A 72,089-nucleotide genomic window follows, 5' to 3' on the forward strand; every position below is an offset into this window, starting at 1 on the left:
CTTTGCGCGTGAAGATTGAGGCCGTCTGCCAGTAGCGGTTAGGTCATACAGTGGAACCCCTCTCTAGCGACCTTTAAAATGTTGACAAAAATCGGTCCTTATGGAGGGGGGTCCTTACAGAGGGAGGGGGCGGAGTCAGGGGGCCACAAAGAAAGTCAGATTTTCTTAAAAAAAGAAAACAGAGAAGTTTGAGTTGCTGACGACCGTTCCCTCTGAAAGCAAACTGCTTCGATTTCATGTTTGTCCTTGGTGTCCACCAGTTCTGGTGCATGTACTACCCTGGCCAAGTTTCCTCTCAAGACATCAAACAGACCGCCTCTGGGCGAACCACCTCTCATAGCTAAAACTGGGTCAATGACCCCTGGGAAGAAGGTCAGTGTCTATAAAATTTTACTCCTAGGCCTGCGGCCAGGGCGGGGGGAGTATACCGGTACCATTTGAGAATCAGACCAAATGAGAATTGAACCATTTGAGAACATCCTTTTTTTTCAATCACTACATCGAAGGCCTGCGGCCCGGGGTTCACATGGGTTGGTTTGTTTGTTTGTTTGTTTGTTTCAAACCCACACCCATATACACACATTTCCCATTTAAACCATTTGTCGGCCCCCTGTCGATTTTATCGACTAAGTTCCTTGTAGTATTGAATACGTGTTAGTAGCAGTCGTTCCATGACACAATTATTGCAAGGTAAAGTTGACTTTTTACAGGTCTTTTTTTTTTGACAGGTCTTATTTTCCTCAACGACGGTGAAATTGTTGTTATGGTCCTGATTAAAAACAGATATTTGTTAAGTTTAAATGTCTCATTTAAGCTTTTAGTTTTGCTATTTTAGTATACCTATGCATGTGAGACATTGGGCGGGGATATATACTGTTCAAAAAAAGAAACGCATAGTTGCTACTTGCCAAATTTGTTTTATTTTTCGAAAAAATTAACAGAAAATCCAATATTTAGATTATTTGTTTGAAATTTGGTATGGACACAGTTGAATGCACACACAGTTCATTTGCATCTTCAAATCAATCAGTCAATCAATACGATTGGGTGCCGAGGCTGTCAAGTCAGTAGGGGGTGTGACTGCCTTGAGCAGCAACAACTGCCCGGCACCTTCTGGGCATGGACTGGATCAGATGCCGGATATCTTGCTGTGGGATGGTGTCCCACTCCTCCTGAAGTGCCTGCAATAGATCGCGGTGATTTGCCGGCGCTTCTTCTCGCCTGCGCACACGTCTGTCCAATTCATCCCAGAGGTGTTCTATCGGGTTCATGTCTGGCGACATGGATGGCCAGGGAAGCGGTGAGGAACTGGGTGGTGAGTCGTGCTGTGTGCGGGCGAGCGTTGTCCTGCTGGAATATGGCATCCTGGTCAGCCAGAAGAGGAAGGGCGTGTGGGCGCAGAATTTCCTCCACGTATCGCTGGGCAGTTATGCGCCCTTGGACGTGCACCAGGGTGCTCCTTCCAGCGGTATTGATCGCCCCCCACACCATGACGCCTCCACCACCATGAACGGGTGCCTCATCCACACAGTTGGGCGCGTAACGTTCGTTTACTCTCCGGTAGACCCTCCTCCGACCATCATGTCGCTGGAGCAGGAAGTAGGACTCGTCGCTGAACCACACGTGTCTCCAGTGATTCCGGACGGTCCAGCGAAGGTGCTGGTTGCCCCACTGCACTCGGTTCTGGCGATGGCGGCGGGTGAGGACAGCTCCTCTGTGAGGTCTGCGAGCTCTCAAACCAGCTTCATGCAGGCGGTTCCGCACGGTCTGGTCCGATAATCGGTGTGGCCCGGGGAGAGCCTGGACAGAAGATGAGGCCGACAGGAAACGATTCCGGAGGTGGCGGAGCCGTATGAAGCGGTCGTGAGCAGCAGTTGTCGCCCTTGGTCTTCCCGCTCGTGGCAAGTCAGCAACGGAGCCAGTGGCTTGAAACCTGACCCACAGTCTACTGATGGTGCTCTGGGACACGTGGAAGTGCCTGGCGATTGCACTTTGACTTTGGCCTGCTTGTAAACGACCCAATGCAATTTGGCGGTCTTCTCTGCTCAATCGGGCCATCTTTCGTCGCTGAATTGTCGTCTGATTTCTTTGTGGCGAACAATCCGCTTTTATGGGTTTTGGAAGACATGGTGAGAGCTCAATATTCCCCGAGTTTCACGAGATTACACTGAAGCATGACGAGTGGTCTTGCCAAATGAGCAATTTTGACATTGTAGCCACTGATAACGCATGCGTCACGTGCAGAGCTCACTTGTGGCAATGGACGAAAGGTCGACGACCAGATAAACATTTTCTGCAGTTTGGTGGCTATCCTTGTAGCCATATAACTAAATTAACCAAATATTACAAGCTATGCGTTTCTTTTTTTGAACAGTATATATAGCTCAGTTGGTAGCGCGCTGGATTTGTATTCAGTTGGCCGCTGTCAGCGCGAGTTCGATCCCAGGTTCGGCGGAAATTTATTTCACAGAGTCAACTTTGTGTGCAGACTCTCTTCGGTGTCCGAACCTCCCCCCGTGTATACTACATTGGGTGTGCACGTTAAAGATCCCACGATTGACAAAAGGGTCTTTCCTGGCAAAATTGCTTAGGCACAGTTAATAATTGTCTACCATACCCGTGTGACTTGGAATAAGGCCGTGAAAGGTAAATATGCGCCGACATGGCTGCAATCTACTGGCCGTATAAAATTTCATCTCACACGGCATCACTGCAGAGCGCCTAGAACTGTACCCACGGAATATGCGCGATATAAGACTCATTGATTGATTGATTGATTGCCGAAGGTGACGTTTTCAAATGAAGTGGCACCCCCCGCGGGTTAGGGAGAGTCCCATGTTGGTTGGGACGATAAAGAATTTACCCGATGCTCCCCAGCATGTCGTAAGAGGCGACTAACGGATTTTGTTTCTCCTTTTACCCTTGTTAGGTGTTTCTTGTATAGAATATAGTCAATTTTTGTAAAGATTTTAGTTAAGCAGTATGTAAGAAATATTAAGTCCTTTGTACTGGAAATTTGCATTCTCCCAGAAAGGTAATATATTGTACTACGTTGCAAGCCCCTGGAGCAAATTTTTGATTAGTGCTTTTGTGAACAAGAAACAATTGACAAGTGGCTCTATCCCATCTCCCCCCTTCCCCCGTCGCGATATAACCTTCGTGGTTGAAAACGACGTTAAACACCAAATAAAGAAAGAAAGAAATGACGTGGCCTTCATATTTTTGTCATTCTCGTGACTTGGTTTCTTTACTGATATTTTCAACACTGTTTGTCAATAAGCGATGTCCGTCGCGATATAACCTTGAATGGTTGAAAACGACGTTAAACACCAAATAAAGAAAGAAAGAAATGACGTGGCCTTCATATTTTTGTCATTCTCGTGACTTGGTTTCTTTACTGATATTTTCAACACTGTTTGTCAATAAGCGATGTTCAAAACTAACTCTTAATGGAAGGGCGCTGGTTCTGTGCGACGCTTAGTTTTCGAGATAGGTGTGACTGACGAAGAACAGGACGTCACATTCCAAATTAATAAGCACGACTATGTTGCAGGTGGAAGCCGCTGAGATTGCATTTCTTCGGGAGGTTTCCGCAAAAATAGATATTACACGATTTGCGCGAAACAGTTGAGAAACAGACGATCTCTGAGATCTCTGTTCGTCTCGTGATAACGTTATTTTGTATAATAACGATTCACTTGCAAACTAAAGTATACAATTTGGTGTGTCAGTGGTAAATGTAAATAGAAATGTGTAATACAGACAAAGCAAACAAATAAACGTGTTTTTCTCGTGAAAAATGTTGCGTTGTGCGGGTGTTTGGGTGGCCACGTGATGTACACAAAGCAAAGTGCGGGACGGACTCTGCTCTGTGCTGTAACACTGGCAAGTTCAAAACACGAGAAAAACGATTTCGTTATGCGGGCAGCCACGGGGGATGTATGTATTTTTCAAATGGTTGTAAAATAAGTCTTGTATTTATCACCGTACTCAGGCCCTGTTCGTTTTTTCGTCACACCTGAACCCGTTATTTCTTGTGAGCGACGCAGCATTGTCTGTCAGTATGTCCAAGCATTGCGCCTCACTTTAGTCGATCAGTTAAAACGAGCAATCGGCAGCGAAAAACTGACTCCCATGTGTATGTTACTCAGTGCCTGCACGATATGATGCCTTTTTCTTTCCAAAATCTGCACATCGGAGCCACGATTTACTGGCGATGGCCTGCAGTTATCGCTGAGCACGCGTGTTTCCGAAACTCCCCTTGCAAAACTCATGTGACCTCAGGCAAAACACCTTGTCGGCGATCACTGCGGGCAAGCGATCATAACGGCAACAATTCGTAAACTCCGATGTGTTTATTTTCAAGCAAATTGGAGTCACAAAGATTGGGCACTTCATAACATACACATCGAAGTCAGTTATTTGCTGCGATTGCTGGTATCAACTGGTCGACTACGTGTTATTGTTTGACTCACAAAAGCAGGGCGAAATATGACTGTCCCACAACGACTGACAATCCTGACAGAGTTATTTCCGGTAGACGTCTATTTGGAATAGAGGAGCACAGGAAGTGTACCGTGATGTGTTGAGTTGCAGTAAATACAAGCTGTTTTTTACCTTTTATTCTGGGCTTGTATTTGATATGGATATAATTTGAAGAGTGTGCATTTATAAGTGTGTGTGTGTGTGTGTGTGTGTGTGTGTGTGTGTGTGTGTGTGTGTGTGTGTGTGTGAGAGTGTGTGAGGGCATGTTACGGTGTGTATGTGGGCGAGTGCACACGATCGAACACAAGCACACACACTCACACACGTACATAGAACCGCACGCACACACACCAACACAGGAACAAACACTGAACGCACACGCACGCGTGGACGCAGATATACTCACGCACACGGGGATAAACACATATTTTGCAATCACAACAGATAAGAGGGAGAGAGAGAAAAAGAGAGAGGACGAAAACAACTCCAATATCAGAATCAAAAACAAAAGCAACAGCACTGTGCGTCACCTTTACTTTGGTAGTCAATGGTACAATAACACAGCCGGACAACTTTTTTCGAATAAAATCTCAAATTAAGGTTACAGTTCAGCGCATGTCAGCTTACGTCATCAATATCGTATGACGTCATCGGTACATGCGTAGTACGTCATTGATGTATGATTACCACGTCAGTCAAAGACGGGTACCTGACACTTCCTTCCACACGAAGTACGACAGCATGACTGACCCTGTGGGCACACTGGCAGGTTTTTGCCCGCACGTTTCGAACACTCGTTCTTCTTCGCGCAAGTCACGTCTTTAGCTTGCGCGGGGCATTTCGCTTTACGACATGCCTGAAACCAGAGAGAAAAACTATTAAAAATGGCGTCGGGGGACGGGGGTGGGGGAGGGGGGGATAACTTAGCATGGTCTGATGTGACCGATGCAATTCAGAAATGAGATCTTCCATTCAGTGCACGCCTTTTAGTAGTGATGAAATTTTCTTTTCTTCATCTCTTATTTACAAGAATCCTTCGTTGCTGCCCTAGATGACAACGGACAGTAAGTAAAGTACGTATATACGAGAACTATAGGCCTTTTTGTGGTGACACTCGTAGTACATTAAATTTTGTCTACATCGTTTCTTCACTATAAACACACGCATTATAGCAGTGATAGTAACTTCGTCTACATTTCTTCTTGGCCATAAGCTCAAGCCTTTCAAACAGTGATAGTAAATTTGTGTTTATCTGTTCTATATTATAACTACAGGCCTGTTTGCAGTAAAAAGTAATTTTGTATTAATATTGTCTTTACTATAAGCACATAACTTTTTACAACGATAGTAATTAAAGTTGTATTTATCCTTAAATTTCATCACTATAAAAACAGAACTATTTACAACGATAGCAACTAAAGTTGTATTTATCTTTAAAATTTCATCACTATAAAAACAGAACCATTTACAACGATAGTAACTAAAGTTGTATTGATCTTTTCATCACTATAAGAACCCAACTATTTACAAACATAGTAACTAAAGTTGTATTCTTTTTTCATCACTAAAGAACATGCCTTCTTGCAGAGTTTCTTGGTGGTGAAGCGGTTGTCGTTGCCCCCACATCCGCCATATACAAACTCCTTGCACGTCCTGCTGTTTGTATCGTAGTACCAACTGGGGAAGTACGCCTTACACAGGCCCGGCTGCTTCGCCTGATAGCACTTGTCTGAATATTTTGAAAAATCACAAAAATCACCCAAAAAAGAACGCACGCACACACACACACACGCACACGCACGCACGCACGCACGCACACACACACACACACACACACACACACACACACACACACACACACACACACACACACACACACACACACACACACACCAGCACAGATACACAAACACATGGTATTTCTTTTACCAGTCCGACTGAGATGTGAACCGATTGATGTTGGTTGAGACACCTTTATTCTTTTTTACATTTCGTCAAGTTTTGACCAATTGATTTAACATAGACGGGGAATCGAGACGAGGGTGGCGGTGTGTATGTGTAGAGAGATTCAGAGAAAACTACTGGAACGATCTTTATGAAACTTAACATTAGAGTTCCTGCAAAAAATATCCCCAGACGATTATTGTTAAAAAAATAAACTTTGATGACGTCATATCCGGCTGATTTTGTGGAAGTGGAGGCGGCACTGTGACACCCTAATTTTTGTAATCAAATTGTCACACAGATACACACACTTACGGACAACACAGGTGGGTATTGCAGGACAGGGCGCTCTGACACAGAGCACTTGATTCATCACGCACTCATAGCCAGGTTTGCAGTCCTGGAAAAAAAACCCAGTTATTTTACTTCTCAGAGCATACACAATGAAAAGAAAAAAATAACAACATCATTTTCAATCATCTAGAATACTTATACCCCCCTTTTAAGACCTCCACAGATCTGAGAAAATCAGGTCTTAAAAAGGAGGGAGTCTTAAAATGGGGGTACTGTTACAGAGGTTATGAACAGAAAGTCTGAGAAAACAAGGTCTTAAAAAGGAGGGGGGGAATCTTAAAATGGGGGTACTGTTACAGAGGTTATGAACAGAAAGTCTGAGAAAACAAGGTCTTAAAAAAGGAGGGAGTCTTAAAATGGGGGTAATTTTACAGAGGTTATGAACAGAAAGTCTGAGAAAACAAGGTCTTAAAAAAGGAGGGAATCTGAAAATGGGGGTACTGTTACAGAGGTTATGAACAGAAAGTCTGAGAAAACAAGGTCTTAAAAAAGGAGGGAGTCTTAAAATGGGGGTAATTTTACAGAGGTTATGAACAGAAAGTCTGAGAAAACAGGGTCTTAAAAAATGAGGGAGTCTTAAAAGGGGGTTCCACTGTAGATCGCTAATTCAAGGCGACACCCGACGTTTCTTTTTTGTCTGTGGTCGTGAAAATCTTTGAGATCGAGCCGATAGAGGCGCATCCAGCAGTGCGGACGTCATGGGAAACTCCCGGTGAAGACTTCGTGCAGCATCAACAGCAAGTACTGGATCCACACTGACTCACTGGATAGACATTTTGATCCTCGATGCATTTTCCAAGTTTCTAGTGGACATTAGTTTGACTGTGTCTTGTGCGTCTCCGTAAGTCGTCGCTTATCATTCTCTTGATACAAAATAAGATCTAAAAGAAAGTAAAAGTTATCTCCCCTATTGCATTGCAATTTATTTAGATGAGGATATGAGTTTTAACAGAACATATAACAAAACTGGCATTAATGAACGGATCATAACTAAATGTAAAAAGCAGTAATGAACAAAATTAAATAGATTTTTTTAATATCTTGATTTAGGAACGTTAGCCGTTCTGGTGTCTACACATAGTAGTCAAAGCAATTCGTCGCTCACCTACACTTTGGCCACACGGTCCGTATGTTAAGTGAGGGCCCCAAAGGGTTTAAAATCGTGATCGTGATTGGCGTTTTTTGACCTTTCTGTGACCGTGATTGCCAAAATTTCCATTTCTGTGATCGTGATGGGACTTTGCCCGTGATCCGTGATGACAAAAAAATCAAGTCTCGTGATCGTGATCGTCATTTGTTTTCGTGATCGTGATGGGCATTATTGCAAAGCATTTTATTTTCAACGTACATTTTTCACATCTGTATCACTCTATGATCCTCTATTCGTCAAGGTGTTTTCGATCGTGACAGCAGTTTAGGTGCTGGTCCGTTACTGTTTAACAACGACAGCAGTTTAGGTGCTGGTCCGTTACTGTTTAACAACGACAGCAGTTTAGGTGCTGGTCCATCACTGTTTAACAACGACAGCAGTTTAGGTGCTGGTCCATCACTGTTTAACAACGACAGCAGTTTAGGTGCTGGTCCATCACTGTTTAACAACGACAGCAGTTTAGGTGCTGGTCCGTCACTGTTTAACAACGACAGCAGTTTAGGTGCTGGTCCGTTACTGTTTAACAACGACAGCAGTTTAGGTGCTGGTCCATCACTGTTTAACAACGACAGCAGTTTAGGTGCTGGTCCGTTACTGTTTAACAACGACAGCAGTTTAGGTGCTGATCCGTTACTGTTTAACAACGACAGCAGTTTAGGTGCTGGTCCATCACTGTTTAACAACGACAGCAGTTTAGGTGCTGGTCCGTCACTGTTTAACAACGACAGCAGTTTAGGTGCTGGTCCATCACTGTTTAACAACGACAGCAGTTTAGGTGCTGGTCCGTCACTGTTTAACAACGACAGCAGTTTAGGTGTTGGTCCGTTACTGTTTAACAACGACAGCAGTTTAGGTGCTGGTCCATCACTGTTTAACAACGACAGCAGTTTAGGTGCTGGTCCGTTACTGTTTAACAACGACAGCAGTTTAGGTGCTGGTCCGTTACTGTTTAACAACGACAGCAGTTTAGGTGCTGGTCCATCACTGTTTAACAACGACAGCAGTTTAGGTGCTGGTCCATCACTGTTTAACAACGACAGCAGTTTAGGTGCTGGTCCGTTACTGTTTAACAACGACAGCAGTTTAGGTGCTGGTCCATCACTGTTTAACAACGACAGCAGTTTAGGTGCTGGTCCATCACTGTTTAACAACGACAGCAGTTTAGGTGCTGGTCCATCACTGTTTAACAACGACAGCAGTTTAGGTGCTGGTCCGTCACTGTTTAACAACGACAGCAGTTTAGGTGCTGGTCCGTTACTGTTTAAGAGCGACAGCAGTTTAGGTGCTGGTCCATCACTGTTTAACAACGACAGCAGTTTAGGTGCTGGTCCGTTACTGTTTAACAACGACAGCAGTTTAGGTGCTGGTCCATCACTGTTTAACAACGACAGCAGTTTAGGTGCTGGTCCGTTACTGTTTAACAACGACAGCAGTTTAGGTGCTGGTCCATCACTGTTTAACAACGACAGCATTTTAGGTGCTGGTCCATCACTGTTTAACAACGACAGCAGTTTAGGTGCTGGTCCATCACTGTTTAACAACGACAGCATTATAGGTGCTGGTGTCCGTTACTGTTTAACAACCGAAAGGTCAAGGACATTTCACAATCATGCACACACAGCAAGCATGGAAACGTGGTTTTTGTTTAAAATGTCATTAGCTTTCAGGAACATTTCGTTACAGAAAAAGAAATCAAACCAGCCTAGTTACCAATTGGCTCATCAAAGGCAGAACATGTCTTTCAGAAAAATGCAATCAAAAAAATGTCGCTAACGCTCACCTTATCGTCACAGGACGGGGGTTTGGGCGGCTCATAGCATTTTCCACAGCCGTTGCAGCCCTTGCAGCATTTCTTGCTTCCGTCGCAGTCCGCGTCACTGTCACAGTAGCCGTCAGCTGTGCACGTGGGCTTCGTGAGACTAGCGATCAGAGGACACGCCATCACGGGGCAGTCGCCGGGCTCTGGTGGTGGGAGAATTACAAACAGCACAGTTTAGCATCATCATCATCATCATCATCATCATCATCATCATCATCATCATCATCATCATCGTCATCATCATCATCATCATCATCATCATCATGACTTTGCGAAAATTCCAATGCCGGGAAATTCAGGTGCTTCATACCAGTAAAAACCTAGAAGCTATTAAGAGTCGCGCTACCCAGGTGTTTGCGTAATCAACCATCTGCACTTCTGGAAAAATGACTGAGATGTGTTACCACCACAGCGGTGACACGGGGTGATACTAGGGCTGGTATGTACGAGAGAAACCAAACGGTCCAAAAGGCCGGGCTGACACACTATTGCAAAACTCACAACTTACTTAAAAGAAAAACTCATATTGTAACACTTTGTTGGATTTCACCTAAAGGGCCACTCCGCCTCGTGAAAACAGCTTGGCTCACCGTCTCAGATCTGGCCAGGCTGTTACATGGGGTAAGATCATCACCTCCACTTGGTCTCATACCAAAAAGGAACGGCTTGGCTGCTCTCTGACTCTGTGCACACTGGTATTGTTTTCCTAAAGAAATCATTTATTGCCAGGCATTGGTCCCTTTTTCGGAAATTATTTCATCAAAAAATCAACAATCAATGGGATAAGACCATCACAGCAAGCAGTCACGTTGATTTTGGGTATTTGACCCAGTGGAGGGATGGTCTTATCCCATGTAAAAGCCTGGCAAGCCCTGAGGCGGTGAGGCGAATTATTTTCACGAGGCGGTGAGGCGAACTATTTTCACGAGGCGGATTGGACCTTAAAGAAAGTGCCCATGGTCTGTTTATGTATCTGCGCAAATTAGGCACAATTCCTGCGTTGATGTGTAAGTAGCTTGCGCACGAACGCGGATAACAGTTTGATGTGTAACCAGTATCTGACAAAGGAGGATAACTTACTGACTGTGTCGTTGACACACTTGGCTCCCGTCGGTGTCTCCACACATTTCGTTCCCTTGATACATAACTACACACACACACACACACACACACACACACACACACACACACACACACACACACACACACACACACACACACACACACACACACACACATGGCATCAAATTATGTGACAGGTAAGCATATGGACAGATACAAGTATTATGTGCAATTATTAGTAAATCAGAAAATAGATATACTACCCATCATACGATATATATGCAGATTCATTGGTAAAAAAACCCTGTTGTGCTCATGCAGGCCGTTTTCAGGAAAGTAATCAATTTCAGTTTGATCACCTATGATGTCTAACAATGACGCTATGGCATGAATAACGGATATTGGTGCGATTTCTCTCAGAAGCCACAAAATAATGGTGTTTTTTTTAACCCGTTTTAAGCGGGTCATGAGACCCCCAAAAAGCCGGTATATTTCAGTAACTCCCCGGCATACCCCCTCTCGTCAGTGCCGCGGCAGCACAACCAACATTGAGGTTGAAAGACTTGACGCAGCGTTGACAGCCGCACTGGTTGCAGCTCTTGTGACTGCTGTCCTTGCAGTCTGTGTCCATATAACACCCCCCCCCCCCTTCCGCCCCTTTACAACCCCCTCCTCCCCCATCCCCAGTACTTCCATTCGATCACTGTTCAGTACCGTGGCAGCACATCCAACGTTGAGGTTGAAAGCTTTGACGCAGCGTTTACAGCCGCACTGGTTGCAGCACTTGTGACCGCTGTCTTTGCAGTCCGTGTCCACGTCACAGGTGTCCAGGCATTTCGTGGTCCCGTTGACACGTACAGCGCACAGGACCAAGGGGCACGTTCCTGGACCTGGAGGGTAAGGCAAGGTAAGGTAAGGTAAGGTAAGGTAAAGTAAAGCAAAGGGAGGGGAGGTAAGGTAAGACATGGTAAGGTAAGGTTTGGGGAAGGGAAGGGAAGGGAAGGGAAGGGAAGGGAAAATGCAGAGTGGCTGTTTTTAGCCGAGTTAAAATGACACCGGTGTCAGCGATATCATCTCTAGCTGTGCACGATCCGCAGAACCAAAGACGATTACTTCACGAACTGCATTCATCGAACTGTTCTTTTGAGTAAGGTTTTACTTTTTGGACCAACACTCATGTATCATTGCTTTCAGATGTCAGGATTACTTTGAGAGCCTGGCTTGTAGAGTAACCGGACGGGTAAAGAAATTCGTCAAATCCCTCAGCCCCCCCCCCCCCCTCCCACCCCCACCCCCTCCCCACACCCCGCACACCTCAACCTATATGATATGCGTGTGCTAATCATTATGCTCACGTGTGACGGGCTCGCAGCGGCCGCCAGTGACATGGTCCACACACACGTGACCAGCAGAACATTTCTGCAACACAGTCAAACAGAGAGGCCAACATTGTGAGGTGAAGTCACAACTAGATCCACGTACTTCAGTACGGGTGCAATCAACCGTGAAGTATAGCGCACACAGAGAGGCCAACATTGTGAGTTAGAGTCACAACTAGATCCACGTATTATTCAACCGTGAGGCATAGCGCCCATAGGACGCAATGTCTTCACATTCAGAAGTCGATGACGTCTTTCAGCTCATTTGAGATTCTCTGCGTCTGCTACTTTTTTTTCAAAAAACATCACACGTGCTTCTGTGTGTGTGTCTAATAATCGACACAAGGCAATCAGACCACCATGAATTTGCAGCTGCAATAATTGATTCGGCTTGGATGCATTCTACGAATTAGATCTTGATATGACGTAGTTACTACTTTCAGGATACGTAAAAAAGAAAAACATCATTGAACTTGATTGCACATTTGATCTGACTAAATATTTCAAGGTTAATGCGATGGCTGTGTCTGTCACACTATGGAAAGCCGTTTGGCTCATAACCATTACACGTGTAATAAATCATAAATACACGTGTAATAAATGATTAATACACGTGTAATTTATCTTTTTTCTTATGCTATGGAATAGCATAATGATTAAATACACGTGTAATAAATATTTCATACACGTGTAAGAAATTATTAAATACACGTGTAATAAATATTTCATGCACGTGTAAGAAATGTTTATTACGCGTGTATTCAATCATTTCGTACACGTGTATGACATTTTTATTACACGTGTATTTATCATTAATTACACGTGTATTACTTATTTATTACACGTGTACTAATCATTGTTTACACGTGTAATGGTTATGAGCCAAACGGCTTCCCATAGTCACACGGACATCACTGACCATCATCATGCAGGAGGTGACCACGGGTTTCATGGTGGTGACGTCATCCGTGACGGGGTCCAGGCACACGTGACCACAGCCGTTAGAGCAACACTTCTCGTCACCGGAGCATGACGCGTCGCTGCTGCACGCTTCAAGGCAAATTCCAAACGTGCCCTTCTTCGTTGCAGGGCACTTGCCAGCTACACGTGGAAAAGTTGCATGACAATTAAAGTAAACACATCACTGACTGGAGAATGCTCGTACAGCAACGCATATAAAGTGCTGTAAAAGTAGACACTTTTTTTTTACCATAAGATTTAGTTTTTAAGATGATTGTCCAAGGGATTGGTTTGAATGGTTGTTCCTTTTTTATGTCCCTATCTGTTTCGGATGTTTTCATATGGAAGACATGCAGTAACAGTAAGCGAGAGCATTGTGGAATCAATCTCCGTGCAACTAAGATAAAACAAGCATTGTATGGACAGGGGACCGTCATTTCTTCTTGGAATGCTGCACTTGGTTATGATACGCGTATTGTGATGATGTTAGACTCAACCAGAGTTTACCATAGAGTATTTAATTTTATATTTAGGCGCAGTGACAAATGACAAATGACAAATGACAAATTCTTTATTAACGAGGGTAATGGCATAAGAAAACAGGTGCTTTTTTACATCCAGCCCTCGCCCATGGGAGGGTTTAATTAAAACCCCTTCACTGCCACAGTATAACAGCATGTTGGTATTGCTGTGTGCCAGGGCAAAATGTCGCTTTCTTCGGTAGGTTCACTAATCTGTTCACTGCTCGATCATTTATTGAGATATCTCTTAGATCTTTGGCATGTGTTTTGCTTATACCCTTGGCTATTATAGGATGACATGATCATTGGACTTTGTTTGTGATTGTTATAGTAAAAATTAATATAATGACCATTTTGTCAAAAATTACAGTTTCCGGACTTACACACACACACACACACACATTGCAGCACGTAAAACCACACAAAACACTGCTAAAACTGGTGTCAAACATCAGGTACTCACATTACAGCCCATAAAAGTATTCTTCTGTGTGGTAATCCATAAATCACTTCTTGTAGAGCTTTCAGAACACTGTATCGCTTGAAAACAGGTCTACGAGTTGAGGTCCGACTTTCGGCCGCCATTGTGAATGGCGGCTGAATGCTATAGTCGGTTCTACATTTTCTAACACAGTTTTCAACACGTGGTAGTAACTTATCCGAACGGTCTATGGGAAAGAACTGTGTTTAGAACCCCTACAAGTACTTGGACAGTGGTTACCTCCCATTTAGTTTTCAGAAATGTCCTGAAATGTTGTTGACACAAATCCCACGTACGAGATACGGTTATGGGCGTACGACAAACCAAAAATGACCACGTATTACATACGGGGTGGGCAGTGAAGGGGACTTAATCTAATCATAATACGTTTTAAAAATGTTGGAATGTTAATTAAAGAAGTAATAAAAAAAAACGACGAACAAGCAAACGATTAATAGACTAAGCAAACAAACAAAAATATACATACAAACGAACATGACATATTAATGTCAAAGGCATAATGAAAACTGTTTCAAGCAAGCAAAAACGTGTGCAACTTCGAGGGAAGAAAAATTCCATGAACTTAGGAATCAATGGAACAACTACGTTGCAAGTAATAACAATGTAGCATCATTACATAAGTCTTGTTATGAAATTAATTAGGTACATTTATCTACTGAAACGTGTAAAAGGTAAAAATAAGGCAACAATATAAACATGTTCAGGCTAAGTGAGAACGAAATGTGCCATGTATAAGGAATGAGAAATATCTGTCTTTAAAAGTCTTGGCATTGACGGAATGTCTGAGACCGATTGGAAGTGAATTCCAAAGATTAGTCCCCGAAAAGAGTAGGCTGGACTTAAAAAGATCTATACGAGGCCGAGGAGCATACATTTTTGTTGGGTCTCTCAAATTGTGGAAAGTGAATTGAGAAGAAAGAGGTGCAGGCGCTCTTCCAATTATGAGTTTATGCATCAAAACGCCTTTATTGTACATGAGTCTTGATTTAGGAGGAAGGATGTTTAAAAGTTTATAGTCTTCGTTGGAAACCGAGACTTGTAATAAAATAACTTTGATTGCTCTTTTATGTAAACTAAATAAAGGTTTCAGAGTTTTTGCACTCGCACAATCCCATAAGTGTTGACGCATAATCAATGATTGATTGAATGTGAGCGTTAAAAAAAAGTTGCCTGCCATGCCTGTTCAAGAAGTGTTTTATTCTGGACAACAAATAAAGCCTCTTGGAAAGTACTTTACAAACTCCTGTAACGTGATCAGTCCACGATTTGTTTGTTTGTTTGTTTGTTGCTTAACGTCCAGCCGACTACGCAGAGCCATATCAGGACGAGGAAGGGGGGGATGAAGGGGGCCACTTGTCAAGCGATTCCTGTTTACAAATGCACTAACCCATTACTTGTGTCCCAGCAGGCTTTAGTAAAACTAAATTAATACCTACTGGAAGATTACCAGTTTCCAGTATGTTAAAATAGGCTTAACCTATCTACTGCTGGACTTACATCAGAACACTAACAGATTAAACTATACATGAATCGCGAGACAAGCGGCAAGAGAAGAGATTTTTGGAAAAAATACAGGTGAATGAGCAAGAAGGCAGAAAAAAGAAAAGAATTCATGAAGAAAAAGAGAGCATGACAGGAAAGAGGAACCAAAAATCTACCTAACAGCAAACTAGAAAGCTCCTGCGGTTCCAAAAACAGGAGGGGCTTTTAATTTCATAACCGCAGTGCCCCACTGCGGGATCAGTCCACGATAAGATAATACAAAAGTGCAGTGATATATACCACGTTGCAGTGATACAAAACAAGAGCGTGAATAAATAAAACAAATATTATCGAGAAACTTTGTTACTGATTTACTGAATTCATCCTGTTAATACAAGCAGCATGAGTGCTGACCGCTTTCTTGCACATTCCCCTAATGCATTTCGCGACATGAATGAACTGATGATACGCCGACGAGTGGTGGACGCGGTGAAATTCTTTGAAGGCAGACATACTCAACAACTTACGTTTAACACATTTAGGTCCCGAAGGCGTGTCCTCACAGCCACCAGTGGAACATCTCTGAAACAACAATATCCACCAATCATATAGTCCCTGACATATGCCCTGAAGCGACATATACACCAATCATAACGCCTGATACACTGAACACATGCAACACATCTCCAGCTCTCTGTCTGTCTGTCTGTCTGTCTGTCTGTCTGTCTGTCTATCTGTCTGTCCGTCTTTCTCTCTTGCGCCTTTGCTGTTATTTTTTACGTGTAATTACAGAGCTTTTAATTCATTGTTTCAATGCGTTATTCTATTAAGGACTTTGGGAAATTACAGCAAAACTTGTCACATAATTAGTCATCGTTCCGATAAACAAGCTAACTGTGATGGTGTAACGGATCTACGGTGAACACGATGGCCACAACGCATTAACAGCAAGGTACAGCAAATTCAAAACAAAACCAGAAACAAACGGACAGAACGAAAGAGAGATAGCAACGAAACCAGGAAGAAAGAACGTAGCACAGATCTAAAGAAAGAACGAAGCAAAGATCTAAAGAAAGAACGTAGCAAAGATCTAAAGAAAGAACGAAGCAAAGATCTAAAGAAAGAACGTAGCAAAGATCTAAAGAAAGAACGTAGCAAAGATCTAAAGAAAGAACGTAGCAAAGATCTAAAGAAAGAACGTAGCAAAGATCTAAAGAAAGAACGTAGCAAAGATCTAAAGAAAGAACGTAGCAAAGATCTAAAGAAAGAACGAAGCAAAGATCTAAAGAAAGAACGTAGCAAAGATCTAAAGAAAGAACGTAGCAAAGATCTAAAGAAAGAACGAAGCAAAGATCTAAAGAAAGAACGTAGCAAAGATCTAAAGAAAGAACGTAGCAAAGATCTAAAGAAAGAACGTAGCAAAGATCTAAAGAAAGAACGAAGCAAAGATCTAAAGAAAGAACGTAGCAAAGATCTAAAGAAAGAACGTAGCAAAGATCTAAAGAAAGAACGAAGCAAAGATCTAAAGAAAGAACGTAGCAAAGATCTAAAGAAAGAACGTAGCAAAGATCTAAAGAAAGAACGAAGCAAAGATCTAAAGAAAGAACGTAGCAAAGATCTAAAGAAAGAACGTAGCAAAGATCTAAAGAAAGAACGTAGCAAAGATCTAAAGAAAGAACGAAGCAAGGATCTAAAGAAAGAACTTAGCAAAGATCTAAAGAAAGAACGTAGCAAAGATCTAAAGAAAGAACGTAGCAAAGATCTAAAGAAAGAACGTAGCAAAGATCTAAAGAAAGAACGTAGCAAAGATCTAAAGAAAAAACGTAGCAAAGATCTAAAGAAAGAACGTAGCAAAGATCTAAAGAAAGAACGTAGCAAAGATCTAAAGAAAGAACGTAGCAAAGATCTAAAGAAAGAACGTAGCAAAGATCTAAAGAAAGAACGTAGCAAAGATCTAAAGAAAAAACGAAGCAAAGATCTAAAGAAAGAACGTAGCAAAGATCTAAAGAAAGAACGAAGCAAAGATCTAAAGAAAGAACGAAGCAAAGATCTAAAGAAAGAATGTAGCAAAGATCTAAAGAAAGAACGAAGCAAAGATCTAAAGAAAGAACGAAGCAAAGATCTAAAGAAAGAATGTAGCAAAGATCTAAAGAAAGAACGAAGCAAAGATCTAAAGAAAGAACGAAGCAAAGATCTAAAGAAAGAACGAAGCAAAGATCTAAAGAAAGAACGTAGCAAAGATCTAAAGAAAGAACGAAGCAAAGATCTAAAGAAAGAACGTAGCAAAGATCTAAAGAAAGAACGTAGCAAAGATCTAAAGAAAGAACGTAGCAAAGATCTAAAGAAAGAACGAAGCAAAGATCTAAAGAAAGAACGAAGCAAAGATCTAAAGAAAGAACGTAGCAAAGATCTAAAGAAAGAACGCAGCAAAGATCTAAAGAAAGAACGTAGCAAAGATCTAAAGAAAAAACGAAGCAAAGATCTAAAGAAAGAACGAAGCAAAGATCTAAAGAAAGAACGTAGCAAAGATCTAAAGAAAGAACGTAGCAAAGATCTAAAGAAAGAACGTAGCAAAGATCTAAAGAAAGAACGAAGCAAAGATCTAAAGAAAGAACGTAGCAAAGATCTAAAGAAAGAACGTAGCAAAGATCTAAAGAAAGAACGAAGCAAAGATCTAAAGAAAGAACGTAGCAAAGATCTAAAGAAAGAACGTAGCAAAGATCTAAAGAAAGAACGTAGCAAAGATCTAAAGAAAGAACGTAGCAAAGATCTAAAGAAAGAACGTAGCAAAGATCTAAAGAAAGAACGTAGCAAAGATCTAAAGAAAGAACGTAGTAAAGATCTAAAGAAGAACGAAAAGGAAGAGTGACAAAAAGTAAACGTTTCCTGGTCTTTGTTGTCATTTGGAGTATTTAAAGAGTGCGTGTGTGTGTGTCGCGCGTGCGTGAGTGTGGGTTTGTGTGTGAGTCAGTGTCGCGCTCGTGTGTGTGTGTGTGTGTGTGTGTGTGTGTGTGTGTGTGTGTGTGTGTGTGCGCTGGCATGCGTTTGTCTGTTGTAAACTTACCATATTGGCACACGTGACTGTTGAAATCGTGTCGACCGTCCCTGAGTGGGCCACGCCCACCTGAAATGTACAGAGAATTATCTCCCTCAGGATAATCAGGCGTTTAGACATGTCTTTTCAGTGAGAAGGATCCAAAATGCCCCCTTCAGTACATTTGAAACCAGAACCTAGAGATTTCGTGGCCAATGTCCTAATACATTCACTGTACTATAGGCTACAGATTGAGATAATTGTGAAATTATTTTATGTTGTTTTGTGGGCAGCATATTTTCTTTACCTGTATCCTTCTATTGCTCAGAAGTGAATACAACTATTTATTTGATAGCTGTTTGTAACTGCACAGAGTTTTGGAGAGGCTCACTGACAGTTCTTCTACTTTACTTGTATGAAAGATATCGCAGCCATCACATCAGTCGCACAAATGTCGTGTAGCACGGTGGCGCATGGCGTAAACTTATTATGGGGGCCCCCATTCTATACGGATAGTTTCAAGGTTGACTATGGGCAGCGCCATTTTGTTGTGAAATACGTCATCAGTTTGTGTACACAGGAAGTTGTGACATCCGTCACCCTATGGGAGGTGTGAAGGCAACATTGTTCATCAGTAGAAAGTTGTGAAATCCGTCACTCTATGGGAGGGGTGAAGGCAAAATTGGTCATCACTGAGTTTGTGTAACACAGGAAGTTGTGAAATACGTCACTCTATGGGAGGGGTGACGGCAAAATTGTTCAACAAAAACATCATAGGCCGAACTGTGCAGGGTTAACCGCAACAAACTCAAACCAGTCATACTACTCTGCATTTGAGTGACTTATATGCCAACATTTTTATGTCTTATTTTCAGCACAGGTGTAGGAAAAATCATGAACCAAAATGTTATTTATTTTCAAATTTAACATTTGTTTTACAAATTTGACCATGGTCTTTCAAACATACAGTGACATTAAACATTGTTATGTTAAAAAAAAAGAAGAAAAAGAAAAGCTTTTGTGCACAAATCAGAAAATACATTGTACATTTTACCTACAGGCCAAACAAGAGATCCAAGCAAGTTGCACTGATCTAAAAATATATTTTAAGATCAATGGCAAGTTGTCAAAAACAGGCGCTTGCATTTGGATGTGTCCAATGATAGTAGGTTTGGTTGTGATCAATCAGAATAATGTAGGAATAAAAATGTATGACAGTTTGGTATGATGACATGTAATTCACATATGCTGAAATATAAAATCATACATCATATAATATTAATATGGCTGTTGCCATGACCATGAACCCCAAGAAAGGTTTAATGTTATGTAAATCCAAATACCAAAATCAAGCACCTATTAATCTGGTCTATGACGTCATCAAAGATATTTATCAAAACTTGACTAAATGTAAAAAGAAAGAAAGAAAAAAAAACTAAGAAACAAACAAAAACAAAAACAGAGACAAAACAGCAAACACAAAACAAACATTAAAACAAACAACCGAATACGCAAGCAAACAATCGAGAAATCGAACGAATGAACGAATGAATGAACTAACAAACGAACGAACGAACGAACGAACGAAAGAACGATGGAACGAACGCACGGACGAAGCAAGGAACGAAGGAACGAACGAACAAAACATTCCATGAACGAACGCAAGAACGAACGAACGCACGAACAAACGAACGAACCAACCTACCAACCAACCAACCAACCAACCAACCAACCAACTTTCCCCCGAAATAAAATAAAAAGCACAACTGTTACACTCACCAGGGCGAGAGCTAGAAGTGTGACGAACATGGCGACAGTTGTGTCTGATGACAGTGATTGATCCACGCTGCTTATATTCCCACACGGCTGGCGCTTTCACTTGGTGACCGTTATAAACACTCTAATAATCACACAAAAAATGAAGAAAACAACAATGTTACTCTCTTATTAATTTTTGAACATTGCTTTTTCTTTTCTTTACGTCTTTCTGATCTCGTATTGATGTGTCCATTAAATGAAAGACTGTATCATATATAATATATTCTCGAGAGAGAAAGAGAGAGAGAGAGAGAGAGAGAGAGAGAGAGAGAGAGAGAGAGAGAGAGACACACACACACACACGCACACATACACACATCCACACACACACACACACATACACACACACACACATACACACACACACACACATACACACACACACACACACACACACACACACACACACACACACACACACGCACACACACATACACGTGCTCACTTTTAGGTCCTGATACGGATAATCTCACCAGAATATCACATAATTTCAAACATTTTGAAGGTATACTAATTCCTATTTTCGAACATCGGAGATTGTGAGTACGTCGAAACAGCGCTTATATATCACTCAACGTGCATATTTTTCAGACGGTACGATCACATTTACATTGTCTGATGCCATTTTCCAAAATTGGGGTTATGGTACGTTTTGCAGGTCGGTGCAAAATTGTCTCGATCGTTTTTTTAAATGTGTTAATATATGATCTTGTGGACGCTGATCTTTATTGTGTCAATGTTTTGTTAAAATCGTGCAGTCGATGCAGGAAAAAGGTGTAAATAAATCGAGAAACTGCTCTAGCTGATGTAAGCCTAAAAGCCATGTTCTTTCGCCATTTTCTACCATATCGAATAGACGCGTTACAATAATTCAGACAGAAACAAATCATTCCGCCAAACACAAACCAGGGATCTTTCTACACCACGTACACAAAAGGTCATGTGGTTGTAACTGATTGGTCTAAATTAATTACCCAACGCTTGTTCATAATATTTTTGACATTTAAATTTTTGTTAAAGCCTGTACCATAAAGTCTGTCCGGTAGATTTCTGTAATTTCACAATTGTTTCAACGCTCTCTGAATGGCAAAATACAAGCAAAGTATTAGCGAAACTTGTCGATGTTGGGGTTCAATCGGTGTCATATATGTCTTAAACGTTGAAACTATTGGTGGACATCTGGGAGAAAACGACTGTCATGTCATCGGAAGCTGACAGCGCGAAAGATACAAAACATCTACTCAACTTCTTTACCCCCCCCCCCCCCCCCTCTATTTGCATTTTAACCCAGGATACAAAATATACTAGTCGGAAATAGAAATAGACGTGCATTTAGTGTGCCAAGCAACTGTCAGTAATCCAAAAACAGTTAGGCTGCTATAACGTTCTAAAAATAATTCAGAATCAAAAACAAAGAATTATAGGTTATTAGAAGGTTTAAACATTGACAAAACAAAACCGAATGTAACGTTTTGTTTTGTCAATAATCAAACGTTCAAATAACCTAAAATTCTTGTTTTTGATTCGAGCAACTGTCAATTTAGAAGTGAGCCAAGAAAGTAATCCTTGATATTTTCAATATTATACCATCTTTACTTTATTTCATTTTTCTTTTCGGTCAAGCCACAGCAGGCTGCACAGTGAATATATTTATTGCAACTGCGACATACAACTATTGGATCCGGACGTACTTTCTTTGCCAAAAAATACTGCAATAAAATTGCTTCGCTTTCTTTACTATTAAAATTAGACCACGGTTTTACAGCCTGTGTGTGATTATAAACGTATAACCACGGCTGGGACGCTGTTAATTGAACGCACAACTTACGGTCCACGTGAGATCAATCTCCATTGAGCTGCACTTGTCTCGGTCTTTTAACGACTGCAGTAAAACAGCACGTCCGTCGCGACAGATGTCCAACGTCAAGTCAGTGCTAACAACAGACACGACGCATAATGCGATTGTGACAAAGTAAGCGAACACGAGCGACTTGGCAATTAATAATCAAAGTATCACCTCTGTTCTACTGCTGAGTCCCACATACTGACGTTAACTTTCGTAACAGCTTACTCCCATCAAAGTTAATTAAGTGACCTACTTCATGGTTTTTCTCTTACTTTTCTCCCCATTTCTTTTTGTTTAGTAAATAAAGTTGGACGAGACCTACCTTAACTCATATGGCTCTATCTGACCAGGTACGGATATATCCGCTCAGACTGTTAGCTTCCTGTAACGCCTGCATTCCAGCGTGTTGATACACAGTTACGACACAGTTCCTACAATTCTGAGTGACCTGCTGCAGCACACCTGGTCTCGGCAAAAAAACACCTGGGTTAACATAGCTGGGGTAGAAAGTGTTAAGTCGATGTTTAACTGGAGTTGCCTCATACGTTGTGGATGGAGTAATTACATTAGATGAGACGTATCACATAAACCCTCAGTTTGAACCCTGTGAATGCTTGACAAAAAAACTGTTCATACAACCTAATTGAAATCTTAAAGGCAGAGTAAGCCTCCCGTAAACCATCACAGATACGGTCAGGCTTTTACACACAGTACAAACACCCTTTCATTTAAACACTCACCAATTGAGAACATCCTAGGTGCCCTCCGTAAAGAGCGAACAATTTTCAAAGAATTTATTTTTGCGTGGTTTATCTTACCCCTGAGCCATCGTGAACCCGTGTGATCCAGTTTTCCTTTTTCACAATGCAGTCGTCAGTTAGTCATGAATGCGACTCGATGTGAGCTTATCTACAATAGCACGTTTTTTATGCACGAAACAACGGCTGTGGTTCACAAGAACTCTAGCGATGGCTTTTGACTGTTGAGAGGAACGGCGATTTGCACTGATAAACCTTCGTCTGCTACGACCCTTGCGTGACCCTGCTTCCGGGCTTTTCTTTTTTTTAAACTTTCACAACTTCGAATTGTTCTGATCTTGTCTTGATGAAAAACGAATTCTTTTATGATTAAAGAATGTTTGTGTAACAAGCTGTCAATTTATTATTTAGATTTTAAAAGTTAGGTCTAGCGCAAAAACGAGGCGCCGTTGTTGTTAACGAACAAGTCTACGAAAATAAATTCTTTGAAAATGTCTCACGCTCGACAGAAAGCAGCCAGGATGTTCCCGTGCGGTGAGCGTTCAAATGGAAGTATGCTTGTACTGTATTTAGACGCTCGGGGAGCTCTGTGATGGTTTACGGGAGGCTTACTGTGCCTTTAACAAGGGAGGGACGGATTGGGCATGTAAATACAGTGTTCTAGATGGTCGAACGTGTAGCAAAGACCTGTACGTGTACGTGTAGATATTGCGTCACCCGTGACTCACTTTTTTCTCCAATGTTCCAAATGCATACGTTGTTTTGCTCCCACCAAGACTGCAGATCTTGGCAAACGCGTGACGTAAAAACTAGACTTGATGACGTTACCCGTACACGTCTTCAAAAGTGCTGATCTAGATCTTGCTATTATTCCATCCACAAAGTATGAGGCAACTCCAGTTGAACGACTTACGGTAAGTCTCTTCTATTTGCCTCATACAGTAGTGGATTGGAATATTACATGAGACTTCAAAGCCTCGCCAAGCATGCACCGGATAAACACCAGAGCTGATGTTAGTTAGGATTAAAATATAAACTCCGTTTTCATCTGTTGATGCCTTTATAAGTTTACTACCCCAGGCTTTATTTGGCAACTTTTCTGAGGTGTGGTGTTGGGTGTGTGTGTGTATGTGTGTGTGTGTGTGTGTGTGTGTGTGTGTGTGTGTGTCTGAGTGTATGTGTATGTGCGTGTGTGTATGTGTGTGTGTGTGCGTGTGCGTGTGTATGTGCGTGTGTGTATGTGTGTGCGTGTGTGTGTGTGTGTGCGCGCGCGCGCGTGTGTGTGTGTGTGTGTGCGTGCGTGCGTGTGTGTGTGTGTGTGTGTGTGTGTGTGTGTGTGTTTCGCACCTGATCGTTATTACGGGAAATATCAATCACATTTAGGCAGCAGATGTGAACTGACAAACCGCTTGCATTTTCATTTGGCAACACGAAAGGTATGCGTATGTGGGATAGCTGTGTGAATGTTTTGACTGTGTATATCATCATCTATGACAAAAAGACACATCGTTTCTTCAATAGTGCTCTGGGGTGAACCCATATGTAAAGATCAAACAAAAGTTCATTTTGCACATGCTCCGCGGCCTGAAATTCGTTTGAACAAAGCGATTGCTTTTTCCGATGAAAATTTGTATTGACACAAAAAGCTCAATATCTGGACAACAAGTTAGTTTCAGCTTCTGTGGCCTCAACCGCATGCACAGAAAACTGCGTCAATTCGGTGAGTGGGGAACACACGTCGAACGCAGGACGTAGAACGCATTTTAATGTTTGTGCCTGCGGTCTCAACAACCTGTGTCTACACTTGAGTATTGGAATTCGAAAGTGGCAATTCTCCGGTTGAGAAATGGCGAGCACATGCCGCCTGAATGTACACTAATTGATAATGTGTAAATTTTCACAGCTTATGTATATTTGCAGACGAATCTTTATGTTTGTCGCAGTTATGCTAACATCCGCCCAGGAAAATGCGACGAGCACGCACAGACAGATAGACAGGCAGACAGACACAGAGACTACCAGAAGTACAGACACACTGTATGTGTGTGTGTGTGTGTGTGTGTGTGTGTGTGTGTGTGTGTGTGTGTGTGTGTGTGTGTGTGTGTGTGTGTGTGTGCTGAAAACAGAAATATAAAAGAAGTCAGACTCTCAGTCAACATCCCAACAACCAGAAAGAGGGTTATAAGGCCGCCAGCATTTTATTAGGTTAAGTTATGGAGACAGGTCGTCAACCTTCCGTTGGACAGAAGGACAGTCTTGCAACAACCTTTACCGCTTCCCTGTCAGATCACAAACCACACCGTCATAACATCATCATCAGAACCCTCACCATGACGGTACAAACAAAATACCATCATGACATCATCAATGATGTCATCGCCATGACGTCACGGTCAGTAAACGGGCTTGAAGCATCGCGTGCCACACTTGGTGGGGCAACAGGCCTTTCCTGTCGGGCATAGCGGCTTGTTCCCCTTGGCGCTGAGGGCACACTCGTTCACGTCCAGACACGGCGGCTTCGGGCCTCTATCCGGGCATTTGACGTTCTTGATACACGCCTGCAACAACACCATGACAGGTACAGTCTGAGTAACTCTGCAACAACACCATGACAGGTACAGTCTTTATAACTCTGCAACACCACCATGACAGGTACAGTCTGTGCAGCAACACCATGACAGGTACAGTATGTGCAACTACAACATGACAGGTACAGTCTGTGCAACTACACCATGACAGGTACAGTCTGTGCAACAACACCATGACAGGTACAGTCTGTGCAAATACACCATGACAGGTACAGTCTGTGCAACTACACCATGGCAGGTACAGTCTGTGCAACAACACAATGACAGGTACAGTCTGTGCAACAACACCATGACAGGTACAGTCTGTGTCACTCTGCAACACCATGACAGGTACAGTCTGTGTAACTCTGCAACGACACCATGACATGTACAGTCTGTGTAACTCTGTGCAACAACACCATGACAGATACAGGCTGTGTAACTCTGTGCAACAACACCATGACAGGTACAGTCTGTGTAACTCTGTGCAACAACACCATGACAGATACAGGCTGTGTAACTCTGTGCAACAACACCATGACAGATACAGTCTGTGTAACTCTGCAACAACACCATGACAGGTACAGTCTGTGTCACTCTGCAACAACACCATGACAGATACAGTCTGTGTAACTCTGTGCAACAACACCATGACAGATACAGTCTGTGTAACTCTGTGCAACAACACCATGACTGGTACGGTCTGTGTCACTCTGCAACAACACCATGACAGGTACAGTCTGTGTCGTGTAAGCGATCATACTCAGCATAACACACGAAAGGTTCATCATGTCGCAGAAAGTTCATACACGCGTGTGCTATTCTTCTGGTGTGTTTCCATTTCATAATGTCAACTCGGTGTCGTGAAGTAAAAAGACCACAAGTAATTAATAACAACCACAGCATGTACATGAAACCCGTTCATCGCTTGTTAGGCTGAGAATCGACATTCTAATTTTAATCTCTGGAAATGTTCTGTCTTTTGCAATTCAAAATCAGATACGTTCGTTGAAATTAAACAAGTCGCGTGAAGCGATATCAAAACATTCTTCATTTCCTGTCTATCCGAAAACATTTAGTCAAAGCTGGACAAAATGTAAAAAGCAAAGTGAAGTGATCAAAACAACGAAAGAACACAGATAACTGTAAATAATGTTATGGGTTTTTTTTTCTTCCAATGAGTGTACAGCGCTTTGAGCAGGGTTAAACCCTGGATACATGCACTATAGAAATATTATGCATTATAATTCATTATTACAACGGAAATCCAACGCACCTTGGCACACTCCGTCTTGTCGGAGAAACGGTTGTTGTTGCCCTCACAGCCGCCATACATGAACATGACACACCTGCGCGTAGCCAGGTCAAAGTACCAGCTCTTTACCTTGTCCACACACACGCCCTCCTCCTTGGGAAGCAGGCACGGCTCTGAAAAAAACATGTTTTTAATTATATTTTTCATGTTCATGACTCACGGTTCTGAAGCACAATGTTTTGGTTGAATGTTCAAACCATGTATCAGGCGTCACATGTTCACACAGAGATTGTACGCAGTGCACCTGGGTTTTATGAAATGCATTTAGGGCGACTTGCAGCTCAAACAGCGCTACAATGCGCGGTCAAGTGCCGCAAATAAGTTCACATGAATACCAGTCCAGGAAAAATCGGAATTTAGAGCCCTTTAGCTAAGAAGGTGATTGCCGCTAAAGTCACTTCAAATTTGTCACTGCACGTGAATACCGGTGTCACGAACTGAAAACTCTGCCTGAACAATCCCTCTCAATGCGGTCAATGCGCATGCGCTAACATGGGGAGATTAATCAGGTTGTGCACAACATAACCCTAACCCTTACCCTTACCGTAACCCAACCCTAACCCAAACCCTAATCCTAACCCTAACCCGTGGTTCGTTCGGTCAAAGGGTCGCTTTGTTAAGTCCAAGATTGGCGCATGCGCATTGACAGCATTGAGAGGGATTGTTCAGCAGAATTTTCAGTTCGTGACACCGGTACTACCCTGCTAGCTCGTTGGTCCTTTGACGAGCCTCCAGCGTACTGCAACGTTCGTGACACCGGTACTACCCTGCTAGCTCGTTGGTCCTTTGACGAGCCTCCAGCGTACTGCAACGTTCGTGACACCGGTACTACCCTGCTAGCTCGTTGGTCCTTTGACGAGCCTCCAGCGTACTGCAACGTTCGTGACACCGGTACTACCCTGCTAGCTCGTTGGTTCTTTGACGAGCCTCCAGCGTACTGCAACGTTCGTGACACCGGTACTACCCTGCTAGCTCGTTGGTCCTTTGACGAGCCTCCAGCGTACTGTAACGTTCGCCAGGGATGCTGTCTGACCGAACGAAAAAAGGAGAAGAAGAAGAAGAAGATGCGTACTTACTGTCACACTTTGGTTGCAAGGGGCAGGGAGGAGTTTTGCACGGAACCCACTCCAGGGCACACACCTCGCCCTTCTTACATTTCTGCAAAGACAAAAAAGTGCATGGAGGGAACAACGAGAAAGAGCACAAGTCACAATAGACCATGTTTGGAAATAAATGTGTCGGGTTTGTATGCCGGGTAATGAAAGGGTGAATACCCTTGCGTTTAGTGAAACAAACAATCCACACGGGCTCCTTGTCCACGTGTGGCAGACACAGCCCTCGCTATTGGCTGGTCCGTGGGTTGTTTGCCTCACTAAAACAACCCATACAAACCGGAAAGAGTAATATTCCGGAATGTGTCTATTCGCAGAAAAGTCATTTAACACAAACACAAATTCAAAGAAACTGCATTAAAACCTTAAATACACCGCTCATCCATCATATTGTAGTTGCCCCTTAAGTCTACGCCCAAACTAACAGTAAAATTATGCGCCAAAATGTCTACATTATTGTTGCATGACGGCGGTGTCGGTGGCTCCACACACACGCCACAGCCCTGACAGTCCTTGCAACACTTCTTGCTGTTCTCACCTTATTTCTACATGACGGCGGTGAAGGGGGCTTCACACACACGCCACATCCCCGACAGTCCTTGCAGCACTTCTTGCTGTCGTCACACTGCACGTCCGACACGCACGCCTTCTTGTCCTTGCACACGAGTAGGTCAAGGTCACCCGGCGAGCTGCACGTCGACAGGGGGCAGTGGCCCGACTCTGCGGGGAAACAATGTGAAGGGATGTTTTGGTTTGCTCTATATACATAATAATTTATTTATATTTATGTTTTCATTTTGCTTCTTATATTTATTTTCTTCATGTATTTTTTAGATTCAAGTTTTAAGTATTGTTATTTGCGCAATATAATTTTATACACTTGTCATAGTTGTTATTATTGAGTTGGTCTGAGGTAAAACAACAGAAATATCAGGTTAACCTGATAATAATCTATTACGAATACCGATAACCGACACTGACAGTCTTGTATTCTAACTATGAGTATAATGTTATATAATCATAGAATTACAAGGCAGAAGTGTATGTTGAATGAAAACTACAGCTGTGTGTCAAATGTTTATTGTGGTTATAATTGTGGAACTATTTGTCAGTCAATAATACAGTTCTATTGCCAAGCATCATGCGGCTTCTTCCTCGCTAATTTTGGGCCAACGCTGGAACTGCACAATGTAGCAAATGTAAAAAATGGAGGCTGATAATATCACATGTTTGGAGTCTGACTGTGACCAATTTTGAAATTTAAACTGCTTATGTGATTGTTGTATACGTGTATATGTACGCATGTTATCGTTACGATTGTATTTGTCGTTTAGATGATGCCTTGTGGTGCTGTGCGACATCTTTCCATCTTTGTGTAAGCATGAAAGTAGACATTAGTGTTGTCTTATCTTTCATACCTTTATCTTTAAACCCAGGACTGCCACATTGCGTATCAGGAACGTTCATTGCTATAAACATATTCTGACAAGGGAGGCAACCGCTGTTTATTGCTCTTGGAATCTACAGCAAGATAATTGACACACTTGGGTCCGTTCTGTCTGCCCTTATCTTTATTAAATCTTATTGACAACGATGCAGGACACAATAGGAATAGCCACGCTTGAGTGACTGTACTCACTAGGGATGTCCTTGACACACTTGGGTCCGTTCTTGTCCTTCACGCAGGCCGTGGTCAGCGAACAGAACTGCACACAGTTTTTTTGTTTGTTTGTTCGTTCATGGGCTGAAACTCCCACGGCTTTTTCGTGTATGACCATTTTTACCCCGCCATTTAGGCAGCCATACGCCGCTTTCGGAGGAAGCATGCTGGGTATTTTCGTGTTTCTATAACCCACCGAACTCTGACATGGATTACAGGATCTTTTTCGTGCGCACTTGGTCTTGTGCTTGCGTGTACACACGGGGGTGTTCGGACACCGAGGAGAGTCTGCACACAAAGTTGACTCTGAGAAATAAATCTCTCGCCGAACGTGGGGACGAACTCACGCTGACAGCGGCCAACTGGATACAAATCCAGCGCGCTACCGACTGAGCTACATCCCCGCCCTTCAACTGCACACAGTAAAATCTGAGGAAATACTATATTAAAGACACCAGGGCCGAGGTGCACGAGAAAGTTACCGACCGGGTGAGTGTCAGCCGCGGTGTTGGATTGGTTGAAATTGAGGTTTGTTGTGATTTCAACCAATCAGACCCCTCGGTTTGTTCTCACCCGTTTGGGTGGCACCCACTTTCGCCTCGTGAAACCCAGCCCAGGTCCTGAGGGGTCATTGTTTTGGAGTTACACGTGAGCGGCACTACGCTGACCATATGGTATATACAGCAGCCACATCCCGTGCACCACTTGGGTCCTTACAGCCACACATATATCCTTCCTTCCCTTCCACAAAACCGCCTACTACCCAACCATCCACCCTCCCACACTCTCCCTGATACCAAACTCTTTCTATCTTTACCATGTTGTCGATTGATGTCACACGATTAAAAGGCAGTCCACTATACCCATCGTATACAAACGTCGCATCCCATGCAACACCCACCTCACCACAAAACCTACCACCTAGCCAACCACCCATGAAAACTATCGCCCTAATTTCAGTCTCTCTGTGTCTGGCTGTCTCTCTGCACCCCCTCCCCCATTTACCATATTGTCACAAGAAAGGTGCAGCACGTTGAACACATCGCATGCACCCATAACATCCCTTGCAACATTGTGCTTCTCATCATAACAGTCGCCAACCCCATGACCCGACCATCCCCCCACCAATACTATCCCCAACTCTCTCTCTTCTCCTCCCTGTGTGTGTGTGTGTGTGTGTGTGTGTGTGTGTCTCTCTCTCTCTGTCTCTCTCTGTATCTCTCTGTCTCTGTCTGTCTCTCTCTCTATCTCTCTCTCTCTCTCTGTCTCTCTCTCTCTCCCTCTCTCTCTCTCTCTCTCCCTCTCTATCTCTCTCTCGAGTTCGAGTTCGAGTTCGAGTTCCCCCTTACCATGTTGTCACATGAAGAAGGCGCAGCTCGACCGACACATTGCACACAGCCGTCACAGCCCGTGCAGCACTTGTCGTCGTTGTTCTTGCAGTCTGTGTCCACGCTGCACTCGGCCTTTTTACCTCCCTTGCACGCCTTGCGCGGCCGTCGACACGGGAGGGCGGGGCAGGTGCCGGCTCCTGGGGACACGGAATTACACTGCTCTCAACATCGACCCCTCGACTACCACAATACGCATCAGGTACATACTTACAGATGTAACCGAGTGCCGAAACACTACGATCACCTCGGGAAGCGAAGTGCAATCAAACAGGATTGTAGCCTCCCCTGTCACACATATAAAGAAACAAGTTCAAGTCTCTGACAACGCTGTATATTAACATTTGCATTTGCAAGAAGATGATGGCCTCCCCTAGAGACCATTTTCTCATGTTTTGTCTGATAGACGATTTTCGGAAATAACTTCGTCGGAATTGTATGGGTGGAGGAAGAGTGACTTTATCTGGCAAAACCTCGTACAAACATTGGAGGGGCCAATCACCAGCGAGGGGTGTGAAGGAAACACGTGCTTGTTTCTGTCTCATGACAAGCATGCAAGATGACAGACAGACAGACTTGTATGAGTTCGCGCGACTTACTCTCTATGGGTTCACATGCCCCGCCAGATGGGTAGTCGGTACACGCGTACCCAGAATCGCAGCTCTGCACATAGAAACTCTTAGTGTAATGATTAATTCTAATTTCCTGTCCGCTCCAGCCTGTTGCGCGCACAAGAATGCTCGTTCAAAACAGCTCCACGACCGCCCCCCCCCCCCCCCAATTTTTTAAGAAAATAAAAATAAAATAAAGCCCACAAAAAACGTCCTGCAGTTATGCCCCCTGCATGAGGAAGGCCAGGGCCCAGTTGTGGCCCCAGGGAGCCACAGTGTCAGTGAGGGAGATGCACTGTTGAGCCAAAGAACAACTTTCAACAAATGCCAACTTCGCCATCACCACAATCACTGGAACGCAAAACAGAAGCAATGTCTGCTCCTGGTGGAGATAATGTTTAAAAAATATATTTCTAAGCGGTCCACCTTCCATCGGTATCCATTAAAAAACTGAGCTCGGGGTGGTACGCTGTGTATTTGTAGTGACAACGTCTAAGTTTGTGACTTAAAGCTTGAATAGTTGTATTCACAAGTTAACAGGAAAACTATAAACTAATCTCTAACATTGAATCGAAATTCCCCAGAATAACTTCAGCAGTATTGCTGTTGTTGTTGTCTGGCGCACCCACTCGACAACAAACTCATCAAATGCTGGGGTCTGTAGCAGACAATTATCACACAATACCATGCTTATTGGGGACCATAACAGACAACATCACACGCTGACAGGGTTGCTGGGTGTCTTGAACAGAAAAATGATCACACGTTACCATGTTTGCTGTGGTCAAAAACCAAAAGTATCACACGTTACCATAGTTGTCGAAAACAGATAATGATCACACGTTACACAGTTTACTGTGGTAAATTACCAAAAGTAACACACGTTACCATAATGCTCATCGTTTTTGTCATCATTTTGGTAGTGCAAAAGTACGCACAATTATTGACAGGGAGCCTAATTCTTATAATGCAATTCAGGGCCCAGAAGCGCGTCAGAAGCGATCACGTCATACTTGCATGTGACGTCAAACGTAAACTTTGTGTCGCTTTTCTTCCCGCCTAAAAATGCACAGAACCGCCATCATATTTGGTAGGTCGGTAACTTTTTAGCATAAGCCTTTTCTTTTAAGTGATTGAAAACTTTTTGTTGCGCAATTTGACAAATTAAACTATGAGTCGTGGAGCAGTAATTGTCAAACCCTCCGCGGGTTAGGGGGAGTCCCATATTGGTTGGGACGAGAAAGAATTTACCCGATACTCCCCAGCATGTCGTAAGAGGCGATTAACGGATTCTGTTTCTCCTTTTACCCTTGTTAAGTGTTTCTTGTATAGAATATAGTCAATTTTTGTAAAGTTTTTAGTCAAGCAGTATGTAAGAAATGTTAAGTCCTTTGTACTGGAAACTTGCATTCTCCCAGTAAGGTAATATATTGTACTACGTTGCAAGCCCCTGGAGCAAATTTTTGATTAGTGCTTTTGTGAACAAGAAACAATTGACAAGTGGCTCTATCCCATCTCCCCCCTTTCCCCGTCGCGATATAACCTTCGTGGTTGAAAACGACGTTAAACACCAAATAAAGAAATAAAGAAAAGTAATTTTCAACATGAATTGGGTCTTTAAAAGTGGTTCCACTTGCTGTCCTCCGAAAACACGAATCTAAAGCCGTGATGGTTCCACATGACAAACAAACAGCCTGGTTACTTTCACTGTCCAAGTTTCACCTGTAGCTCAAAACCATTGGTAACTTAGATTTGTCACATATGAACACTGTTTTGCTACCCAGGTTGCTGTGAATGAAAAGTCATTAAAATGATGACAATATCACATCTTACTAGGGCTGCTGGCGTCTACCACAGAAATGTATCATAATATGGGGCATATAACAAAACATTATCACACATTATCATGGTTTTTGTAGCATTTAACAGAACATTATTACACTTTACCATGGTTGCTGGGGAATATAACAGAACATTATCACACGTTACCGTGGTTGCTGGGGTATATTAATAGAACATTATCACACGTTACCATGGTTGCTGGGGTATATGACAGAACATTTAAACACGTTACCATGCTTGCTGGGGCGTATAACAGAACAGTATCACACGTTACCATGGTAGCACACGTGACGATGGTGGGCAGGATGGGTCTGAAGCACCTGTTGACACATCCGTTGAAGCAGCATTTCTCCTCACCCTTGCAGTCCTGGTCGCACGTGCATTGCTTTTTGCAGATCCCCACGATGTCCAGGCGGTAGGCCGGACACTTGCCCTCTACACGCCGTCAGCGAGTTCATAAAGCTACTGTGTCAATAAGTATTGAAAGAACACGTACGGATGCACAGACACATTATGCTTGAGATACAAAACATTCAGGCGCACACCAACACAGAGACTTACGTAACCCCCCCCCCCCCACACCCCCCCCACACACACCGACACACACACCGAAACACACACACACACATACACACACACACGCACACACACGCGCGCGTATGTGTGTTTACGCTAGTTTGTTTCGATGAGTATCTTCATGCTTTGTTGGACTAAATGTCCTACCTTTCGCGCAGGTGGGCCCTTTGGGGCCGTAGACGCACACCAAGTTCTCTGGGCACATCTGAAATCAGAACAGTTCTACATGCTGATTCTACAACAACTCTCTTGATAGAAATTGACAACTTAAAGAGATACGACATCGAATTAAAAAGCCAATACGTGTCATTTTTACCACCATTAAAAAAAGGGACATTTCTGACGTCAAAAGCGAAACAATGTTCGACAATCGACGTCTCATCAGTGGCGTGACGAAAACATTCAGCCATTATATCTGTACAAATGTGTGTCTCAGAGAAATGACTTAGAGTTTCCAGAAACAAGTTACTCTTGATGACTTGTTTGTATCGGTAGAGGAAATGTTATTGTGAGGTCACCGCTAGGCTGTGCATGTATCGGTATCATATATATCATTAGGCCAAAAAAAAAAATTGTCTGTTTAGGGTAACCCGACCGACCCTATCGATTTGGCGCCGACCCAAAAACTTTTTTTTGATTTCAAAAAAAAAAGAAAAAAAAAGAGGTAAAAATGCTAAAAAGAGACATTTGGCGTTTCTTTCTCTCCCTTTCTCTCTGTTTTATTTATACGTTAGTTTTGAAACATGTATTCATCAAATATAAGAAGTGAATGTTCAGCCAACATAGCATTTACACACACAAAAAAACAAACAAAAAAACAAAAACAAAAAACCCTACCTACCTACCGACCCTACTTTTTTTGGTCATGTTACCCTAAACAGACAATTTTTTTTTTTGGCCTTAACGAAATTCGGGAAAAATCAGAGTAGGGTCAGAAGGATCACCAGCTCACACTGTCCAGAAGATAGCGAATGTTTGCTTGTTACTGTCTCGTTGAATTTGCATGTGATTAATCAAAGTTCCCAATTAAAAGTTAAAGCCCACTACAAACAAATAACAGTTATAAGATTTCTATAAAGCAGTCCCAGTCAACAATTGGCTTCCTCGTTAGCTTAGGAAAACCCCAAAAAAGATTTCACGGAACAAAAGTTTAAATAAAAATAAAAATAGAAAAGATTAAAAAAAAGTCGACAAATGTAACACATACAAAATCCAATCACGAATGAAATAAGAAATTGAGATAATTAAAAAAAAAATGATGTGCTTGTAACATTTCATAGACTCGTAAAAACATTTCTTCGGGAAAATACATATTTCTTGGCTTCGTCTTTACCGCGAATACTGTTCCCTTGTCCGTGTGACTTGTATTTAATCTAAGAGAATACAATTATGTTCCTTTTTCCGTTGAGCGTGACCGCATATGCATGTGTGTGTGTGAGTGTGTGTGTGTGTGTGTGTGTGTGTGTGTGTGTGTGTGTGTGTGTGTGTGTGTGTGTGTATGTGTGTGTGTGTATGAGTGTGTGTATGTGTGTGCATGTGTGTATGTGTGTGCGTGTGTATGTGTGTGTGTGTGTGTATGTGTGTGTGTGTGAGTGTGTGTGTATATATATCTATATATATATATACGACTTGTGTCTGTCTGTCTGTCTGTCTGTGTGTCTGTGTCTGTCTGTGTGTGTGTGTGTGTGTAATCGCCATGCACGGCCAAAGTTCTCGATGGATCTGCTTCAAATTTGGTGTCCATATTCAGATACACCCCGCACAAAATCTGGTCGATGAGATATTTCAATACGTGCTCTCAGCGCGCAGCGCTGAACCGATTTTGGTTCCACCTGAGCTACCCGGGCCCCCATACCAACACACCAAAGCCAAAGTTCTCGGTGGATCTTTTTCAAATTTGGACACCGTATTCAGCTACACCCCGGACACAATATCATCGATGAGATATTTCAACACGTGCTTTCAGCGCGCAGCGCTGAACCGATTTTGGTTTTTCTGTTCATTTCACCATTCCCAGTAACTCTTCCTTATCTTCTCCAGTGTTTTGCGTTTGTCTCCCTTCCTTCGTGTGGCTTCAATCCATATTCCCGTTTCTACGTTACTATTTTTAGAATGTCACTGCGCTGTCCAGAACGCTTCCCTTGCACCCGTAAGTTGTTCTTACTGTCAAAGTGAAAAGGTCGAATCAATTTATAGCCACGCGAAAAATACACTGTCACCTATCTCTATATATTTATAGATATAGATATATATATATATACGGCTTCTCTGTGTGTGTGTGTGTGTGTTTGTGTGTGTGTGTGAGCAACACCTGTGGATTTTAGAGTTCTGTTTGTGATGGGGTCTAGCGGCTTTTGTCTGTCTGTCTGTCTGTCTGTCTGTCTGTCTGTGTGTGTGTGTGTGTAATCGCCATGCACGGCCAAAGTTCTCGATGGATCTGCTTCAAATTTGGTGTCCATATTCAGATACACCCCGCACAAAATCTGGTCGATGAGATATTTCAATACGTGCTCTCAGCGCGCAGCGCTGAACCGATTTTGGTTCCACCTGAGCTACCCGGGCCCCCATACCAACACACCAAAGCCAAAGTTCTCGGTGGATCTTTTTCAAATTTGGACACCGTATTCAGCTACACCCCGGACACAATATCATCGATGAGATATTTCAACACGTGCTTTCAGCGCGCAGCGCTGAACCGATTTTGGTTTTTCTGTTCATTTCACCATTCCCAGTAACTCTTCCTTATCTTCTCCAGTGTTTTGCGTTTGTCTCCCTTCCTTCGTGTGGCTTCAATCCATATTCCCGTTTCTACGTTACTATTTTTAGAATGTCACTGCGCTGTCCAGAACGCTTCCCTTGCACCCGTAAGTTGTTCTTACTGTCAAAGTGAAAAGGTCGAATCAATTTATAGCCACGCGAAAAATACACTGTCACCTATCTCTATATATTTATAGATATAGATATACATATATATATATACGGCTTCTCTGTGTGTGTGTGTGTGTGTTTGTGTGTGTGTGTGAGCAACACCTGTGGATTTTAGAGTTCTGTTTGTGATGGGGTCTAGCGGCTTTTGTCTGTCTGTATGTTCTGGCATTTGAGAAGCCACAACAGATAATATAGGGCTAAGAAATAAGCTCTAAAATTCTCAATCCCGTTTGACAGGACTTCCCAGTAACTCTTCCTTATCTTCTCCAGTGTTTTGCGTTTATCTCCCTTCCTTCGCGTGGCTTCAATCCATATTCACGTTTCTACGTTACTATTTTTAGAATGTCACTGCGCTGTCCAGAACGCTTCCCTTGCACCCGTAAGTTGTTCTTACTGTCAAAGTGAAAAGGTCGAATCAATTTATAGCCACGCGAAAAATACACTGTCACCTATCTCTATATATTTATAGATATAGATATCTATATATATATACGACTAGTGTCTGTGTGTCTGTGTGTCTGTGTGTCTGTGTATCTGTCTGTGTGTCTGTGCGCGATGCGCGGCCAAGGTTCTCGATGGATCTGCTTCAAATTTGGTGTGCTTATTCAGAGAGACCCCGGACACAACCTCATCGATGAGATATTTCAACAAGTGCTCTCAGCGCGCAGCGCGGAACCGATTTTGGTTCCACCTCAGCTATTTTGGTTCCACCTCAGCTTACCCGGGCCCCCATACCGACACACCATAGCCGCTACACCACATCACAACGCCAAAGTTCTCGGTGGATCTTTTTCAAATTTGGACACCGTATTCAGCTACACCCCGGACACAATATCATCGATGAAATATTTCAACACGTGCTCTCAGCGCGCAGCGCTGAACTCATTTTCGTTTTTGCGTTCATTTCACCATTATAAGTAACTCTTCCTTATCTTCTCCAGTGTTTGGCGTTTATCTCCCTTCCTTCGTGTGGCTTTCCCGTTCAGTTCTAAGTTACTATTACTATTTTTAGAATGTCACTGCGCTGTCCACTGCGCTGTCCAGAACGCTTCCCTTGCACCCATAAGTTGTTCTTACTGTCAAAGTGAAAAGGTCGAATCAATTTATAGCCACGCGAAAAATACACTCTCACCTATCTCTATATATTTATAGATACAGATATGCATATATATATACGGCTTCTGTGTGTGTGTGTGTGTTTGTGTGTGTGTGTAGGCAAAAACCTATGTATTATAGAGTTCTGTTTGTGATGGGGTCTAGCGGCTTTTGTCTGTCTGTATGTTCTGGCATGTGAGAAGCCACAGCAGATAATATAGGGCTAAGAAATAAGCTCTAAAATTCTCAATCCCGTTTGACAGGACTTCGCCTTTCAAAGGTGATTGTGGTGAACCGCCACGCTGTCTGTCTCTGTCGCGCCGGCCGTTCACCCCAAATTCCCGTTTCTGAGAGTGACTATTTTTAGAATGTCACTGCGCTGTCCAGAACGCTTCCCTTGCACCCGTAAGTTGTTCTTACTGTCAAAGTGAAAAGGTCGAATCAATTTATAGCCACGCGAAAAATACACTCTCACCCATCTCTATATATTTATAGATACAGATATGCATATATATATACGGCTTCTCTGTGTGTGTGTGTGTTTGTGTGTGTGTGTAGGCAAAAACCTATGTATTATAGAGTTCTGTTTGTGATGGGGTCTAGCGGCTTTTGTCTGTCTGTATGTTCTGGCATGTGAGAAGCCACAGCAGATAATATAGGGCTAAGAAATAAGCTCTAAAATTCTCAATCCCGTTTGACAGGACTTCGCCTGCAGAGGTGATTGTGATGAACCGCCACGCTGTCTGTCTCTGTCTCGCGATACACCCCGGCGAAGCCGGGTATTCCTCTAGTATATATATATACGGCTTCTCTGTGTTTGTGTGTGTGTGTGAGCAACACCTGTGGATTTTAGAGTTCTGTTTGTGATGGGGTCTAGCGGCTTTTGTCTTTCTGTATGTTCTGGCATTTGAGAAGCCACAACAGATAATATAGGGCTAAGAAATAAGCTCTAAAATTCTCAATCCCGTTTGACAGGACTTCGCCTTCAAAGGTGATTGTGGTGAACCGCCACGCTGTCTGGCTCTGTCTCGCGATTCACCCCGGCGAAGCCGGGTATTCCTCTAGTATATATATATATATATATATATGTGTGTGTGTGTGTGTGTGTGTGTGTGTGTGTGTGTGTGTGTGTATGTGTGTGTGTGTTTGTATATGTGTGTGTGTGTGTGTGTGTTTGTATATGTGTGTGTGTGTGTGTGCGTGCGTGTGTGTGTGTGTGTGTGTGCGTGCGTGTGTGTGTATGTGTGTGTGTGTATATATATATATGTGTGTATGTGTGTTAGTATGTGTGTGTGTCAGTGTGCGTACGTGTACGTGTGTGTGTATGTGTGTGTGTGTGTGTGTGTGTGTGTGTGTGTGTGTGTGTGTGTGTGTGTGTGTGTGTGTGTACCCCCGTTTCCACAGGTTTGGTTGCCTAAATCACCATAAGGCAACCATCCACACGTGGATGGCAACCTAAACTCTGGATGACAACCTAATTGTGTGGATGGTCGCTTCATTTAACACCGTTAAATTGACTTTTTTGACGGAAAGAATGTCATAACAATGTTCAAAATGACATTCTTTCCGTCCTCTATAGGCGACGAAATAGGTCAAATTTTGTGCATTTTTTAGTGCAAAATTCTTCGATGCCGGAGCGAGTACTGCACCCAGTGCTGTTGTAGTGCAAGTGCACTAGAAAGGCACTACACCCAGTGCCGCCTCTTAGGTAACCATCCACACTTTAGGTATGTGTGAGACTCACGACATCAGAACAGGACAGTGTCAAGGGATCATCTTGCTTGCGACCACTTTGCACACCGGCCGCCTGCAACAGACAGGATGAAAAAAGATAGAAAGATAGAAATAAAGATAGATAGATAGAAAGATAGATAAATAGAATGATAGATATAAAAACAGATAGATAGAAACTAAGAAACAAAGTAAGATAGACAGATAGAAAGATAGTTAGTTAGTTGTTGCTTTTTGTGTCCAGCGGACCATGACGGTCAGGACCCCAGATCAGGCATGGGAATTGAAAATTGTAAAAAAGGCGGAAAATTTATAACTGAAGACGCGAAGCGTCAAGTCGACGGCGCGAAGCGCCTAGCCTTACTAGGGGGGTCCGGGGGCATGCCCCCCCGGAAATTTTTTTTCTCCAAAGAACCCAGATGGTGCAATCTGGTGTCATCTGAGCTCCAAGTTTGCCATTAAATTCTGTTTTTAGAATCAGAGTTTGTAGTACAAAAATGTACCAAATTTTGCTTACATGTATTATATATATAGTTTAAATTTGTAAATAAATTTATCTGTTGAGACAAACAGGAAAATGTAACTTGTAACACAATCTGTGCAATCTGGTTTACTTTCAAACATAATAGTTCAATAACTGAGACGGGCGGTAGCAGTGCGTGAACAAAGTACAGAAAGTTTTCGCGGGCTTTTGCGCAAAGGCCAAAGTAACCGGTGCTTTTTTTGTGTGCCTCCCCCCTTTATTTTTTCGGCTGACACTTTTGCATTTTCGGCGGAACAAAAAAAAAATTCGGCGGAAATCCGCCATTCGGCGGACAATTCCCATGCCTGCCAGATAGAAAGATAGATAGAAAGATAGGTAGAAAGAAAAACAGACAGATAGAAACTTGGATACAAAGATAGATAGAAATATAGATATAGAAAGATATGGATAGAAAGATATGGATAGAAAAATTGATAGAAAGATTGATAGAAACAAAGAAAGATAGATAAAAAGATAGAAAGAAAGATAGATAGAAAGATAAAAGATAGAAAGAAAGAAAGATAGATGAAAGAAAGATAGAAAGAAAGAAAGAAACAAAGATAGAAAGATAGATAGAATATAGATAAAAAGATAGATAGACAGATTGATTGAAAGAGAGAGAGAGAAAGATAGAAAGAAAAAAAGAATAAAAAAATTGATAGAAAGATAGATAAAAAGATTAACAAAAAGATAAAAAGAAAGATAGAAAGAAAGATAGAAAGACAGACAGATAGAAAGATAGATAAAAACAAGATAGATAGAAATTAAGATAAATAGAAAGAAGGAAAAAAAGAAAAATACATAGAAATAGACAGATAGATAGAAAGATAGATGGAACGATAGAAAGAAAGATATATAGAAAGAACAATAGAAAGAACAATAGAAAGAACAATAGAAAGAAAAGAAAGAAAGAAAGATACATAGAAAGATAAAACAAAGAAAGAAAAGAAAGAATGAAACAAAGAAAGATAGATAGAAAGAAAGATGGGAAGAAAAAAAAGAGAAAAAAACAAACAAGACTAAGGCGTGAACAACAACAACAACAACAACAACAACAACAACAACAACAACAACAACAACAACAACAACAACAACAACAAGTCACTTCAAGCAACACAACTTACCAGAGCCGTGAGAAGAATGTAAGACAGCATCTTGACTAAAAAGTTCTTCTGACCTTGTAACCCGCAACACTCAGCTTATATCAGCACCATCTCCAAATGGCCGCTTTGAGAAACGCGATTGGTCTGCGCCATTTGATGGTCTGCGCCATGTGATGACCTGCGCCCTATGGAGGAAGTATGTGTCTTGTTGGAAATCTACGGTTCTTTGTTACACCTTGGCAGAAATTGTTGAAGTGCCCTTGATTGTGGTAGAAGCAGACACACAGTTGATAAATGGGTCAGAGCACACAGACACACACAGACACAGACAGACACGCACACACAGACACAGACAGACACCCCCCACACACACACATACACACACACACACTCACGCAAGCACGCACGTACGCACGCAGGCACACACACACACACACACACACACACACACACACATGGCACACACAAACACACTCATTCACAGAGAAAGACAGGGTCAGATACAGCGACAAAGAGACATAGAAGCAGTTTGACCGTAATGACTCGCACCCGCGACTATACTACTCACAAGATGTGATTGCTTTAGGTCAACCATGCAAACGTTTCATCACGTTCAGGAAATTAAAGGACAACAATGCTTGAGAGCATTTTTATCACGTTAGGCTATAACCGCAACAGGTGACGATCTAATTTCTCCTGTAGTAATATAAGATATACAAAAAAATCAAGTGTATTTTTTTTATCATCATTATCGATTTAATCATTTACAGAGAGTTCATCTTATAAGAGAAGTGTGCCACTTAAAAAAAATATATATTTACAAGGAGATTGTGTGTTCATTGTAATAATAATGCGACACTTTTCTCGTGTCTTGTGGGTTGAGTTTGAGGGACGTGATCGTGAATACAAGTTTTCTTTCACTTGTCTTAAAACGATCTGAGCAGATGCTGTCCAAGTAGGCTTGCACAATACTCAGCGGCGCATCACTATGAACAGAGAGAGAGAGAGAGAGAGAGAGAGAGAGAGAGAGAGAGAGAGAGAGAGAGAGAGAGAGAGAGAGAGAGAGAGAGAGAGAGAGAGAGAGAGAGAGAGAGAGAGAGAGAGAGACTCAGACTCAGAACATTTTTACAAAAAGATAAAGGTTTTAGGCAAAGCCTATTCTTCAACTCATAAAGACAGACGCACATTAAAAATATAAATTCAATCATATAAAATACAGAACACTAGTACAAAATGTTTAACAAAATAACAATCGAACAAGACATTTCATTCGCGAATGATGTGTGAACGTGACTGTCTCTTGAACATTTTCACTGAAGTTGCATTTCTTATCTGTTGGGGGAAGGAGTTCCAGAGAAACGCTCCCGAGAAGGCTAAGCTCGATTTGTAGAGGTCTATGCGAGGTATAGGAGGGATGATTTTCTGAGAGAGAGAGAGAGAGAAAGAGAGAGAGAGAGAGAGAGAGAGAGAGAGAGAGAGAGAGAGAGAGAGAGAGAGAGAGAGAGAGAGAGAGAGAGAGAGAGAGAGAACTGAACTGAACTTTATCTAACAAGGGTACCGATTTAAAGCAAGACCTTTTCTTACGATCTGTCCTTGAACCCAACACACACACACACACACACACACACACACACACACACGCACGCACACACACACACACACACACACACACATACACACTCATTCACACAGACAAAGAGTGGGTAGGACATAACTCCACAGCATTTAATGTTCATCTTAATGATACATGACACATGATGCAATAATGATACAGGTTATTTACATGATACAATAATGATACAGGTTATTTACATGATACAATAATGATACAGGTTATTTACATGATACAATAATGATACAGGTTATTTACTTATCAACATTTGCATTGTATGTTGTTAAAAGTAAACAATTAAACACAAAAGGAGAAAGAAAGTATTACGATCCGAGATTAAAACCCCATACCATATGAGAACACACCGCACTGTACAAAATAGGTCTTTGTGGATATGTAAACAAGGATTGGCTTGTGGATTAAGACTTATTTTGTACACAAAATTCAATACACACACACACACACACTCACACACTCACACACACACACACACACACACACACACACACACACACACACACACACACACACACACACACACACACACACACACACACTGACGGATTTCACAGTGAAATGTATATAGCTTTGCACTGGTTAGCAAGCACAAGAGTTCTGTAGTTTGTCTGTTACATGTAGTTTGTCTGTTACATGTAGTTTGTCTGTTACATGTAGTTTGTCTGTTACATGTAGTTTGTCTGTTACATGTAGTTTGTCTGTTACATGTAGTTTGTCTGTTACATGTAGTTTGTCTGTTACATGTAGTTTGTCTGTTACATGTAGTTTGTCTGTTACATGTAGTTTGTCTGTTACATGTAGTTTATCTGTTACATGTAGTTTGTCTGTTACATGTAGTTTGTCTGTTACATGTAGTTTGTCTGTTACATGTAGTTTGTCTGTTACATGTAGTTTATCTGTTACATGTAGTTTGTCTGTTACATGTAGTTTATCTGTTACATGTAGTTTGTCTGTTACATGTAGTTTGTCTGTTACATGTAGTTTGTCTGTTACATGTAGTTTGTCTGTTACATGTAGTTTGTCTGTTACATGTAGTTTGTCTGTTACATGTAGTTTGTCTGTTACATGTAGTTTATCTGTTACATGTAGTTTGTCTGTTACATGTAGTTTATCTGTTACATGTAGTTTGTCTGTTACATGTAGTTTATCTGTTACATGTAGTTTGTCTGTTACATGTAGTTTGTCTGTTACATGTAGTTTGTCTGTTACATGTAGTTTATCTGTTACATGTAGTTTGTCTGTTACATGTAGTTTATCTGTTACATGTAGTTTGTCTGTTACATGTAGTTTCTTTCCGTCCTTTGTCTTCACTCTCTTGATAACTGAGTGCAATAGAAATTCTAGCTTTTATGACGATCACTACTTTCCTCAGCACTTCTTTTCATTTCTCGATTACTCTGACACGACCTTTGACCCGCTGACGACATACTGCGCAGGTGCGCAAAGCGGGTGCGCACTGAGCACAGGAAACAAGATGGCCACACGGCAGAAACAATATGCTGACGTCGTTTATTTGACAAATCTTGCAGATTCTTGCATCCAAGATCTCCTTGTTCTCATTTTCCAAATCTGAAACACACACACACACACACACTACCATCACAACTTCTCAGCAGCGGCCAAGGTTCCGCCATTTTGCCAAGACACTTTGAGCCCCTCTCCCCCCGTCTTTTTTTTTGGCAAAATAACTTAAAAATATGGTTTTTGGGAGAAAAAAAAACCCCGATCTACCGACCCTATTTTTTTTGGCCTATGTGACCGTAAACAGACTATTTTTTGTGTGCCTAAACTGTTGTCAAGGTGATCAATGCAGAGGGCAAAAGAGGAGTTTCTTGAATGCACACTCTAGTGTGTGTTCGTGAAACGTACTCTAGTGTGTGTTCATGAAACGTACTCTAGTGTGTGTTCGTGAAACGTACTCTTCTGCGTATTCTTGAAACATACTCTGACGTGTGTTTTTAAATTAACGAAAGGAATTTTTACAAAAACACCCGCAAGAATTGTGGGTATTATTACCAGAATAATTATAATTGTTTTTATTCAAAGCATCACGCATCGGCTGAGTGGGGTCTGGTGTAGCGTTGACTCCCCTCGTCGCGGACTTGTTTTAGTGACACAAATAATGTCAGACCATACAAATTATAGAGTACAGGGGCGGATCACATCCTTTTCAAGGGGGGGTTTCCAAACTTCTCTTAGAAAAAATGTTGATGAAAATCAAGGAAAATGGAGCAATCTGGTGCAATCTGAGCATCAGTTTTTTTTAATTTTTCATTTATCTATTTATTTTTAGGCTGGGGGGGGGGGGGGGGGGGGGTCCGGAAACCCCGGAAAAAACCCCTGGATCCGCCCCTGTAGTACATGTAGTAGCTTTGTACGAATAGTGAAAATCCCTTTGGTAAATCCTTTTGAGGCTGTCCTTACATAATGGGATATAATCAGAACCTCAGAAAACGGCTGGAATTGGACAGAATTAGGGCCTTTAGCATATTTTGATCAAACAATGACATCCATCCTTACCATCAGCAACTTTGGCGAGTTGCGTGACGTCAGTGTTTTCGTCCGCCCCGCCCACCGCCGCTGAGACTCCGCCCGCTGCGCCCTCTGGTGGAGGCAGTGTTGAACGTGCTTGGGTGTCTCGCTGCCGTGCTGTCAGTTCTTCTTCCACCTGCTCGGCTGAAATCTGAAATATACAATTCAACTTACAATTCATTGCTGAAAGTGAGAGGGAGATCAGACTCCAGAACATGTTCTCCAAGCATGTCCCCTCCTCGACCAACTGCGAATCCAGACATGGCCTGACCCAACAGATCTGAGGACCAAAATGTGGGGAGCACTGGAGGACCTGGAAAGAACGTCCATGTTCATGGCATCCTCCAGATTCCGAGTCTGACACAACCGTCGTACGAAGAAGAAGAAGAGATTGCTGAAAGTAGCAACGAAAGCGAAGCATATAAAACAAGTGAAACAGTAAATAATAAACACACACAAAAAGAGAAAGAACAAAAAGAGGAAAGATAGACGAACGGCAGGACAAGGAATCTCTTACAAAAGCAAGTCATTAAAGAGTTTTAAAGAGAGTAAAACAATTTAAAATGTCATGGGGATGATGGGAGGTCAAAGCTAACCAAACACCGTGAAATGAGGTCAAGAAGGAGGAGGAAGAGGAATAAAACGAGAAGAAGTAGACAGGGAAAAGAAGAAGGAGAGCAATTAAGTTTCAACAGAATTTTCTTTCTTTCTTTATTTGGTGTTTAACGTCGTTTTCAACCACGAAGGTTATATCGCGACGGGGGAAGGGGGAAGATGGGATAGAGCCACTTGTCAATTGTTTCTTGTTCACAAAAGCACTAATCAAAAATTTGCTCCAGGGGCTTGCAACGTAGTACAATGTATTACCTTACCAAGTTATTATGCAAGTTTCCAGTACAAAGGACTTAACATTTCTTACATACTGCTTGACTAAAATCTTTACAAACATTGACTATATTCTATACAAGAAACACTTAACAAGGGTAAAAGCAGAAACAGAATCCGTTAGTCGCCTCTTACGACATGCTGGGGAGCATCGGGTAAATTCTTTCTCGTCCCAACCAATATGGGACTCCCCCTAACCTGCGGGGGGTTTCAAAAGAAATACGCGAAGAAGAAATGACTGTAGGTTAAGAGCAATTGGGAGAAAAGGATGACATTCAGTGGAACCCATTTTAAGAACAACAACAAAAATGTAAAAAAAATTAAGGCCTTGAATAGATGGGAATCTTGAACAAATTAAGTCAGTCTTAATGAGTCTTGAAATGAACGTAAATTTACAAAGTTTATGAACAGATATTTTGTATAAGAAAGGTAAGAAAAGGGGAAATGTGCTTGGTGCCGTGTACAGTGGTACCTCACGTTAAGCCCCGTCCCACAATTTCAGACAACTCACGGTTTCCTGTCTCTCTTTCAGCTCCTGCACCACGTCAACGAAGTCCTGACCTTTGACCTGGCCTACAAAGGAGCATTTCGGGAAGAAACGCGCGTGCTCCACCCAAGGTCGCAGGTGTGGCGCCCACGACTTGAGCCCTCCCTTACAGTAGAAACACCTAACTAGGTCATCTTGACCTACACACAGAATAAACATGTTGTTGAATGAACCTTCAATAAGACAATTGTGTTATTCTGGTAGCTTATCAAGGCAATTCTTGTTACTTTTCACCATAACATCCAATTAGTTCGCACGTAGTCATCAACTGAAAAAGCAGAGATCATCATCATCATCATCATCATCGTCCTCGCAGAATCAAACCTCCTAATACCCATTTTTTTTCTGGCTGGAAAACTTAAGTGTTCTTGGTGAAACTGTGACATGCAAGTTTACAGATGCTACCCTATTGAACAAGTTTACAGATGCTACCCTATTGAACAAGTTTACAGATGCTACCCTATTGAACAAGTTTACAGATGCTACCCTATTGAACAAGTTTACAGATGCTACCCTATTGAACAAGTTTACAGAATGATGCTACCCTATTGAACAAGTTTTGCGTGTGTTTTTTTCCTGTCTTTTTCAGTTTATAATACACAAAAATAGTGATTCATTTTCGCTCCAGTCGAACTCTACCACTCGTGTCATTTACTAGTGGATAAGATCTACGCGTCAATGTACTTGTGGAGCAGTGTATATGTGAGTAGAAGAACTTACCGACATAGTAGAAGCCGGCCTCAGCCATGTGGTGAGGGCTGTGCGTGCCCGGGTGGGGCCAGGCGGTGAAGGAACCAGCGCGTGTGGCGGCGATAGCAAAGTCGAATCGCTTGGGTTCCTGTGTGTAGATCCCAAGCTGCGAGTAGGTCACCACCTGTCTTTCTGCTTCTCCTGTGGAAGAAGGGGGCGGGGCTTGAGTGGCGGGGCCAGGATGAGCGACAGCTTCTCTGGGGTTTGATTGACTGGCGCTGTTGTTGGTAGAGGCTTGTGGTGATGCAGAGGCAGACGATGTCTGACTTGAAGAACTGGTTTCTTGTTGATGTGTATTGACTGGCCGAGCTGTTTGAAACGGGAGTGCGCGTTCCGTGGCCGGTGCTCTGGTTGGCCCTGAAGACGGCGATGATTGTGTCACGTGGGTGTTCTGAGATCTGGTTGACTCTGTCAGCTGCATTGGCGTTACGGATCCTTGCGCGTGTGAGCTGGCTGCTTGTGCAAGGTGTCCTCTTCGTGCTGTTTCAACCCCCGCATGTCCAGCCGTGACATTTGGATCCGGTGAATGTCTAGACTGTGCGGGATGTCCTGTTGGTGCTGTTTCAACTCCTGCAGTTCTACCTGTAGCATTCGATTCCCCTCTAGGCAGGCTGTTGACCGGCGTGCGAGAGCGATGACTAGACGCTGCTGGCATGGAGGAAGGGGAAGACGGGCTGCTAACACCTCTAGGAGACTGGTTTGTCGGCAATGTCGGTAATGATGCGGAGGACACGCGTGGCGCTGAAGAAGATTGGACCCTTGCTGCACCTCCCCCTGAACTGTGTCCCCTGGCTGAGGCTGAGGACTGCAAACATTCACTTCTTCTGCGCGCCTGTTCAGAGATGGGCGTGTCCTTGTGTTGGTCCTTCACTCCACGCGATGAATGTTCTTGATCTAGTGGACTGGTGTCTCCAAAGAAGCCGTGGATGACGTTGAGGCCGGCAATCTGACCCTGGAGCTCCAGAGTGACGTTGCTAGACTGGCCCTTCACGAAGGAACAGAAAGGGGAGCGCCGTCGATGCAGCTCCATTGGGTCTCCACTCCCTCTCAAGTCTTCAATCTTGACGTCAACATCACAGAACGCACACCTGTCGACACAAAAGTTAACGTCATGTTGGGCTGTTAAAAAGTGTTGTTAACCTTGATTTCATTTCACGATTTTGTGAGATGGGTCTGAATTTTCAGGCCAGGTTATGTTGTACCACAGATCGGTACAGAGGTTGCAAGCACATAATGAGCTCACAAAATACTCAATATTTTCAACACGATAGTTTAAATATGAATATGACAATATTTTAACATACCCGTTGTTCTAAACGTCATGCTGACATCCAACATTCTAGTTTCAACAGGTATAGAATCTCTGCAGAATTCGAAGTTGTAAGATTTAGCGACTTCGGCATCTTTTGAATTTTATTATTTGATACCTGACACGTGGTATTTTTTGTCACAAGGGGAATATTTTATAAACTATGGAGTGGTCGTCAAAAATACAGATTCGGCTCAAGCCTCTTTAAGCTGTGAACTCAGTCACGTGACTGCATGGAAGCGCTTTGGGAATTCGTGCCGTTAGTAATATATACGAAATGTAGGAGTGGTGCTATAACGGCTCAAGTCTACATCTCGATTTACAGATGACACAGCCCATATTAAGTTCTCTGGCGTTTACATGTAAAAACACATGTAACTTGTAAGTGTTCTACTTAAATCCTATCATTATACTCCCCTTTCCTGGATCGCTTGATTGCTTGGTTTAGTGCCAAGCATGATAATATAGCTTATCTCAATATGTTTCCTACATACGCAATAGTTCAAGAACATTCTTCAGTGACCCATTTAAACGTGTAGGTAAACACACACATTAACAGAGAGAGAGAGAGAGAGAGAGAGAGAGAGAGAGAGAGAGAGAGAGAGAGAGAGAGAGAAACAAACTGCCAAACAAAACAAACAAGCAAACATACAATAAAGAAACCCTGATCGACCGAGTACCAACTTAATGCTGTACATACCTGACGAAGGAGGTGTTTTTCTCCGGACAGTAGAACCCCGCTGCAGCCAACCTGGTGACCCACACTCCAGACTTAGGGACCTTCTTGTTGTCCACAAAGCTGGCCAGGCGGTTATGCTCTGCGGTCAGCAGACTGACCGGCTTTCCGGGCCCCTCCACCATGTAGGTGGCGACTTTTTGCTCGACCCCCGGAGCAAAGCGCATGGTAGGTGCAGACGTCAGCTGTTTGAGAATGACGCTGTCCTCAGTTGTCTGCGCTTCAATGTCGCTTGCGTCTTCAGATTTCATGTTTTGCTTGTCTGTGATTGAATTCCCGTGTGCGCTATTGAGAGCAAGACATTGCTGGAGACATTCTTGAATGAAAAGATGAGTCACCTTAGTTCTTGTCTTTCGAACTGTGCATTTGTCTGTCAGACTTTTGACTGCAAGATACCCAGAAGCTTGTCGCAAGTCGTAGGCGTATTTTGCAGTTTCATTGTTTGGTTCATCCACTTTTGAATCAGCATCACGTATTTCAGGTTGGCATGCCATCTCCTGGCTAACGGTTTGCTGGTGTGGACTTGGTGCTGATCTTGCGGTCGTCTTGTGAAGTTGGAGTGAAGGACGTGTTGGTTCCGATTGTTGCACTGGATGGCGACATTTGTTATTCGAAGGCTCAACGCTTTCTCCGGGTCCGTCAGAAATATCAGCCCGCAGGTCCAGATTGAGCTCATCCGCAGCTTGGTCAGGACTGGGAGGTCTGTTTTGAGACTTGCAAGGTGTCTCCTCAAAACTGTCCAGAGCATGGTCCTTGTTCCCGGGGTTTGGCTCAAAGCGCTTGGCTTTGCACATTTCTGACTCACATTTGTTCATGGACATACAAATCTGTTTCAGTCTCAGAGCAACGTAAAGGATGAAAATAATGATCACATGATAATTCACTGTCATGTTATAACTCTGCTTAGTACAACGCGTATCTCCATGGTGAACAACGTTTTCCATACAGCAATGCAAAACGACACGAAAGATCAACGCTGAAAAGTAAACCTGTGTCCTTATGTCTCTAGGAGAATGAACGTGGTGGCGGTTTGTTGTGAGGTGCTTCCCCATGAGTTCCGAAGCACCGTTGAGCAGCTGCCCAAGGCGAGATCTAAGCAGGCACATGATACTGGTATCTTTACACAAAAGGCATTCCCGTTGTGTCCACGAATTTTTTCCGCGTAAATTCCTTTTTCCCGTTGTTGTTTTTAGTCATGAGGAAGAAAGTAAGCCTAGGTAATTCACAATGTCCTTAATTGGTAACGCTTGCCTCTCCAGTCGCTTGTTCAGTGTCACGATTCGGCAGTTACTTCTCTCTTATCGACGTGTGCAGTTCGAAGGTTGCACAATTCAGCTGTAACAAGTCCATAAAAAGGATAAGTTTTGAAATCACAATAAACATAAGTCGAATAATATCAAAACATTCAGTCAATCTGTCGTAAGGTCTTAACAATCACCTGTAATGATCCGACATTTTACAGGACGTACGTCTGGTATGTAAAGGCATAATATCATGAAAGTTTAAAACAATCCACAAGGTCATTGCTGAAATACCGCGCTGTTTGTCATGATACCCCTCAAAATCGACGCAAAATCTCCCGTTGTCGACCACTCATGCGATTGACACCTGCATCAGTAAAAATGGCATAACACAAGTTGTGTCATAAGATTTATCGATGAACATTGGTTCCTCCTTCTTCAACTGGCGCGGTCTCGGAAGAACACTGACTGTCTCAATCTGTCAGTGTATGATGTGATATTTTGGTTAAACAAAATAAACCGGCAAATCGTTAGGGTACGTATAATATACGCAAGCCAGTTATACCGTAGTGTGGCACAACCTGCTCTGGGTAGATAGTTGATTTTAATTCTGGCCTCGTATGTAAAAGTTGCTAAGTCATATGTGTGTGCCTGTCCTGATTTTTGTGTCGATTGCCTGGTAGTTTTACCCAAATTGCTCTCTACACACAGGCACACTGACACAGATACAGACAGACACACACCGTAAACACACACACACACGGCACACACACTGTAAACACACACACACACGGCACACACACTGACACACACCGTAAACACACACACACACGGCACACACACTGACACAGACAGACACACACCGTAAACACACACACACACGGCACACACAGACACACACCGTAAACACACACACTGACACACACAGTATACACACACACACACGGCACACAGACAGACACACACCGTAAACACACACACACACGGCACACACCGTAAACACACACACACACGGCACACACACACACTGACACAGACAGACACACACCGTAAACACACACACACACGGCACACACACACACTGACACAGACATGCATGAAGCACACGATGGTGATGATGATACGTAAAAAAGACTCTTTCACAAAGCAAACACTGAATGAAAAGTTATATTCACCAGCTTGTCGATGTGCACTTCACTTCAGTCGCTCTTTCCATCGTTGACTCAGAAAGGTTGGGAGAAGAAATCGACGATGTTAATAATGATCTGTGTTTATAACATTCCCTGACATAGCATTATTTATACTTACAGCACTGAGGCTCAGCTGGCGATTCCTGTAACCGGTCCTCTGGTCGGTCGTTTGGTTTGTACTGGACACGAATTCGAGTAGACTGGTCAATTTCATCAAATGTGCGATGGCTCAAATAAACGTGACGACACAACCTGACAGCTTAACCAAATCATGTCCCAAAATAGGTCCCAGCTACCTGAGAGGACGTTAAGCCCCATAGTCAAGTCAAGCCTGACAGCGCTGAGTTTCACGTAGCGTGCTTTAGAAAATTTCCTATTTCTATTAATAGCACCAGCTCATTTGCTGACTTTGGATGATGACAATACATGTTCGGTTTTTCTGACTGAGTACTGCGGAATAACTAAAATGCTGCGGAAAAGACTACTTTATTCGTGGAATAACCGAATGTTGTCGTCATCCGCCGCAACATCGTTTATTTTGTAGCAAAACAGTTTTTCCGCAGACTCTAGAAGTCCGAGTCACTGGAATCTTTTTTTGCAGCATCAGATTGTTGAATTTACTTTCGCCGGTCTCGGAATAATTTTTTTTCTGCGGAAAACCAATGCTCCGGTAAAGAAGCTTTCGTATCTCCATCTCTCTCTCCCAGTCTCTCTCAGTCTCAGTCTCAGTCTGTCTCTCTCTCCGCTCTCCACGGTCAGTCAGTCTCGGCCGAGTCAGTCAGTCTCTCAGGCTCTCCTCTTTCTCTCTCCGAGTCAGGCTCTCTCTGTCTTAATGATCATGGACTGCGAACTCTTTGCAAATAAAACGACCATACACACTTCTGATAAAAGAAATAAACAAAGTTTATTCATCATTGCAGAACAGTGTAGATAGTCGTAAATTGGACGGAAACAAAGCACCCCGTTAGCAAATTGCCAAAATATGTTTTGCAATATTAATAAGGACATTATGTCTGTTACTTGTTTTGAGCCTCGGGTTAGACGAACTCACATACAGATCAAGAATTAAAAATAAACATATTCAAAAGCAGGAACATAAAATAAAAATTTCATTATTAAAGTCATTTCAACTTCGCCGCCACATCGGGGAATTTGGACCACATATGCTGGTGCAACTGACTCGTTGGACCAATGATACAAACCACACAAGTAACAAACAAATGACAACACATTTGCAAACAATAATTCCCAGAAATATTAGTAAAAACCGTGATAATCGCTAATATCATCACGGTGAAATTAGTATTTTGTTTACATGTGTCGTCATATCGGAGATCACCAAAGTTAAAACAGGGTTGGGATTTCCCCCGATACTATTAATAGAATTTTTCGTCGCTCAGTATTCATCTTTTCACTGCGACTGTCCAGAACAAAGCAATGCTCTACTTACATGGTCAAAAATGTTGACAATCATTTGTCAGAAACGCGTTAATCGTCTTAATTCTTCCTTTGCCTTTTTATCTTTCTATCTCCCCCCTCCCCCCTCCTCATCACCATATTATCATTTTCTCAGTCAGTCGATAGACCAGTCTAGACAACGTGTTGATGTCTGGCATCTGTCTTTCCATTACTGCCCACAATCAAACACTGTACAAAAGTAGTGATTATTTCGGCACTTGATGGGATGTTGCGCAAGTCCAAGTCTGCATGGAGAGTCCGAGAAAAATGTTCCTCCTTCTTTTTGCTGCAATGCTCGCCGAACCCCTCCGTACGGTGGTGGTCTTTTCTTCTTCATTTGACGGTGTTTAACGTCGTTTCCAACCACGAAGGGTTACTGATATCGCGACGGGGAAAGGGGGAAGATGGGATAGAGCCACTTGTCAATTGTTTCTTGTTCACAAAAGCACTAATCAAAAATTTGCTCCAGGGGCTTGCAACGTAGTACAATATATTACCTCAAGTACGGTGGGAGAATGCAAGTTTCCAGTACCGTATTAAAGGACTTAACATTTCTTACATACTGCTTGACTAAAATCTTTACAAACATTGACTATATTCTATACAAGAAACACATAACAACAGGGCCGGACCCGGAGGGGGGGGGGGGGGGGGGGTTCCAGGGGTTCCGGAACCCCACCCCTGGAAAAAGCATGTACCTTGCTTTGAGTGTTTTTTTGTTTTTGTTTTTTTTCCCGCTGATTTGCCCCCCCCCCCAAAAAAGGAGGACCCCCCCCCCCCTTACAACTCATTTGGTCCGGCCCTGAACAAGGGTAAAAGGAGAAACAGAATCCGTTAGTCGCCTCTTACTGGGGAGCATCGGGTAAATTCTTCCCCCTAACCCGCGGTGGTGGTCTGTATAATTTACCTCTTTTCTTGTGGACATTCAATAAACTCTCTTTATCTCTTTCTCTGTCCGTCTCTCTTTACCCAAGTGAAATCAGCGGGATGATGTTAAAATAACAAAGGATAATTGACTATACGTAGAAGCATCATCCCCCCCCCCCCCTCCCCACCCGTCTTGGATGTTATGGCTGTTTTTGGTGATTAGTTTGTTGTTTTCGGTGAAAAGATCATCTCACAGAAAGCATGGCTAACACAAGTTGGAGGCAGTTCATCGTTCATCTGACGATTCTCGTTGTTTTTACCTACTGCATGAAGGTATTTTTGTGATTTTATTAGTATTTGGGTAGCAGCGTTTTCTTGAGGTGTCTCTTTTTGACCGAGACTAAAACTGTTCGGCGAAATTGATGTATGAGACTCGAGAGAACTCAACTCAACTCAACTCAACTCAAATTTTATTGGCTTCAATTTTCATAGAAGAATTTGTCTTGCGCTTGGGAGAAAATAAGAGTATAACATATAAAAACAGCATTCATATCACATTTCATGTATCACACACAGTAATCACTAGTATAAGCCTACAATTATCACATTTGTACCTGTATCATACATGCAAATAAATAGTATCACATTTCCACGTATCACACACAATATATACATTACATAACATACAGCAAGCTTCCATCTCCCGCGCCCCCCCCCCCCCCCCCCCTCCCACACATACATATCCTCGCACGTGCGTCGACTCCATACAAATGACATCATCAGTCCATTAACTAAAATGCACAATGACTAGTAGTGGGTACATGATACTTAATACGTGCTCAACTAGACCTGCTAACTAAAATAATAACAGAAACAAAAACAAGGACTGGGCACAACATTTACACGTGTGTGACCTACTTACATCAAGTGCCTGTGATCTATAAATAACAATGATTGCGTTTAAAGTAAAACATGAATAATGCCGATGTTTGCTAACAATGAATACATAATAACTAAGATAAGAATGTATGTGCTTTCATAATATGATTATTTTATAAAACACAGTGGGGAAATTTGGAAAATAATTTTTATACGAAACTGCGCACATCGAGTCGAGCTCTGTGGCGTGTGTGTTCGGAGGCAGGAGACACACATGGCTGTGGATATTAATGTTCGGTGGATTAAAAAGGATACCCCGACTTCGGCAGGGCAGAAGGAGGTACAAGACGGTGTGCTGTATTGCTGTGTGTGAGTGTGCTGTGCAGACCTTCTGTCACACTAGTGACAATAGTATTAAATTAATACTGACCCATCAAAAGTGAGCTTCAAGCTCGGTAATATTCTCGTTTTTGTGTTACGTTTAGTTGTTAACCTGATATTTCAGGAAGCTCGGAAGACTGGCAGGCATACCCAGAGTGACTGTATGAATGTAAAATGCTGCGAATCATTTTTTGGCCTTCGCTCATGATTGTGGGTTTGTGGGACTACGGCTTGTTACTCAAACAGGGAAGCAAAATACAGTGGCTGAGAGTGAGACAGGCATGGGAATTCTCGGATTTCAGGATTTCCGAGAAAAGCTACACATTTGAGAGTTTAAAAAAATTCCTGTCCTGAGAAAAAAAATCGAGAGAAAAAAAAATTGAGGAACAAAAATCGAAAAAGACAATCTCAGATTCAGAATCTGCCTTGTAAATAGTATGACCAATGTCCTTTAATTCAGTTAAAGGGTTAAAATGATCGTTGGTTACAGGAAATACGAAACATGTATTAAATTTTGTCAGTTTTTTTACTGTGTTTGTTTGTTTGTTCGTTCATGGGGTGAAACTCCCACGGCTTTTACATGTATGACCATTTTTACCCCGCCATTTAGGCAGCCATACGCCGCTTTTGGAGGAAGCATGCTGGGTATTTTCGTGTTTCTATAACCCACCGAACTCTGACATGGATTACAGGATCTTTTCCGTGCGCACTTGGTCTTGTGCTTGCGTGTACACACGAAGGGGGATAAGCCACTAGCAGGTCTGCACATAAGTTGACCTGGGAGATCGGAAAAATCTCCACACTTAACCCACCAGGCGACAGCGGCCGGGATTCGAACCCTCGACCTTCCGATTAAGAGGCCGACGTCTTACCACCCCGCCACAGCTCCCGTCGAAATGGAAATAATTTGTAATGTAACAAAATGCTGTGCTTGACTAAATAAATTAATAATTAGTTCATAAAATGTTCGTTTTATGTCTGTGGTTATTGTTCATTATATTTAGTCAAGTTTTTTTAGTTCTATGTTTGTTTATATCCATGACAGATTTTTTCCTAGTTTTCTTGTACAAATTCAGTAGTGGAATCTACCTTTTAAAGTCCCCTCAATATATTAGTATCTACCATTTTTAGGATTTTCATTTCTCAGCTGTTCTGTTCATAACCTCTGTTAATTTACCCCCATTTTAAAATCCCTCATTTTTAAGACCTGATTTTGTCAATTGTTTTGAGGTCTTAAAAGGACCCCCCGCGGGTTAGGGGGAAGAATTTACCCGATGCTCCCCAGCATGTCGTAAGAGGCGACTAACAGATTCTGTTTCTCTTTTTACCCTTGTTAAGTGTTTCTTGTATAGAATATAGTCAATGTTTGTAAAGATTTTAGTCAAGCAGTATGTAAGAAATGTTAAGTCCTTTGTACTGGAAACTTGCATTCTCCCAGTAAGGTAATACATTGTACAACGTTGCAAGCCCCTGGAGCAATTTTTTGATTAGTGCTTTTGTGAACAAGAAACAATTGACAAGTGGCTCTATCCCATCTCCCCCCTTTCCCCGTCGCGATAAAACCTTGAACGGTTGAAAACGACGTTAAACACCAAATAAAGAAAGTCAGTCTTAAAAGAGGGGTTCCACTGTTTTATTTTACAGTTCAGGCTAATTGAATCACTTGTATACAATGCTCACATTGGTTTAGTCTAAAATACAACATTGTGCAGCTCTGTTTCTAACATTCGTGGCAGATAGCTGGCAGGCAAAGGAATTGTCCGCCGAAAGAAAAATTTCCGCCGATTGTTTTTTTCGTTCCGTCGAAAAAATAAACGGGGGAGGCAAAAATGGTTCTGAAAACTGAATTTAACGGCAAACTTGGAGCTCAGATGACAGCAAATTGCACAATTTGGGTTCTTTGGAGAATTTTTTTGTCCAGACCCCCTAGTAAGGCGGCAGTGGTTCAATGTGTCACATGGCCGTTGTGTCACAGGCACACTGTATGGTCTGTGTGTCACAGGGCCTCTGTGTCACAGGGCCGTTGTGTCACAGGGTCTCTGTGTCATAGGGCCGTTGTGTCACAGGGTCTCTGTGTCATAGGGCCGTTGTGTCACAGCGCTCAAAGCCTCTTTTATAGGACCTTTTGTCTTTATATCTAGCTCAGTTTATCGACTTTATTGGTGGATCTCTGCATATGTGATTCTGACGAATCTTTAATGTTTTTTGGTTGAAACCAACCCCACTCCCCCCCCCAAAAAAAAATTATATAAATAAAAAAAATTGTTGTTGGTTTTGTGTGTGTGTGTGTGTGTGTGTGTGTGTGTGTTCTAGAAATCTATGTATCATGACAAGATAAATCATGATTTGCATCCACTTTGCTCAGTGATGTATTCCCGTCGCGATATAACCTTCCTGGTTGAAAACGACGTTAAACACCAAACAAAGAAAGAAAGTGATGTATTCCCTGCTTGTCGTAATCTTATACTATGCCAGCAATAAGCTCTATTTGTGGTTCCTTTGGTTCCTGTATATTTCTGCAGGACCTGTGCCTTCTGTTGACAGAAGAACTTAGGACTACTATTTTGCGTCTCATTTTTATCCCCTTACAGTATTCAGCTCTCTTGTCATTGTCCGATATGCACTAATCGTGTTGGGATTTAGACAGAAGTAGTTTGTACCTTACACAGCAAATAACACCTAGGGACTAAAGCGACTTTATCTAAATACTAGCTGTACCCGTTGTCCAAGCCTGTACGCGGCTTATATACACGCACCCAATCACACGCACACATGCGCACAAATACATGCATGTTCTCACGCTCGAATTACACGACGCCCGAGAGAATTGAATTGAATTGAACTTTATTTAACAAGGATTAAGATTTAAGGCTACGCCTTTTCTTACAATCTGTCCTTGGGACACACCGACACACAATGATAAAATAAAAATAAAAAAGTTAAAAAGTTAACAACAAAAAGAAGTCGGAAAACATGAGCACGTGATGATAAAGATGATGATGACGATGAGCAAACACATGTGGTTATTCATAAAATCAATGTATACTATGCAGGTAATTATAAGTACATGCTGGCAGCAATCGAACATGTGGCAATAGTACAACAAAAATATGTTCCAAATATACAATGCTCAGCACATCTTTGACGTAATACTAAGTGTGGTAAATCAAAAAGCGTGAAACTACCCAGACATTAAGTGTTTTTTAACACATTTTTAAAAACTTTTTAATGACTTGCCAGTAAAGGCAAAAGTCCTTGTCGTCTACGAATTACACAATAGAGAAACAATGTGCTACGAAGTGTCACTGGCACGTCAGACGATATGGAGAAGTGTTAGAACCGAAGGGATGGTTGGTTGGTTGGTTTTTGGGGTTTAATGTCCCTTCAGCAGATGCTAGCTGCTATTCGAGACCGATGCAGTTATTTTCTTTTTCCCTTCATGTGGCAAGTTCTACGTTTCAGACTTTTTACATTCAGATCTATCACTGTAAAAGAAGGTTCTAAAAATTAATCACTTTCACTTCTGGTACTTTAAATCTTGTAAAAAATCTTGATCTCTTTTAAAAAGTTAAAAATCTTGTCCGGGGTAACATCCCGGAATAAAACCTTCAGCGTTTCTGCATTGTAGTGACTTTGTCTCAAAATTCTTGAACATCTACACATTTTGTGAGGACATGTTCTAATGTCCATGGTTCGTCACATCCAAAACAGCATGGTGGATCTTCACCTTTCAGCAGATAAGAATGTGTAATGTGACTGTGCCCAATGTGTAAGCGACAGAGAACTGTCTCTTCTTTCCTGTTGAGGCGACATTGGGGTAGGCTGTCCGAAGTTTATTTTCTTCACATTCGTCCCATTCGCTCTGCCATAGGTGCTTTATGTACATGTTGTTGTGAGTTCTGAAATCTGAATGCTTTGTGTGTTTGTCAGTGATGATTCTTTCTCTGGCTTCTTTAGCTGCTTGATCAGCTGCAGAGTTGCCTCTAATTCCAACATGGGACGGCACCCATACAAACACAATCCTTTTGCCTTCTTCAATCAGTCTGATGCATGTAGCTCTTGGATTTCGACCAACAGTGGGTGATCTAGCTGAATTCCCTTCACGGCTGTTAGAGCCGATAGGGAATCCGACAGAATCAGGAAATCTTTCTTTTTTGACTGATACACCTGTTTTAGAGCTAGCTGTAAAGCTTTCAACTCTGCAGAGAATATAGAACTGTCATCTGGAAGACGGGCGGAAAAAGTCCTATCTAGTTTAGGACCTGTGACAGAGGCTGATGCCACTTTACTTTCAGCTTTGGACCCATCAGTGTATATTCGTTAATGGGAAGGAAACTCGGTACAGAACTGGCTAAAACACTGTTTAAAAATCAAATCATTTGTCTCTGACTTCTTTAACCTTGTCAGATTGAGTCGAACAACTGGATCTGGCAATGTCCATGGTGGTGTTTTTGTCCATCGATTTTCACTAACATGATCGAGTTTTATCTCCGATTCGGCCAGATGTGACCGAATCCGAGAAGACAGAGGTGCTCGATCATTTGGGTGACTTTCAAAAAATTCAGAGCATTGTGGTTGAAATACGCATTGGAAGGCTGGATTTGTAGGCATACTCGCTGCTTTCAGTTTTAACACATAATTTAGGGTGAGTTTCAGGCGTCGCAGCCTCAGAGAGGGTTCTTTGGCCTCAACATATAAGGACTGTACTGGAGACGTCCTGAAAGCTCCCAGACAAAGACGTATACCCTGGTGGTGTATTGTGTCTAATAGCCTTAGGTTGGATTTTGCGGCTCCACCATTGACGACACAACCATATAGTCCAACTTGGATCGGATTCAAGCACGGTAAAGTCTGAGTAGGACTGTGCGGTTTGCACCCCAGTCCGTATGAGCGACCACTTTCAATACATCCAGAGCTTTCAGACATGATGTCCTCAGATACTGGATATGCTTTAGGAATGTTAGTCGACGGTCAAAGATCAGTCCTAGGAATTTAAATTCTTCAACGACCTTGACAGGATTACCATTCAGGACAAGAGAGGGTTCTGGCATGACTCCCCTGTGTTTGGAAAGATGCATACAGACAGTTTTGCTGGTGGAAAATTTAAAACCATTCTCTGTTACCCATTTTTGCACCTTGTTTATATATAATTGAAGCTGCCTTTCCACTCTATGTAGGGATTTGCCACGCACACAAAGTGCAAAGTCATCAACAAACAAGGATGATTCGGATCCTTTCAGTACTGCCTTTACTATGTGTAATAAGTAAAGTAAATAGTAAAGGCAGTACTGAAAGGATCCGAATCATCCTATGAACATATGAATAATGAAAATAAACCCGGTATTTTATTAGCCCTAGATTATACACGTGCATTTGACTCTATCTCCAAGGAATTCATGCTATGGGCTTTCAGAAAATTCGGATTTGGCGAGAAATTTACTCATTGGGTTAAAGTTCTCACAAATGAGACCGAAAGTAGTATTAACTACCTTGGTTGGATTTCCGAACCATTCCCGATTGAGACAGGAATTCGCCAAGGCTGCCCGTTTTCGCCAATGGCCTTCATTCTCGGACTGGAAATTCTTGCAATAAAGATTAGAAACGATCCAAGCATACACGGACTTCGATTACCTCGCTCCCAGATAGAGACTAACAACTCAATCGATATGATAAAATTAGCAATGTACGCTGACGACATTAGCATGCTATTACAAGGAAAACAACCGATCTGGAAAATGCAATGAAGCTTGTCACTGATTTCACGAAAATACCACAACTAAAAATTAATAAAAACAAAACAGAAGCAATGTGGCTAGGATCCCAAATGGACAGCAGAGAACATCACTGTGACTTAAAATGGAAAAAACAACTAAAGATTTTAGGTACATGTATACTCTTTAAAAATGATGTCACTGCATCAGACATAAATGAGAATTGGTCGGAAAGAATCGAAAAAATAGAAAGAATAATAAGCTTATGGTCTAAAAGAAACCTTAGTATCACAGGCAAATTATGTGTTGTAAAAAGTTTCTCGATTTCACAATTTTTATACCCAATGCAAGCTTTAAGTGCTCCAGCCACTATCCTACAGAAAGTAAATACAATCTTATTTCGATTTTTATGGAAAAAGAAGTACACAAATACGCGAGCCTTTGAAAAAGTAAAAAGATGTGTAATGTGCAACGTAGGGGAGAATGGAGGTTGTAATATGATAAACATAATAGATATGCAAGCCTCCTTTATGATGACATGGATAACTCAGTTAAAGATAGACACATCTGCCAAATGGAAATTAATACCAACCTACATCTTTAATGAAGTTGGAACAAATCTTTGCTGCCTCAATGCTACTGTTAATCCAAAAACATTTTTAAGACTCGAAAAAGTCAAATCTAAATTCTGGAAATCATGTCTAATTAAATGGCTTGAATTCAGAAATATATACCTGTCCAATACTGAATTCAAATATACCTTTCTCTGGAATAGCAAAGAGATAACGTACAGAAATAGACCTCTGTTGTTCTTCAAGAGATGGACAAATGCATACATAAATTACGTCCAAGATATATGAACAGACGAGGGATTATTACCACTCGCACGTATTGCAGAAAAAATCGGGGACTACCCTGCTCTGCTGTTTGATTATAATGCAATGCGAACCGCGATCATTGCGAGCCGACAATAACCAAACTCAAGAAGCGACTGTCTCTCTAGAACCTCAATCTCTTAAAAACTGGACTCCCAAAAAATTTAGATCACTACTTACCAAACAAAAAGCAAGCACTCCTTGCTCAATACATTTTTGGATGAATAAATATAACTATAAAATAGAAAGAAATCATTGGATGATAGCAAACAACTGCACCAAGGAAGAGCGATTAAGGCTACTTCACTGGAAGATATTGCATATTATTCCCCCCTCTGCTTCTTTACCTCTGTAAACTTGTAGAGCTAGTTATTTTTCGGTAACTTACCCAACAACAGGCCTGAATCCTCGATAGCTCACAGGTTGATGAGTTAGACTTTCAGGGAACTACTTTAGCGATTGAAAAGTTCCGAACGCTCCGATGTACGAATTATACATTTTTAGACCAAACAATACAAACATACTGCATTTAAACTGGCAACTACAGGCTTGAACACATTAATCTCCATATAAAATCTTTGAGTTTGGTTGTTTTCTAAATCCAAATCTAACGATCAGTGCAGAGAAACTCGCTTTAGATCTCTTATGAGTGCACGCAAACTCCGAAGGCAAGTAACTCTCGTACGACAAGAGTAGTTCCCCTTCCAAATTTTCTGAACTGAGTTGCTTGGACAAGAGACTGCAATCCGACGGTTAGTTTTCGACAATATTTCATTTTATAAACAGATCACACGCAACCAAATGCACACATCGTATCAATTTAAAGAACATACAGCGGTTTCATACACTATTTTGCCCCAGAAAACGGAACTTCATACAGTTTTTAACGTTGGAACACGGGTGCAAAAGTTCGTCTGCTTGTCCCATTCGAAGAAAGAACATTTCCTAAGCGATACCAAAAAATGACCAGAACACACACTATCTGCCTTTACCGGCACAGCAGAATAACAACATAACTGTGTACTTGATTTTAGTCCAAAACAGGGAAACTGACAAGAAGTGTTAACAGATTTGATTGATTTTCCCTGAACTATACAACCGCGCATTATTCAATCGCCAGCGCAGGTAGACTGGTTGAGTGATTTGGATTCGATCAAACTTTCGCACAAAAATTCCTCTTTTCTTTGAATAACTGAAGAAAGGAGGAATAAAGAGGTTGAAGCTCGCATTTTTCATGATCCGCTAACTTCGACCATTATTTTTAATAATCACTGAGACTCGGCATGTAACCTTAATATTAACTTTATTCTGCTTGTTGCAAAAATGTCAATAAGTATATACAAATATGGAGAAGGTGTTGACCCAAATTGTATATTTGAAGGCTCTTCATTCGGCTTTTTGACTGAGAAACCCAGTACTATCATGCTATTGTAAATGACTTGCTGAAAATGTCAATGTATTAACTAAGGTGAACCAATGATGAAAACAATTATGACGAACAGCAAAATATATCATTATTATTAATTCATTTAAATACAACCATGGTAATAGAGAGAGAGAGAGTGAGGGAGGGAGAGTGAGGGAGAGAGGGAGAGTGAGGGAGAGAGAGAGAGGGAGAGAGAGAGATTGAGAGGGGAAGAGAGAGAGAGTGAGGGGAGAGGGAGGGTGCGAGAGAGAGAGAGAGAGGGAGGGTGCGAGAGAGAGAGAGAGAGAGAGAGAGAGAGAGAGAGATTTTCGAAGATTGTCCATGTTAAACGAAAGAATGATATTATTGCTATTTATAACCCAATCTGTTTATGTTTAAACTGTTCAGCATCGCTCACAGTATCAGAGAGAGAGAGAGAGAGAGTGGCAGGGTTTATGTTTGAACTGTCCAGCATCGCTCCCAGTATCAGAGAGAGAGGGAGAGAGTGGCAGGGAGGGTGAGAGAGAGAGAGGGGGGGGGGGGGAGAGAGGGAGGGGACGATTAGAGATGGAGAGAGAGGGAGGGGGGGGAGAGGGAGGATAGAGAGAGAGAAAAAGTGTGCAAATGCCTGTTCACGGAGAGAATTATAGCTAAATTATAATTGATTGAAAATATTGTACATTTTCGAAGATTGTCCATGTTAAACGAAAGAATGATATTATTGCTATTTATAACCCAATCTGTTTGTGCTTAAACTGTTCAGCATCGCTCACAGTATCATACTCATAGCGAGCCATATTGTAACTGAGGTTAAAAAAAAATAAAGAAAAAAAGAGAAAAAAAAAGAAAACAAGTCGCGTAAGGCGAAAATACAACATTTAGTCAAGTTGGTTGGTTTTTTGGGGTTTAATGTCTCTTCAGCAGATGCTAGCTGCTATTCGAGACCGATGCAGTTATTTTCTTTTCCCTCTACGTTTCAGACTATTTACATTCAAATCTATCACTGTAAAAGAAGGTTCTAAAAATTAATCATTTTCACTTCTGGTACTTTAAATCTTATAAAAAATCTTGATCTCTTTTAAAAAGTTAAAAATCTTGTCCGGGGGAACGTCCCGGAATAAAACCTTCAGTGTTTCCGCATTGTAGTGTTTGTCTCGAAATTCTTGAACGTCTACACATTTACATTTAGTCAAGTAGCTGAACTCACAGAATGAAACTGAACGCAATGCAACGCAGCAAGACCGTATACTCGTCGCATCGTCAGTCCACCGCTCGATGCAAAGGCAGTGAAATTGACAAGAAGAGCGGGGTAGTAGTTGCGCTGAGAAGGATAGCACGCTTTTCTGTACCTCTCTTCGTTTTAACTTTCTGAGCGTGTTTTTAATCCAAACATATCATATCTATATGTTTTTGGAATCAGGAACCGACAAGGATTAAGATGAAAGTGTTTCTAAATTGATTTTAAAAATTTAATTTTGATCATAATTTTTATGTTTTTAATTTTCAGAGCTTGTTTTTAATCCAAATATAACATATTTATATGTTTTTGGAATCAGAAAATGATGGAGAATAAGATGAACGTAAATTTGGATCGTTTTATAAAATTTTTTTTTTATTACAATTTTCCTATTTTTAATGACCAAAGTCATGAATTAATTTTTAAGCCACCAAGCTGAAATGCAATACCGAAGTCCGGGCTTCGTCGAAGATTACTTGACCAAAATGTCAACCAATTTGGTTGAAAAATGAGAGCGTGACAGTGCCGCCTCAACTTTCACGAAAAGCCGGATATGACGTCATCAAAAAAATGAAAAAAAAACGTCTGAGGATATTTGTTTGTTTGTTTGCTCAACGCCCAGCCGACCACGAAGGGCCATATCAGGGCGGTGCTGCTTTGACATTTAACTGCGCCACACACAAGACAGAAGTCGCAGCACAGGCTTCATGTCTCACCCAGTCACATTATTCTGACACCGGACCAACCAGTCCTAGCACTAACCCCATAATGCCAGACGCCAGGCGGAGCAGCCACTAGATTGCCAATTTTAAAGTCTTAGGTATGACCCGGCCGGGGTTCGAACCCACGACCTCCCGATCACGGGGTGGACGCCTTACCACTAGGCCAACCGTGCCGGTGTCTGAGGATATCATACGCAGGAACTCTCGTGTCAAATTTCATAAAGATCGGTCCAGTAGTTTAGTCTGAATCGCTCTACACACACACACACACACATACACCACACCCTCGTCTCGATTCCCCCCTCTACGTTAAAACATTTAGTCAAAACTTGACTAAATGTAAAAAAAGAAGAAGAAAAAAAAAAAAAAAGTTTTGATGTTGAACAACATGGGTGAGAGAATGCTTCCTTGAGGAACACCAATCTCTTGTTGACAGAACTCTGATAGGTTGGAACCCACCCCTACTGTAAAAAATCGATTACTTAGAAATCCTTCCACAACAAGAAATTCCTCCGAGGTAGGAAAAACACCCCCGTCAAAGGGAAATAACCTTCTCAGTTGGTGGCAGTGACTGAGTGAGAATGGTTATTTCCCTTTGACCATTAAGATGTCCCTCTATAAGTCCTTGTATAATTTTAATCCACCAATAACTCCCTAACCGTGTGTTTGACTGGTCCCAATTTTTGTAAGGACCGTCTCAGGAATGTATAGAACCTGTTCACCAAGTTTGGTGACGATCGGTCCGTTCATTCTTGAGACCTATATGCGAACACAAACAAACAAACAAACAAACAGACACATCGACCGAAACCTATACACACCCCTATACCGGGGGTGTAAAAACAGGGAGACGTCCACGAAAACCCATTTCATGCAGATCAGCTAAAATACCGTGTTTCCAGGTCGTGTCGTAAGCCTTTTCGAGGTAGTTCAGATCTCGCAAAGGCCTCTCGAACGAAGGTTTCAAAACGTACCAAATGATCAGTGGTGCTGCGTCCCTTTCGGAAGCCACATTGCACATCACTTAAGAGGTTTTGTTTTTCTAGGAACCACACCATCCTAGCGTTGACCAATCTCTCCATGGTTTTACACAGACAGCTGGTCAAGGCTATCGGACGGTAGTTGCTGGGGTGTGTATGTAGAACCGAAGGGAAAGAGACACACTCTTTCCCAAAAGTAGCCAATGACACGACCAGAGTGGCAAAGAACATACCCTGAAATTCCCGTCTCAATCGGTGCAGCCGTTTTCGAGCCTTTAGTCATCATACAAACAGACAGACAGACAGACAGAAACCAGCTTTATATATTAGATGCATAGGCCTACTTGCTGGCATATGAAATGGCAAACAAGAGTTCGCCAAATTCTCTTATAGACAAATTAGTCACTGGCCGTCGAATCGCGTCTGTAGATCTATTGCAATGCATTCGGAGAGGTGACATGTCTCGTTTTGTTACCGTTCTCACGAGATCAGTTACTTTTTTTTTTCTCGCTCTCTTTCTCTCTCTGTATGTATGTCTTTGTCTGTGTCTCCCTCCGAGTCTCTCCGCTTCTGTCTTTCTATGTCTGTCTATGTGTGTGTGTGTCTCTCTCTCGCTCTCTCTCTCTCCAGAGTGCAAACAAGTGCAACTAGTTGTCGTGCACATATAGGTGTAAATATGTGGCGCAGGACCACCATTACAGAGCAAATGTGGACTGTACTTTTGAAACAAATCAGAAAGGTGTTCCCCGAGGCACGCATCTTCGCCTCTTCCATCATACCAACCAGCGGAGAACACCTGTTGAAAAAGACAATTCTGCCCTCTAACACCTCTCTGAAAACAGTTTGTGTGAAAGAAAACGTCCTTTTTGTAGACCATGCAGACACCTTCCTCTCGTCAAGCAACGGTGCCCCCCGCAAAGCGCTCTACATGGACGCCCTCCACCCTAGTCTTGTTTGTTTGTTTGCTTAACGCCCAGCCGACCACGAAGGGCCATATCATCCACCCTAGTCGCCAAGGCACCACCCGGCTTGCTTGCAACATAAAATACGCCGGTCAGCCCACTGTAAGCACTCGACGGGGGCCGTTATTACCAACCCCACAACACCCAACGAGTGTTGACTGCCGTGCGCCCCTTAATCAGCCCCCGAGCCGCAGCGCCAGTGATGCAGAACAGTCCCACGAGCAGAAGCAGCGGGAACACTTGCGTAACGGCCCTCCACTCAGCCCGCCGCACTTGTCTCCTTGTCAAGTACCGAGACAACAGCATGGAAACAGTGCGGCAGGCTACATGCAGACGACGGACAGCGGATACCAACGCCGTGTCAGCGTCCCACCACCATACAGGCCGACACCACAAATGGTCGGCCAAGGTTATATGCCCTTAGCGACACCCTACAACTGGTACCCGCCAACATACCTTCCTCCCTCCATGTTTCCTCCTCCTCATGTGTTAGACCGCCATGAGTACCAAGGAGAGCCTTATCGTGCTTGCAGGCCACTGGCAGCCCCGCTTCAGCAGTTTTTCTCCGGTCCCAGCAACTTTAATAGCTACGGAACTCATTCTACACTTGTGTGATTACGTAAATGGTGCTTGCGTGTGTGTGCGCGTGTGCCAGAACAACATGCTGACTATTCAAAAAAGTATTGACATCTACCCACAGCGGAATGTGTGTTTGCACAGACACGGCTTCCTATCCTTCATCAGTTTTATCAACTACGATTATACTCATAGTTGATGTTCGCGTGAACTTTATAAGTGTCTCCACGGCGTAATGTTACATTTTGAAGAACATTGACTCAGTGTATACTGTTTTTCCTGGCTAGCTACGTAAGCAGGAATCACTATTGTCTGAGTGACAGCAGGAAGCAGGAAACAGTATTTTTAATTTGATACAGGTGTCATATTCATCTGCTGGAAGGACAGTCGAAGTTGTGCACCGTTTTGAAGAACAGTGACGTTTTCAAGGACTGTGACTATAGCTTAATACATGTTTTTCTTGCTAGCCTAAGGAAGCAGAAAACAGTATTGTTCAAAGACACAGATGTAATTTTCTTCTGCTTGGGACTAAAAAGGACTTTCCAAGTTTCTCTTTCACCTCATCATAGACTGGGTGCCTGAACGAAGAGAAATATAGCTGTTGCTACCTCCGGTTTGACGTGCTTACCTATACGTACTTCGTTTTTATATTTAGTCAAGTTTTGACTAAATATTTTAACATCGTTAGTTTGTTTGTTTGCTTAACGCCCAGCCGACCTCGAAGGGCCATATCAGGGCGGTGCTTTTTTGTTTGTTTGTTTGCTTAACGCCCAGCCGACCACGAAGGGCCATATCAGGGCGGTGCTGCTTTGACATATAACGTGCGCCACACACAAGACAGAAGTCGCAGCACAGGCTTCATGTCTCACCCAGTCACATTATTCTGACACCGGATCAACCAGTCCTAGCACTAACCCCATAATGCCAGACGCCGGGCCTAACACTAGTGTTTATTTCTGTCACTACAGCTCCTGTCTCCAAAGACTCAACATGTATTCTGTAGAAGACGACGCACAATCACTAATGTCAGCAGCTCATATGGAGGAAATTCTTCTACGGCATTACCAAATAGACACCCCTCCTGAATGTGTGACTTTCCCCCGGTCAGATCTTTCCATTGATGAAGATGCCTATAGAAAATTGAAGTTTTACAATGGAAAAGACAATGGCAGAAAAGCTATACAAGTGAGTGGAGATGGAAGCTGTCTGTTCAATGCAGTAGCCGTCGCATTGATTCGGTGATGAATCTCGTGCTCTGGAGCTGCGTGCACGTACAACAATTGAGCTGATACTTCACGGTGATGTGTATGAATGTACATATACAACTTTCAAAGATGTTTGTTCTATTACTGACAGCATAAGTGATGGAGGAAAAGGAGGCTACTCGATCTGCATTCACGATGGCAGCCTTATCAACTGTTGTGCAACACCCCATTGCATCAGTCTACCCACCGATGAATGGCATTGCTGATTGTGTGTTCAGACTCTTAACAACAACTGTGCATCCCATAAGGTCTACAATCTTAGAGCGCAACGATGCCGAGACAATATTCATCATGTGGACAAAGGCAGGTCTGGTGACGTCCAACAGTTTTTGGTTTTCAAACCACTTCGTGCCATTGCTTGTTGACACCAACGTCGAGGCAGAGGTCAACCTTTTGGATGCATCATTGCTTGATCCTGATGTGCATATTTGGCAGCCTCCTTGCAGCAACTCAACTTTTATTGAAAGTAACAAGGTCCTTGATGGTGATTTCAATGTTACAATCTCTCCCCCAAGAAGCTCTACTGTTGTCACAATAACTCATGAAGAGGATGTTGATAACCTTCTCACACATTTCATGGACATCAAAGAAGCACACGCAATTTTAACATCGAGTAAACCTGCACAGCGTGATATTCCTTTAGGGAAAAAAGAAAACAGGTTTTTCTTCGTGGACAATCTTGCAAACAAGGAGAAGCGCTCAAAGGGCTATCACAGCAATTTCTCCGATGAGTGTGGAGTCTGGGATAGCAGCAAGGGTTCCACCAAAAAAATAGAGTTTGTTGTGGATTCCAAAGGAAACCCACGTCTAACTTAGAAGCACCAAGGATCCTACTTCTACAACAGAAAGAATCCTACGACAATTTTGGATCCACAACCAGAACTCCAGGAGATTTACATGATCAAACGGTATTACGCAACATTAAAGTGTGACGTCAACTACAAGAAAAGGATCACCTGGATTGAAAGTGCTCCACCAATGTTGAAAGACAAGGAAAACAGAGCTATAGTGGAATACATTGGACGTTTTCCAGAGAGCATTTCGGGACATGGCAATGCCAAAACAGTGTCAGGCGAATATATCCGCACAGACGGGAAAACAGTCTTTGGTATTCGCGAAGAAAATAAACGTCAGTCATGAGTTGACTTAGTACATCGGCAGCAGTTTTAGCAATCAAAGCCTGACCAATAAAAACAACTGGACAAACGTTGGCCGATTCAGGCGAATACTCTTCGGACATGTGGCTGATAGGGACATGAAAATTTCGGCCAAAGTAAAAAAAATCGGCGATTGGCCGAAGGGCCGACCCAAACGACACCCCTGCACCGTACTTTACGCTCATCTTCAACAGGAAAAGGTGCAACCACTCGATTGCTTTCCCCTACCGCCACGCGGTGGCGCTTCGGTAGTTTGGGTTCAAAGACGTACTTCCTGCCTTGCGTCTTTTTTGTTTGTTTGTTTGTTTAACGCCCAGCCAACCACGAAGGGCCATATCAGGGCGGTGCCGCTTTGACATATAACGTGCGCCACACACAAGACAGAAGTCGCAGCACAGGCTTCATGTCTCACCCAGTCACATTATTCTGTCACCGGACCAACCAGTCCTAGCACTAACCCCATAATGCCAGACGCCAGGCGGAGCAGCCACTAGATTGCCAATTTTAAAGTCTTAGGTATGACCCGGCCGGGGTTCGAACCCACAACCTCCCGATCACGGGGCGGACGTCTTACCACTAGCACTAGGCCAACCGTGCCGGTCTGCTTTGCACCTAAGCAGTATCTTTGCTCTACGAATCAACACTTTCACAGGGACATTTTTCTGTAAAGATGAAGAATGTTGGCGATATGCAGCTCTCCGAGCTTCGGAATGAGTGCAGGAAACGTGGAGCCAAACTTGACGGGCGCAAAAAAGATCTTGTTGAGAGGTAAGTGGAAGAAAGTTTTGAGATTTTGTCAGTGTTTTCATCAGTCGGGATCGGTCTGCTTCTTCCTGCGGGTCCAATGACCTACGACTTTGCAGCTGCATGCAAACGGGTTCAGGATGCAGTCAACAGCTCCAGTCTTCAGGATGTCCTGTCTGCTGAACATCTGCTCTTGCGTACATACGAGGTGAAACTGCCGCCTATTGTGGCCTCTTTATATCCTGGCTCAACAGACCCACGAGCAAGAGAGATTCTCCAAAAGTTTCAGCCAGTCATCTTGAACAGCTACACCCCTCTCTATGTCCAGGGAGATGGGAACTGCTTCTTTCGGGCTTTGTCAAGAGGCTTCTTCGGAAATGAAGAGCACCATCTACACATCCGATTACTGTCAACACTGGAAATGGCTTCTCAACGCCCCTTCTATGATGAGCGACACGAGCAACTTCTTGGGTGGTGCTGAACAC

General features: G+C 42.5%; 3 protein-coding genes across 4 annotated transcripts; all 3 read right to left on the bottom strand.

The window, feature by feature from the left end:
* Positions 1-5,002: 5,002 nt before the first annotated feature.
* Positions 5,003-20,571, bottom strand: LOC138962881 (papilin-like). The gene is made up of 11 exons (XM_070334848.1): positions 20,472-20,571; positions 18,723-18,782; positions 16,186-16,240; positions 13,113-13,294; positions 12,170-12,233; positions 11,529-11,704; positions 10,833-10,899; positions 9,714-9,895; positions 6,745-6,829; positions 6,063-6,214; positions 5,003-5,341 (listed from the first exon to the last, which is right to left on the bottom strand). The coding sequence occupies exons 1-11, from the start codon at positions 20,499-20,501 to the stop codon at positions 5,177-5,179; spliced, it is 1,218 nt and encodes a 405-aa protein (XP_070190949.1). The 5' UTR covers positions 20,502-20,571; the 3' UTR covers positions 5,003-5,176.
* Positions 20,572-25,293: 4,722 nt separating this feature from the next.
* LOC138962882 (papilin-like) lies at positions 25,294-41,723 on the bottom strand. The gene is made up of 11 exons (XM_070334849.1): positions 41,587-41,723; positions 39,953-40,015; positions 34,333-34,390; positions 33,884-34,044; positions 31,756-31,819; positions 31,118-31,296; positions 29,748-29,814; positions 28,647-28,828; positions 28,073-28,154; positions 26,958-27,109; positions 25,294-25,672 (listed from the first exon to the last, which is right to left on the bottom strand). The coding sequence occupies exons 1-11, from the start codon at positions 41,614-41,616 to the stop codon at positions 25,508-25,510; spliced, it is 1,203 nt and encodes a 400-aa protein (XP_070190950.1). The 5' UTR covers positions 41,617-41,723; the 3' UTR covers positions 25,294-25,507.
* Positions 41,724-44,288: 2,565 nt separating this feature from the next.
* LOC138962883 (uncharacterized) lies at positions 44,289-52,661 on the bottom strand. 2 transcript variants are annotated; one of them, XM_070334851.1, is made up of 6 exons: positions 52,504-52,661; positions 49,919-51,289; positions 47,880-48,997; positions 47,124-47,299; positions 45,716-45,878; positions 44,289-44,764 (listed from the first exon to the last, which is right to left on the bottom strand). In XM_070334851.1, exons 2-6 carry the CDS (start codon positions 51,058-51,060, stop codon positions 44,577-44,579), a joined length of 2,787 nt encoding a protein of 928 aa, XP_070190952.1. In that variant the 5' UTR covers positions 51,061-51,289; positions 52,504-52,661; the 3' UTR covers positions 44,289-44,576. The 2 variants fall into 2 exon arrangements, with proteins under 2 accessions (XP_070190952.1, XP_070190951.1); XM_070334850.1 differs by having other exon boundaries at positions 52,371-52,659.
* Between the last annotated feature and the right edge of the window lie 19,428 nt (positions 52,662-72,089).

This window comes from Littorina saxatilis, linkage group LG3 (genome assembly GCF_037325665.1).
Source record: "Littorina saxatilis isolate snail1 linkage group LG3, US_GU_Lsax_2.0, whole genome shotgun sequence".
Classification (NCBI taxonomy): Eukaryota; Metazoa; Mollusca; class Gastropoda; order Littorinimorpha; family Littorinidae; genus Littorina; species Littorina saxatilis.

Bases quoted from the DNA above. Each gene is read 5' to 3' on its own strand.
- LOC138962881 (XM_070334848.1), bottom strand. From the start codon at position 20,501: ATGTTCGTCACACTTCTAGCTCTCGCCCTG. The intron at 6,215-6,744 runs GTAAGTGTGTGT...CAAAATATTCAG, and splicing joins AATACCCACCTGTGTTGTCC to ACAAGTGCTATCAGGCGAAG. The intron at 5,342-6,062 runs GCATGTTCTTTA...CTCTGGTTTCAG, and splicing joins CCAAGAAACTCTGCAAGAAG to GCATGTCGTAAAGCGAAATG.
- LOC138962882 (XM_070334849.1), bottom strand. From the start codon at position 41,616: ATGCTGTCTTACATTCTTCTCACGGCTCTG. The intron at 34,391-39,952 runs GTGAGTCTCACA...TTCTGATTTCAG, and splicing joins CACTGTCCTGTTCTGATGTC to ATGTGCCCAGAGAACTTGGT. The intron at 34,045-34,332 runs GTAGGACATTTA...GACGGCGTGTAG, and splicing joins AGGGCCCACCTGCGCGAAAG to AGGGCAAGTGTCCGGCCTAC.
- LOC138962883 (XM_070334851.1), bottom strand. From the start codon at position 51,060: ATGTGCCTGCTTAGATCTCGCCTTGGGCAGCTGCTCAACGGTGCTTCG. The intron at 48,998-49,918 runs GTATGTACAGCA...TTGTGTCGACAG, and splicing joins AAAAACACCTCCTTCGTCAG to GTGTGCGTTCTGTGATGTTG. The intron at 45,879-47,123 runs GTGAGTTGTCTG...TGTATATTTCAG, and splicing joins TGAAAGAGAGACAGGAAACC to ATTTCAGCCGAGCAGGTGGA.